This window comes from Canis lupus, chromosome X, assembly GCF_011100685.1.
Source record: "Canis lupus familiaris isolate Mischka breed German Shepherd chromosome X, alternate assembly UU_Cfam_GSD_1.0, whole genome shotgun sequence".
Taxonomy (NCBI): domain Eukaryota; kingdom Metazoa; phylum Chordata; class Mammalia; order Carnivora; family Canidae; genus Canis; species Canis lupus.
Window position 1 is genome coordinate 57,163,568 of NC_049260.1, and position 72,089 is coordinate 57,235,656.

General features: G+C 41.3%; 1 protein-coding gene and 1 pseudogene across 1 annotated transcript; both read left to right on the forward strand.

Moving 5' to 3' along the window:
• Positions 1–29,370: 29,370 nt before the first annotated feature.
• Positions 29,371–39,179, forward strand: LOC119878115 (homeobox protein CDX-4-like). The gene is made up of 2 exons (XM_038588805.1): positions 29,371–29,836; positions 39,004–39,179. Exons 1-2 carry the CDS (start codon positions 29,371–29,373, stop codon positions 39,177–39,179), a joined length of 642 nt encoding a protein of 213 aa, XP_038444733.1.
• A 4,530-nt stretch (positions 39,180–43,709) lies between these two features.
• Positions 43,710–45,649, forward strand: LOC119878029 (annotated as a pseudogene).
• The last annotated feature ends 26,440 nt before the right edge of the window (positions 45,650–72,089 follow it).

The following is a 72,089-nucleotide window of genomic DNA, read 5'->3' on the forward strand; positions in this document are numbered from 1 at the left end:
AGAGGAGAGGGGAGGGGAGAGGAGGGGAGGGGAGGGGAGGGGAGAGGGGAGGGGAGGGGAGGGGAGGGGAGAGGGGAGGGGAGGGGAGGGGAGGGGAGACAAAGCAGCATGCAGGTGATTACACAAGACAAATTTCCCCCAAACCATTGACTGGTAAAAGGCGAGGGGCCAATTGTGGCAAGTTTTTACAAGCACCAGAGCTCAACATCTGAAGTTGTAGAGCCCATGCCATCATCACCAGGGTCATGCCTGGCAAGCTTAAGTGGTGCTCCTGTGGGGAAGGAGGGAAGAGGTTGGGGACCAGGCAGCATGGACTAAGAATCTCTTGGATCATACCAGGAGAAATAATTATCCTTCTTGGAGCATTTGGGAGAGGTGGCACTGCCTCTCAGGGGACCAAAGAGATGGTGAGTACCATTGAGTAAACCCCATTAATTATCATAGCAGCAGAGGCACCTGCTTAAGGCAGCCAACGTGGAAACCAGCTTTTGGCTATATTTTCCAATAAACTCTGAGCTCCTGCATGGTCATGTGACTGCTTTTCTGGGACAAACCAGCACCAGCCACATTGCAGCAAGACCCTCCCCTAGAGAAACCCTTTGGGTCCACATCACTCAGAGGCCCTAAAGATTGAAGTTTTTGACACCCAGCTAATGTGCCTGAGATAAAACACAGGAATACTGACTGCCAGGCAACCTGACAGTTCAGACAGACAGAGTGAAAGCAAGGTTCTGATGGAAGCCAGGGACACAAGACAGGATATTGTTCGATCTTCTGTGAGGGTTTCCTGAACAGTGGCAGGAGCAAACTGCCCTCTCAAGGGATGATAGAGAGTGGTAATGCCATTTCCCCACACCAACCTATCAGCACAGACTTCAGTGAGCAACACAGCATCTTTACTGGAGGTTGGAGCCTCTTACACCAAGTCCTGCTCCACTACATATGGCAGTGCATCTTTACTAGGGCAAGTCAGCCTGAGAACCAGCACAGCAGACCCCTCCCACTGAAGAGGAGCACAAAACCCCCACATGTGCCAAGTCTATTGATCATAGAGTGCTACAAAGCTTTAGCTTTAGTGGAAACATGATCAGGCTTATTTTAATAAGAAGACTAAGGACGCCTGGGTGGCTCAGTGGTTGGGCACCTGCCTTCGGCCCAGGGAATGATCCTGGAGTCTCGGGGTCAAGTACCATGTCAGGCTCCCCGCTGGGAGCCTGTGTCTCTCTCTGCCTCTTTTTCTGCCTCTGTGTGTGTGTGTCTTTCATGAATAAATAAATTAAATCTTTTTTAAAAAGATGAGGCAGGGCAAGATGGAAGAAAAGTAGGGTCCCCAAGTCACCTGTCCCCACCAACTTACCTACATAACTTTCAAATCATCCTGAAAACCTATTAATTCGGCCTGAGATTTAAAGAGAGAACACCTGTAATGCTACAGTGAGAAGAGTTCGCGCTTCTATCAAAGTAGAAGACGGAAAAAAATAAAAAAATAAAAAAGCATCTAAGGGGGAGGGGCCCTGTGAGGAGCCAGGCTAAGGCCGGATGGCGAGTGCCCCCAGGACAGGAAAGCCCAGTCCCTGAGAAGCAGGAGCTTTATCAATCTTCCTAGATGGAAAGGCACTTGCAGGGAACTCGGGCAGGATCCCAGGAGGGGCAGTGATGCCCTCAGGCTCCCAATGGCACAAACAGAGGAACTGAGCCCCGGGAGAGAGCACACCACACACTGTGGCCAGAGCGCCCTAAAGGGCGCGCTGGGCGGGGCCCTGGGAGCAGCTCAAGCAGCAGCTCAGGCGGTGGCTCTGCCTGGAGAGGGCTGCATGGCGCCGGGAGCGCGGTTCCAGTGGCGCAGGCCCAGGAGCCCAGGGCACTGGGGGCACAGGCCAAGATCCAGCGCTCCTACCCGGACAAGTGGAGGACGGGAGGACACAGGGCAGCAAGGACGCTCCTGCCGCTGGGCAGCCCCGAGCTGTGCAAATCGGCGCCCTCCGCCCCCAGAGCATCAAGGCCTCTGCAGACTGGGAGCTGCCGCGTTACTGTAGGAGCTGACTCTATAACTAGAGAGCAGGCTGCTGCCACTGTTGTTATTCTTCCTGGTGTCACCTTGTACCTGGGATTGAGCAGGGGCCTCACAGGATGAACAGCTCCCACTGAGCCATGCACCTGGCAGGGGCCTGGGTCCACAGAACTGAGAATCAGGACAGCAGGCCCCTCTCCCAGAAAACCAGCTGGAAGGACAAAAGAAAATCAAGTTATTGACCAAGCAGCGCTGGAAAGTTCCAGGGGAAGTCGAGGGATTTTATACATATATATATATATTTGGATTTACAATATATATTATCAGAGGATACTCCCGCTTGTTTTTTGTATTCTGTTTGTCCCCCCCCCCCCTTTTTTTCTTTCTCACTCTGTCTCTTTTTTCCAGTAAAACTTCTTTCTGGAAAATCTGCACTGAGCAAAATGACTAGAAGGAAAAACTCACCACAAAAGAAAGAATCAGAAACAGTCCTCTCTCCCAAAGAGTTACAAAATTTGGACTATAATTCAATGTCACCAAGCCAATTCAGAATCACAATTATAAAGCTAATGGTGGGTCTGGAAAAAAGCACAAAAGATTCAAGAGACTTCATGACTGCAGAATTTAGATCTAATCAGACCGAATTAAAAATCAATCAAATGAGATGAAATCCAAAATGGAGTTCCTAACAACAAGAGTTAACGAGGCAGAAGAACGAGTGAGTGACATAGAAGACAAGTTGATGGCAAGGAAGGAAGCTGAGTGAAAAAAGATAAAAACAATTAAAAGATCATGAGGGAAGGATAAGGGGAATAAATAACACCCTCGGAAGGAAAAATCTATGTTTAATTGGGGTTCCAGAGGAGGGCGAAAGAGACACAGGACCAGAAAGTGTATTTTTTTAAAGATTTATTTATTTATTTATTTATTTATTTATTTATTTATTTATTTATTTATAATAGAGAGACAAACAGACAGACAGACACAGGCAGAGGGAGAAGCAGGCTCCATGCCGGGAGCCTGACGTGAGACTCGATCCCGGGACTCCAGGATCGCGCCCTGGGCCAAAGGCAGGGGCTAAGCCACTGAGCCACCCAGGGATCCCCCAGAAAGTGTATTTGAATAAATAATAGCTGAGAACTTCCCTAACTTGGGAAAGGAAACAAGCATTCAGATCCAGGAGATAGATTCCCCGTAAAATCAATAAAAACCGTTGAACACCTTGACATTTAATAGTGAAACTTGCAAATTCCAAAGATAGAGAAGATCCTTAATGCAGCAAAAGACAAAAGATCCCTAAACTTTATGGGGAGAAGTATTAGGTTAACAGCAGACTTCTCCACAGAGACCTGGCAGGCCAGAAAGGGCAGAATATATTCACGGTCCTAAATGAGAAAAACCTGCATCCAAGAACACCTTATAAAGCAAGGTTCTCATTCAGAATAGGAGAGAGAAAGAGCTTCCAAGTAGGCAGAAACTGAAAGAATATGTGACCTCCAAACCTGCTCTGCAAGAAATATTAAGGGGGACTCTGTAAAAGAAAGAGGAAGTCCAAGGAAACAATCCAGAAAAACAGGGACAGAATAGGTATTATGGTGACACTAAATTGATATCTTTCAATAGTAACTCTGAATGTGAATGGACTTAATGACCCCATCAAGAGACCCAGGGTTTCAGACTAGATAAAAAAGCAAGACCCATCTATTTCCTGTCTACACCAGACTCATTTTAGACCTAAGGACAGCCTGAAAATGAAAGGTTGGAGAGCCTTTTACCATTCAAATGTTCCTCAAAAGAAAGCAGGGGTAGCCATCCTTATATCAGATAAACTAAAATTTATCCCAAAGACAATAGTGAGATATGAAGAGAGACACTATATCATACTTGAAGGACCTATCCAACAAGAGGACTTAAAAATCATCAATATATATGCCCCGAATGTGGGAGCTGCCAAATATATCAATCAATTAATAACCAAAGTTAAGACACACTTATACTTGGTGACTTCAATCTAGCGCTTTCTGCACTCGATAGGTCTTCTAAGCACAACATCTCCAAAGAAACGAGAGCTTTAAATGATACACTGGACCAGATGGATTTCACAGATATCTACAGAACTTTACATCCAAACTCAACTTAATATACATTCTTCTCAAGTGCACATGGAACTTTCTCCAGAATAGACCACATACTGCATCACAACTCAGGTCTGAACCAATACCAAAATATTGGGATCATCCCCTGCATATTCTCAGAACATAATGCCTTGAATTTAGAACTAAATCACAACAAGAAGTTTGGAAGGACTTCAAACACGTGGAGGTTAAGGACCATCCTGCTAAAAGATGAAAGGGTCAAACAGGAAATTAAGGAAGAATTAAAAAGATTCATGGAAACTAATGAGAATGAAGATACAACTGTTCAAAATCTTTGGGATACAGCAAAACCAGTCCTAAGGGGGAAATACATCACAATACAAGCATCCATTCAAAAACTGGAAAGAACTCAAATACAAAAGCTAACCTTACACCTAAAGGAGATAGAGAAAAAAAACAGCAAATAGATCCTACACCCAGCAGTAGAAGAGAGTTAATAAAGATTCGAGTAGAACTCAATGAAATCAAGACCAGAAGAAGTGTGGAACAGATCAACAAAACCAGGAGTTGGTTCTTTGAAAGAATTAAAAAGATAGATAAACCATTAGCCAGTCTTATTAAAAAGAAGAGAGAGAAGACTCAAATTAATAAAATCATGAATGAGAAAGGAGAGATCACTACCAACACCAAGGAAATACAAACGATTTAACAACATATTATGAACAGCTATACGCCAATAAATTACGCAATCTAGAAGATATGGACACATTTCTGGAAAACCACAAACTACCAAAACGGGAACTGGAAGAAATAGAAAACCTGAACAAGCCAATACCAGGGAGGAAATTGAAACAGTCATCAAAAACCTCCCAAGACACAAAAGTCCAGGGCCAGATGGCTTCCCTGGGGAATTCTATCAAACGTTTAAAGAAGAAATCATACCTATTCTGCTAAAGCTATTTGGAAAGATAGAAAGAGATGGAATACTTCCAAACTCGTTCTATGAGGCCAGCATCACCTTAATGCCAAAAGCAGACAAAGACCCCACCAAAATGGAGAATTATAGACCAATATCCCTGATGAACACAGATGCAGAAATTCTCAACAAGATACTAGTCAATGGGGTCCAACAGTACATTAAGAAAATTATTCACCATGACCAATTAGGATTTATCCTCGGGATGCAAGGCTGGTTCAACACTCGTAAAGCAATCAATGTGAAAGATCAGATCAGCAAGAGAAAAAACAAGAACCATATGATCCTCTCAATAGATGCAAAGAAAGCATTTGGCAAAATACAGCATCCATTCCTGATCAAAACTCTTCAGACTGTAGGGATAGAAGGAACATTCCTCAATATCTTAAAAGCTATCTATGAAAAGCCCACAGTAAGTATCATTCTCAATGGGGAGGCACTGGAAGCCTTTCCCCTAAGATCAGGAACAAGACAGGCACTCTCACCACTGCTATTCAACATAGTACTAGAAGTCCTAGCCTCAGGAATCAGGCAACAAAAAGAAATAAAAGGCATTCAAATTGGCAAAGAAGAAGGCAAACTCTCCCTCTTCGCCGATGACATGATATTCTACGTACAAAACCCAAAAGCCTCCACCCCAAGATTGCTAGGACTCATGTAGCAATTTGGTAGCGTGGCAGGATACAAAATCAATGGCCAGAAATCAGTGGCATTTCTATACACTAACAATGAGACTGAAGAAAGAGAAATTAAGGAGTCAATCCCATTTACAATTGCACCCAAAAGCATAAGATACCTAGGAATAAAGCTAACCAAAGAGGTAAAGGATCTATACCCTAAAAACTAAAGAACACTTTTGAAAGAAATGGAGGAAGACACAAAGAGATGGAAAAATATTCCATGCTCATGGATTGGCAGAATTAATATTGTGAATATGTCAATGTTACCCAGGGGAATTTACACGTTTAATGCAATCCGTATCAAAATACCATGGACTTTCTTCAGAGAGTTAGAACAAATTATTTTAAGATTTGTGTGGAATCAGAAAAGACCCTGAATAGCCAGGGGAATTTTAAAAAAGAAAACCATATCTGGGGGCATCACAATGCCAGATTTCAGGTTGTACTACAAAGCTGTGGTCATCAAGACAGTGTGGTACTGGCACAAAAACAGACACATAGATCAATGGAATAGAATAGAGAACCCAGAAGTGGACCCTGAACTTTACGGTCAACTAATATTCGATAAAGGAGGAAAGACTATCCATTGGAAGAAAGACCGTCTCTTCAATAAATGGTGCTGGGAAAATTGGACATCCATATGCAGAAGAATGAAACTAGACCACTCTCTTTCACCATACACAAAGATAAACTCAAAATGGATGAAAGATCTAAATGTGAGACAAGATTCCATCAAAATCCTAGAGGAGAACACAGGCAACACCCTTTTTGAACTCGGCCACAGTAACTTCTTGCAAGATACATCCACGAAGGCAAAAGAAACAAAAGCAAAAATGAACTATTGGGACTTCATCAAGATAAGAAGCTTTTGCACAGCAAAGGATACAGTCAACAAAATAAAAGACAACCTACAGAATGGGAGAAGATATTTGCAAATGACCTATCAGATAAAGGGCTAGTTTCCAAGATGTATAAAGAACTTCTTAAACTCAACAGCAAAGAAACAAACAATCCAATCATGAAATGGGCAGAAGACATGAACAGAAATCTCACAGAGGAAGACATAGGCATGGCCAACATGCACATGAGAAAATGCTCTGCATCACTTGCCATCAGGGAAATACAAATCAAAACCACAATGAGATACCATCTCACAGCAGTGAGAATGGGGAAAATTAACAAGGCAGGAAACCACAAATGTTGGAAAGGATGCGGAGAAAATGGAACCCTCTTGCACTGTTGGTGGGAATGTGAACTGGTGCAGCCACTCTGGAAAACTGTGTGGAGGTTCCTCAAAGAGTTCAAAATAGAACGACCCAGCCATTGCACTGCTGGGGATTTACCCCAAAGATACAGATGCAGTGAAATGGCAGGACACCTGCACCCTGATGTTTATAGAAGCAACATCCACAATAGCCAAACTGTGGAAAGAGCCCCCGTGTCCATCGAAAGACGAATAGATAAAGAAGATGTGGTATATGTATACAATGGACTATTACTCAGCCATTAGAAACGACAAATACCCACAATTTGCTTCAATGTAGATGGAACTGGAGGGTATTTTGCTGAGTGAAATAAGTCACTCAGAGAAGGACAAACATTATATGGTCTCATTCATTTGGGGATTATAAAAAATAGTGAAATGGAATAAAGAGGAAAGGAGAGAAAATGAGTGGGAAATATCAGAGAGGGAGACAGAATATGAGAGACTCCTAATTCTGGGAAGCGAACAAGGGTGGTGTAAAGGGAGGTGAGCGGGGGTTTGGGGTGACTGCGTGATGGGCACTGAGGGGGACACTTGATGGGATGAGCACTGGGTGTTATGCTATATGTTGGGAAATTGAATTCCAATAAAAGAAATTTTAAAAAATATTTCTGGCAGGGCTGGTTTATTCGTCATGAACTCCTTTAGCATTTGTTTGTCTGGGAAACTCTTTATCTCTCCTTCTTTTCTGAATTACAGCTTTGCTGGATAGAGTATTCTTGGCTGCATGTTTTTCCTATTCCGCATATGGAATATATCATTGCACTCTCTTCTGGCCTGTCAGGTTTCTGTGGATAGACCTGCTGGTAACTTTACTTATCTTCCCTTGCTAAGTAGGGTTTTCTTTTATCTTGGTGCATTTAGGATTTTTTTCTTTGTTTCTATATTTTGCAAATTGTACTACCGTATGTCTTGGTGTTGGCCTGTTTTTGTTGATTCTGATGGGACTCGTCTATGCCTCTCAGATTTGGATGTCTGCATCTTTCCCCCGATTAGGCAAGTTTTCAGCTATAATTTGCCCAAATAAACCTTCTGCCCCCTTTTCCCTCTCATCTTCTGGTACTCCTATGAAACAATTGTTACTATACTTAATGTAGACACTGAGTTCCGTAAGTCTACATTTAGGATCCAATATTTTTCTTTCCCTATTCTTTTCAACTTCATTATTTTTCATAATTTTATTTTCTATATCACATATTCATTCCTCTGCTTCTTCCATCTTTGTGGTCACTACATCCAGTTGGTTTCACATCTTGGTTATAGCATTTTTTCTTTTGGCCTAATTTTTACGTCTTTTATCTCTGCAGTAAGGATTCACTGTTGTCTTCTATGGTTTTCTGAAGCCCAAGCCCAGCTAGTACTCTTATGATTGTTGGTTTAAATTCTGAGTCAAGCATATTACTTATATCTGTTTTGATTAGATCTTTGGTTGTGACCTTTTCTTGTTATTTCTTTTGGGATGAATTACTCCATCTTGACATTTTGTCTATGTTTCTGTCTTCTCTGTTTTAGGAAAACCTGTTATGTTTCCTACTCTTCAGAGTAATGGCTTTATAAGAAGAGGTCATATACTATCCAGGGCCTAGTGTTTCATGAATTGTCTCTGGGTGAATGCTGTGTCCACTCTGCTGATGTGTTTTAGCTTCTCTTCCCTCAGGTCAGTCTTCTGCAGTTTCTCCTTGCCTGCAGTGAGGAGCATTTTGACTATCCAGAGTATGACAAGTTTTAACTAGGTGTGGTCTGGTCTGCTTGTTAAAAGAGACTTCATGCTATTTCCACTAGAGCAGAAGCTTTGCAGAACTCTATGGTCAGTAGAAGTGGTCCATGCAGGAATATGGAGGGTGCTTCTGGGGGAGTGCACCACTGTGCTTGTTCTCAGGCACATTTGCCCAAGAAAAATCATCACCTGAAGAGCATGGTGGAGGGGGGCCAGGGCTTGATGTGAGCAGTTTATTCCACCACTGTTGGTGCTGTGCTGCTTACTGGAGCTAGTTTATGCTGAGAGGCAGGGAGAGAAATAATGCCCACTGTCTCCTTTGTCCCTGGAGAGGCAATGCCACCTCTCTCAGATTTGCTACAAGAATGGGGAATCATCTCTCTTAGTGTGTCCAAGGGAATCCTCATATTGTGTCGTCCGCTCCTGGGCTATCTGTCCTCCTCCACATAACAAACCGCAGTGCCCACCAGGCTCCTCACTTGCCATGCCATGGACCTCTAAAACTTCAGCTTTTGAGTCCCATGATTGTAAAAACTCACAAAAAACAGTCTCTCTCATTCTCCTAGTCAATAGCTTTAGGCAAGTGTTTTCCTTTGGAATCCCCTGTTTGCTTCTCTCTTTCTTTCTCTCTCCCCTCCCTCTCTGTGATCAGGGCTCCCTCCTCTCCACACCACCCAAAATTCTTTCCTCCCCCAAATCATGTGTCTGCACCTCCTACCTTTCACGATGTGGACTCATGTCTCCCCCTAGTTGTGCAGTTTGTTTTGTCAATCCTCAGATCAATTTCTTGGGTATTCAGAATGATTTGACATTTATCTCACTGAGTTTGAGAGACCAGGCAAGCCTTAGATATTCCTACTATCCCACCATCTTTGCTCTTCCAAAGAACATTATTGACAAAGCAATCCTAAACTCCAAACTATTTCAGGTGCGGTCCTAGTAGCAACAATTTAAGTATCATTAGAGAATTTATCAGTTACAGTTATTTATCTCTACCTCCAGATCTTCCCAGTTAGAAACTTTGGGGTTAAGGCCAATCTGTTTTATTTTTTTATTTATTTTTTGTATATTTTTCATTGGAGTTTGATTTGCCAACATATAATACCCAGTGCTCATCCCGTCAAGTGCCCCCCTCAGTGCCCATCACCCCATCCTCTTGCCCACCTCCCCTTCCAATACCCCTCGTTCATTTCCCAGAGTTAGAAGTCTCTCATGTTCTGTCACCCTCATTGATATTGCCCACTCATTTTCTCTCCTTTCCCTTATAATCCCTTTCACTATTTTTTATATTCTCCATATGAGTGAAAGCATATGATTGCCCTTCTCCAATTGACTTACTTCATTCAGCATAATACCCTCCAGTTCCATCCACGATGAAGCAAATGGTGGGTATTCATCCTTTCTAATGGCTGAGTAATATTCTATTGTATATATACCACATTTTCTTTACCCATTCATCTTTTGATGGACACCGAGGCTCCTTCCACAGTTTGGCTATTGTGGACATTGCTGCTAGAAACATCAGGGTGCAAGTGTCCTGCCATTTCACTGCATCTGTATCTTTGGGGTAAATCCCCAGCAGTGCAATGGATGGGTCGTAGGGAAGATCTATTTTGAACTTTTTGAGGAACCTCCACACAGTTTTCCAGAGTGGCTGCGCCAGTTCACATTCCCACCAACAGTGCGAGAGGGTTCCCCTTTCTCCACATCCTCTCCAACATTTGTTGTTTCCTGTCTTGTTAATGTTCCCCATTCTCACTGGTGTGAGGTGGTATCTCATTGTGATTTGGATTTGTATTTCCCTGATGGCAAGTAATGTGGAGCATTTTCTCATGTGTTTGTTGGCCATGTGTATGTCTTCCTCTGTGAGATTTCTGTTCATGTCTTTTGCCCATTTCATGATTGGATTGTTTGTTTCTTTGCTGTTGAGTTCATAAGTTCTTTATAGATCTTGGATACTAGTCCTTTATCTGATAGGTCATTTGCAAATATCTTCTCCCATTCTGTAGGTTGTCTTTTAGTTTTGTGGACTGTTTCTTTTGCTGTGCAGAAGCTTTTTATCTTGATGAAGTCCCAATAGTTCATTTTTGCTTTTGTTTCCCTTGCCTTCATGGATGTATCTTGCAAGAAGTTGCTGTGAAGGCCAATCTGTTTTAATAAGCCTTTCAGGGATACTGATGCATGCTGAAGTTTAAGAGCCACTCTTATAGAAGAAATGCATAGCGAAGAACTCAAGTTACTAGGCACTAATATATGAATTCCAAAAAAAAAAAAAATTCACTAACTTTCACCATATACTTTGATAATAAGTTAAAGCACTATTCTAGTAAAACACTGAAAGCATTCCTATGCTAGCTCCCTGATATTGTCAGACTAATAAACTTCTATAGAAATCTAGGTTTTCAAGCAAGAATTCATTATCAAGGAAGCATTTACATTGATTTTGCTGACTTGAATGACACTATTGTTCCTCCCTGATTATCTAAAAGAAATATGCCATGCAAACAAATCTCTATTCAGCCTGAGCATTTCCAAGTCTACCTTTCTGAAATTCCCTTAGCCTATTTTTAAAGCCAATTGCACACTAAATTATCCAATTCTCAATGGGCTCCAAACATGTACACTGCTTGCTTTTACAATACTGCTTTAATACATGAAAGGAAACAAAAGCTTTCACATAAGAGTCCAATCTAAGCAGAAAAGCAGGTGCCATCTTCCTACCAAGTGAGAAATGGAGGATTCCAGTTCCAACAGACTAAGAAATTGTGGTGATAGTTGAGAGTAGATGAGAAACAAGGCACGTGAAGCATAAAGAGAAAGAAATGTTTATTTCTGGGGTTAAAACTACAGGAAGAAATTAGTTTCCCCTCCATCATGGGTATATATAGCTACTCAGTACAACCAGCCTCTGCTTCAAAGTCCTGCAAAGTATTTTCTGCAGGGCAAATCAACAGGTTGTAGACTCAGGTCTTTCTCTTCTTGGAAGTAGGAGAAAGATATTTGAAAAAATGTAATTATATTTAATGTGTACAATGTGATGATATGACTTATGTATACATTGTGAAAGATTTCTATCAAACAAGTTTATTAATACATGCATGATGCAGTTTCTCTGGAAGATTGTGAAAGGTATTTTGTGTGCAAATGGAGACATGACACCAGATGGCGATGTCTCACCAAGAACCAGAGTCTGAGCACCTTTGTGACCATTATTTTGAACTCTATCAGGTAAATTATTTACTTCCATTTACTTAAGTTTTTTCTCAGTTTTTCTTGTATTCCTTGTTTATTTCTTTTTGAAGGTGTCAATTTTTTAAAGTTTTTATTTAAATTCTAGTTAGTTACCATACAGTGTAATATTAATCTCAGGTGTACCATATAGTGTGATTTCAACACTTCCATAAAATACCTGGTGTTCATCACAACAAGTGCAGTCCCTAATCCCTAATATATATTTCACCCATTCCTCACCTAACTTTGGTAACCATCAGTTTGTTCTCTATAGTTATGAGTCTGTTTCTTGGTTTGCCTCTCTCTCTCTCTCTCTTTTCCATTTGCTCATTTGTTTTGTTTCTTAAATTCCACATATGAGTGAAGTCATGTGATATTTGTCTTTCTCTGACATATTTCACTTAACATAATACTCTCTAGCTCCATCCATGTCCTTGCAAATGGCAAGATTTCATTCTTTTTATGGCTGAGTAATATTCCACTGGTATTGTGTGTGTGTGTGTGTGTGTGTGTGTGTATACATCACATCATCTTTATCCATTCATCAGTCTATGGACACATGGGCTGTTGCCATAACTTGGCTATCGCCTCTCTCTCTCTCTCTCTCTCTCTTTCTCTCTCTCTCTCTCATGAATAAATAAATAATAAAATCTTTTAAAAACAGATATCAATGTAAGACCTGAAACCATGAAATTCCTAGAAAAGGTCAAGGAAAAAATTTTTTTCATCATGGTAAGCGTACTATAATCCTCACATCCCTTATTTCAAACATGTCTCCAAACAGCTCCCCTCTTATAACCACCTGATTGTTCTCAATAGTTTAGTCTTTTTCTAGGTTTGTCTCTCTTTTTTTCTTTACTACTTTGTTTTGTTTTTAAAATTCCATATATGAATGATATCATATGGCATTTGTCTTTTTCTGATTTATTTCATTAACCATTACAACTATATCTCCATGTCTTTGCAAATGGCAAGATTTCATTCTTTTTAATAGGTGCATAATATTCTAAAATATATATCACATCATCTTTATCCATTCACTATAAATGGACGTTTGGGCTGCTTCCATAGTTCAGCTATTGTAAATAATGCTACAATAACCATAGTGGTGCAAGCTACCCTTTGTTTTTTTTTCTTTTTTTTAATATATTTTTTATTGGAGTTCTATATGCCAACATATAGCATAACACCCAGTGCTCATCCCATCAAGTGCCCCCCTCAGTGCCTGTCACCCAGTCACCCCATCTCCCTGCCCACCTCCCTTTCCACTACCCATTGTTCATTTCCCAGAGTTAGGTGTCTTTCATGTTCTGTCACCATCACTGATATTTCCCACTCATTTTCTCCTTTATTCCCTTTCACTATTTTTTATATTCCCCAAATAAATGAGACCATATAATGTTTGTCCTTCTCCAATTGACTTACTTCCCATCAGCATAATACCCTCCAGGTCCATCCACGTCAAATCAAATGGTAGGTATTTGTCATTTCTCATGGCTGAGTAATATTCCATTGTATACATAAACCACATCTTCTTTATCCATTCATCTTTCAATGGACACCGAGGCTCCTTCCACAGTTTGGCTATTGTGGACATTGCTGCTATAAACATTAGGGTGCAGGTGTCCTGACATTTCCCTGCATCTATATCTTTGGGGTAAATCCCCAGCAGTGCAATGACTGGGTCGTAGGGCAGATCTCTTTGAGGAACCTCCACACGGTTTTCCAGAGTGGCTGCACCAGTTCACATTCCCACCAACAGTGCAAGAGGGTTCCCCTTTCTCCATATCCTCTCCAACATTTGTTGTTTCCTGTCTTGTTAATTTTCCCCATTCTCACTGGTGTGAGGTGGGATCTCATTGTGGTTTTGATTTCTATTTCCCTGATGGCAAGTGAGCATGCATCCTTTTGAATTAGTGTTTTTGTATTTTGAGGGTAAATACCCAGTAGTACAGTAAAAAAATTCTGGACATTAAATCAGGCAATGATTTACTGGATATGACAACAAAAACACAGGTGATTAAAGCAAAACTCAAGTGGGACACATCAAACTAAAAAGCTTCTGCACAGCAAGAGAAAAAAATCAAAATAAAAATGCAACCTAAAATAGAAGAAAATATTTTAAACCATACATAGGATAAGGGAGTTTATAAAAAAATATGAAAACTCATAGAACTCAATAAGTGAAAAATGTGATTTAATAATGAGCAGAGGAACCAAAGAGACATTTTTCCAAAGAAGATACACAAATGGCCAACAGGTACATGAAAAGGTGTCCAACATCATTAATTATCAGGGAAATGCAAATCAATTGATGCATTGCATCACAATGAGATAATACTTCAAAATGAGATAACGAGATAATACTTCACACCTGACAGGATGACTATTATCAAAAAGGCAAGAGATAAGTGTTGGCAAGGATGTGGAGAAGAGGGAAACCTTGTGCACTGCGGGTGGGAATGCAAATTGGTAGTCATTACATAAAACAGCATAGTGGGCCCTCCAAATTTAAAAATAAAACTACCATATGATCCAGCAATTCCACATTTGGGTTTATATATGAAGGAAATGAAATCACAATATTTTTTTAAAGATTTTATTTATTTACTCATGAGAGACACAGAGAGAGAGAGGCAGAGACAAAGCAGAGGGCTCCATGCAGAGAGCCCAACATGGGACTTGATCCAGTATCTTCAGGATCAGGCCCTGGGCTGAAGGCAGTGCTAAACCGCTGAGCCACCCGGGCTGCCCTAAAATCACAATATTGAAAAGATATCTGTACCCCCATGCTCATGGCAACATTATTTGCAATAGCTAAGACATGGGTACAACTCAATTGTCCACTGATGGATAACTGAATAAAGAAACAAGTGGAGGGGCACTACAGTCGGTTAAGTGCCTGACTTGATTTTGACTCAGGTGATGATCTCAGAGTTGTGAAACTGAGCCCCTTGATGGGCTTCCTACTCAGTGGAGAATCCATTTCTCCCACTCCCTCTGGTCCTCCCCCCATTTGTGCACACTCTCTCTTTATATCTCTCTGGCTAACTAACTTGAATAAATAAATAAAATCTACTAAACCACAAGAAGAAGTTGGAAGGGTTTCAAACACGTGGAGGTTAAGGACCACCCTGCTAAAAGATTAAAGGGTCAACCAGGAAATTAGAGAAGAATTAAAAAGATTCATGGAAACTAATGAGAACGAAGATACAACCGTTCAAAATCTTTGGGATACAGTTAAAGCAGTGCTGAGGGGGAAACATCACAATACAAGCATCCACCCAAAAACTGAAAAAACTCAAATACAAAAGCTAACCTTGCACCTAAAGGAGCTGGAGAAGGAACAGCAAATGAAACCTTCACCCAGCAAAAGAAGACAATTAATAAAGATTCGAGCAGAACTCAAGGAAATAGAGACCAGAAGAAGTGTGGAACAGATCAACAAAACCAGGAGTTGGTTCTTTGAAAGAATTAATAAGATAGATAAACCATTAGCCAGCCTTATTAAAAAGAAGAGAGAAAAGACCCAAATTAATAAAATCATGAATGAGAAAGGAGAGATCACCAGCAATACCAATACCAATGAAATACAAAGGATTTTAAAAACTTAATATGAGCAGCTATATGCCAATAAATTAGGCAATCTAGAAGATATGGATGCATTTCAAGAAAACCACAAACTACCAAAACTGGAACTGGAAGAAATAGAAAACCTGAACAGGCCGATAACCAGGGAGGAAATTCAAGCAGTCATCAAAAACCTCCCAAGACACAAAAGTCCAGGGCCAGATGGCTTCCCAGGGGAATTCTATCAAACATTTAAAGAAGAAACCATACCTATTCTACTAAAGCTGTTCGGAAAGATAGAAAGAGATGGAGTACTTCCAAACTCGTTTATGAGGCCACCATCACCTTAATTCCAAAACCAGACAAAGACCACACCGCAAAGGAGAATTATAAACCAATATCCCTGATGAACACAGATGCAAAATTCTCAAAAAGATACTAGCCAATGGGATCTAACAGCACATTAAGAAGATTATTCACCATGACCAAGTGGGATTTATCCCCGGATGCATGGCTGGTTCAATACTCGTAATGGAATCAATGTAGTTGATCATATCAACAAGAGAAAAGACAAGAACCATATGATCCTCTCAATAGATGCAGAGAAAACATTTGACAAAATACAGCATCCATTCCTGATCAAAACTCTTCAGAGTGTGAGGATAGAGGCAACATTCCTCAACATCTTAAAAATCATCTACCAAAAGCCCACAGCCAATATCATTCTCAATGGGGAAACACTGGGAACACAACACAACAGGGATGTCCACTCTCACCACTGCTATTCAACATAGTTCTAGAATCCTAGACTCAGGAATCAGACAACAAAAAGACATAAAATGCATTCAAATTGGCAAGGAAGAAGTCAAACTCTCCCTCTTCACAGATGACATGATACTGTACATAGAAAACCCAAAATACTCCCCCCCCCCAAGACTGCTAGAACTCATACAGCAGGTGGGCAGTGTGGCAGGATACAAAATCAATGCCCAGAAATCAGTGGCATTCCTATACAATAACAATGAGATTGAAGAAAGAGAACTTAAGGAGTCAATCCCATTTACAATTGCACCCAAAAGCATAAGATACCTAGGAATAAAGCTAACCAAAGAGGTAAAGGATCTATACCCTAAAAACTACAGAACACTTCTGAAAGAAATTGAGAAAGACACAAAGAGATGGAAAAATATTCCATGCTCATGCCTTGGAAGAATTAATGTTGTAAAAATGTCAATGTTACCCAGGGCAATTTACACATTCAATGCAATCCCTATCAAAATACCATAGACTTTCTTCAGAGAGTTGGAACAAATCATCTTAAGATTTGTGTGGAATCAGAAAGGACCCCGAATAGCCAGGGTAATATTGAGAAAGAAAACCATATCTGGGGGCATCACAATGCCAGATTTCAGGTTGTACTACAAAGCTGTGGTCATCAAGACAGTATGGTACTGACACAAAAACAGACACATAGATCAATGGAACAGAATAGAGAATCCAGAAGTGGACCTTCAACTTTATGGTCAACTAATATTCGACAAAGCAGGAAAGACTATCCACTGGAAAAAAGACAGTCTCATCAATAAATGGTGTTGGGAAAATTGGACATCCACATGCAGAAGAATGAAACTAGACCATTCTCTTACACCATACACAAAGATCAACTCAAAATGGATGAAAGATCTAAATGTGAGACAAGATTCCATCAAAATCCTAGAGGAGAACACAGGCAACACCCTTTTGAACTTGGCCACAGCAACTTCTTGCAAGATACATCCATGAAGGCAAGAGAAACAAAAGCAAAAATGAATTATTGGGACTTCATCAAGATAAGAAGCTTCTGTACATCAAAAGAATCAGTCAACAAAACTAAAAGACAACCTACAGAATGGGAGAAGATACTTGCAAATGACATATCAGATAAAGAGCTAGTTTCCAAGATCTATAAAGAACTTATTAAACTCAACAGCAAAGAAACAAACAATCCAATCATGAAATGGGCAAAAGACATGAATATTAATTTCACCAAAGAAGACATACCCATGGCCAACATGCACATGAGAAAATGTTTCACATCACTGGCCATCAGGGAAATAGAAATCAAAACCACAGTGAGATCCCACCTCACACCAGTGAGAATGGGGAAAATTAACAAGACAGGAAACAACAAATGTTGGAGAGGTTGTGGAGAAAGGGGCACCCTCTTGCACTGTTGGTGGGAATGTGAACTGGTGCCACTCTGGAACACTGTGTGGAGGTTCCTCAAAGAGTTAAAAATATATCTGCCCTATGTATGACCCAGCAATTGCACTGCCGGGTATTTACCCCAAAGATACAGATGCAGTGAAATGGCAGGATACCTGCACCCCGATGTTTCTAGCAGCAATGTCTACAATAACCAAACTGTGGAAGGAGCCTCGGTGTCCATCAAAAGATGAATGGATCAAGAAGAAGTGGTATACGTATACAATGGAATATTACTCAGCCATTAGAAATGACAAATACCCACCCTTTGCTTCGACTTGGATGGAATTGGTGGGTATTATGCTGAGTGAAATAAGTCAATCGGAAAAGGACAAACATTATATGGTCTCATTCATTTGGGGAATATAAAAATTAGTGAAGGAGGGTGGCCCTGGTGGCGCAGCGGTTTAGCGCTGCCTGCAGACCGGGGCGTGATCCTGGAGACCCTGGATCGAGTCCCACATCAGGCTCTCTCTATGGTGCCTGCTTCTCCCTCTGCCTGTGTCTCTGCCTCTCTCTCTCTCTCTCTGTCTCTATGAATAAATAAATAAAATCTTAAAAAAAAAAGGTCAACATCTGTTCTCCATGTTATTTGGTATTCTGTCTTTAAAAAAAAATTAGTGAAAGGGAATAAAGGGAAAGGAGATAATATGAGTGAAAATATCAGTGAGGGTGACAAAATATGAGAGACACCTAAATGTGGGAAATGAATAAGGGGTAGTGGAAAGGGAGGTGGGTAGGGCTGGGGTCACTGGGTGATGGACACTGAGGGGGCACTTGGCGGGATGAGCACGGGGTGTTATGCTAAATGTTGGCAAATTGAACTCCAATGAGAAAAATTGAATTCCAGTTTAAAAAAAAAAATAAAGTGTGAAAGAGAAATAAAATGTTTTTAAAGTAAAAATAAATAGATAAAATCTAAATAAATAAATAAATAAATAAATAAATAAATAAATATTGATAAGGCTCAGGCTAGGGTAACTAAAGAATAAAGAGAGAGAACATAAATTCCTCATATCAACAACAAAAGAAAGGACATAACTAAAGTTCCCATGGACATTAAGGGATAATAAAGAAATATTAAGAACAACTCAATGCCCTCAAATTTGAAAAGAATAAATTGACCAATTCTTTGAAAGATACAATCTGCCAAAACTCACACAGGAAGAAATAGACAATCCAAATAGGCCTATTTCTATTAAATTAATTAAATCAATAATTAATAATCTTCCAAAATAAGAAGTCCAAGTTTGTTCACTGATGAATTCTACCAAAGTTTTAAGAAAGAAATTATACCAATTCTCTTCTATTTGTTTCAGAAGATAAAATCAGGAGAATTACTTCCTAATTCATTCTATGAGGCCAACATTACTCTAAAACCAACACCAAAGACATTATAAACAACTGCAGACCAATATCTCTCATGAACATAGATGCAAAGATCTTCAATTACATATTAGCAAATTGAATATAATTATGTATAAATGAATTATAAATCATGACTAAGTGGGATTTTTTCCAGGTATGCAAGGCTGGTTCAATATTAGAAAACTAATTGTTGTAATTCATTACATCAATAGGCTAAAAGAGGAAAATCACATGATTATATCGACAGATGCAGAAAAGGAATTTGATAAAATCTAGCACAAATTCATGATAAAAAAAACTCTTGGAAAACTAGGAATAGAGGGAACATCTTCAAATTGATCAAAAAAATCTACAAAAACCTACAACTGACATCATACTGAATGGTGAGAAACTAGAAACTTCCCCACTAAATCAAGAACAAGGTATGGATTTCCCTTTTCACCACTGGTTTTCAACATAGTACTTAGCTAATGCTGTAAGACCTGAAAAGGAAATAAAAGGTATAAAAGTTGGGAACAAAGAAATAAAAGATTTTTTGCAGATGAAATAATCTATGTAAAAAAGTTGAAACAATTATAATTCTATAATTTTTAAAAGAATTATAATTTTAAAAACTCCTGGATCTAATAAGCAATTATAGCAAGATTGTAGGGTACAAGATTAATATACAAAAGTAAAACACCATTGTATATGTCAGCCGTAAACAAGTGGCATTTGAAATTTAAAAATGCATTACCATTTACATTATCATCCAAAAAAATTAAATACTGAGGTATAAATCTAATGTAATACAATATCTCTTTGAGAACAACTATAGAATGCTGATGAAATATATCAAAGAACTAAATAAATGGAGACGTTCTGATTTTGCAGTCTGCTGCTTATAATACTTTGCAGTAGCCTCCTTAAACAGGTTCCCTTCCCTCCACTGTACCTTAGTTGTATCATCCCACATTCAAGTCTCTGAACCTTCTACCTTCCAAATGGCGGTTGCTTTTCTACTTGTAGACTTGCAGCATTTCTTTTCTCAGATCTCTGATTGATTTCTCAGGTGTTCAGAATGTTTTGAAAGCTATCTTCATACACTCTCGAGGGACCAGATAAACTTAGGGCCCCCTACTGTTCTGCCATCTTAACTCCTCTTGCAATAGGAATTCTCGTTCATGGCTGGTGGGAATACAAAATTGTACAGCCACTTTGGAGGACAGTTTGGCAGTTTCTTTTGAAATTAAGTATACTTTATCATATGATCCAGCAGTCACACTCTTAGGTATTTACCCAAATGAATCAAAAACTTCTATCCATGCAAAAGCTGCACACAGATGTTTATAGCAACTTTATTCATAATTGTAAAAAACTGGAAGCAACCAAGATGTCCTCCACTAGGTAAATGGATAAATAAACTATGGTACATCTAGACAGTGAAATATTATTCAGTGCTAAAACAAAATGAGCTACCAAGCCATGAAAAGACATTGAGGAACATTAAATGCATATTAAATGAAAGAAGGAAATCCAAAAAGGCTACAGACTGTTTGATTCCAACTATATGACATTTTGGAAAACTCAAAACTATGGAAACAATAAACATACCAGTAATTGTCAGGGATTAGGGGTAGAGAGGGATAGCTGAAAATATTTAGGGCAGTGAAAGTATTCCATGATACTACAATGGTAGATACATGTCATTATATATTCAAAACCCATAAAATGGACACCACTAAGAGTGAACCCTAATATAAACTATGGACTATAATGATGCATCAAAATAGGTTTATTGATTATAATAAATGTACCACTGAAGTAATAGTTATCAATAGTGGTGAAAGTTGTGGGTATGTGGGGGAACAGAGGTGTATACAAGAACTGTCTATACTTTCAATTTTGCTATGAACCTAAAACTGCTCTAAAACATAAATTTTATCAGATATATATACATAATTGTTTATATATATTATATATATATATATATATATATATATATATATATATATATATATAATTGGTTATGTGAAGGATAACGAAGTTTGGGTATTTAGGAGAAAATGAAAATGCAGTGAAGAAATTTTCCAATGAGGAAACAAGCAAAAATAGTAAGATGAAATCATGTTAAGAGGGATTTTGAGTGGGAGAGAACAAAGAAACTGGACCAAAGCAAGATCAAAGTAAAAGCAAACCTTTTAGAGTGAAAATGCTCATTATAAAATCAAATGTCAGTCATTAATATGACTCTGTTTTGACTTCAAAACCGAACTGTTCTGAAACAATCTCTCATAGAGTTCCACTTAGACTTCTAAAAAAGGCCATTTCATATTTCATCAACTTGTTTACCCACCTCAGTGCTTCCTGGCCCTCAGAGTGGGCATGTTATTTTTCAGAGCTAAAATTTAAATTTCTCCCATCATGTTTATGCCAATTTTTCCTTTTATTCTGTGTTCAGTAAATATTGGCATAACAACTGGGCCATTATTTTCCAAGTCCTGATATCCAAGCCCTGCGTGAACATTGTGGTCAGACTAGATAATGATTTAGTGACTGCTTCTTACTGGATATTTAACCTTGGGCCAGTTACTAAATCTCACCCAGCCTCCATTCTTCCTCCATTTCCTCACCACTTTAAAACAGGACTGATGGCATCTAACCCTTTTGATTAGAGTGAGCCTAATGAGAATTCACCCCAGAAAGGAACCAGCACTGGTTCTAGCTTGGATCTGTGAGCTGAGTTTCTGGTTATCTGTCCCAAAGTAGATAGCCAGGACTTTTATTTCTCTTTTTTCTTTTTTTTTTAAATTTCTCTTTTTTCTTTCAGAGAATTAGCCCCCCTCCCCCATCCTCTCATACTCAGTCTGAATTCCCTTTAATTCTACAGTGTTGGGTTTGCAGTCTCCTCATTATTGGTTGGCCTCTCTGCCTTCCTCCTCCCTCTTTCTTCTATAAAAGCCCTCCCTGACCCATACTTCCTAACTTTGGAATCTTGGTATTAGCACTGGGTCCTACTTGCCTCTTTACATACTCCTTCTCTCTCCCATCTTCCCAAGATCAAGGATGCCCTTGGATGCCCATGAAGCCTTTTTCTCCCTGTCTCAGTCTTCTGGCTTCCATCTCAGAGCCCTGGACCTTCCTTATTCCTCTTCTTTTCCAAACCCAGAACCCGGCAGCTGGCCATGAGGGTAGGGTCGGTACAGAACCTTGACCTAACCCTACCTCTAAACTCATGTTCCCATGAAAAAACCTTAATCTTTGGCCAAAACACATATTGGTCCTGCCCCCCACTGTGATGCTTTGGGACAGGCCTCAAACCTAGTGGTGCTCATTCTCCAAATTGTTTGGCCCTGAAAGTACAAAAGCCTATCACAATGATAAATATGGATGGAAAGAACACAAGGCCTCTTCCCTGCCCAAGATTTGAGCACTGGCATCACTAAGGCTCCAAAGAACTAAGCGAGGGAGATGGGGTTGGGTGAGTGGAGGGCAGCTATTTTTAAAGCCCAGAGAGCAAAGTTTGACTAGAGAGGCAATAAGCATAAATATTTATTTATTTTAATAGGCATAAATGTTTAAACTGTTCTGGATCATCTCCCCCCATCGCAGCGCCTTCCATGCGTGGATGTGGGCTAGAGAGGCACAGTAGGTTCATGTCCTGTGGAAGTCCTAGCCACTCTGTGGATGATAATAATAATAATGGCTATTCGTCGGGGCAGCCTGGGTGGTTCAGTGGTTTAGCACCGCCTTCAGCCCAGGGCGTGGTCCTGGAGACCCGGGATTGAGACCCGGGATTGAGTCCCGCGTCGGGATCCCTGCATGGAGCCTGCTTCTCCCTCTGCCTGTGTCTCTGCCTCTCTCTGTGTGTCTCTCATGAATAAATAAAATCTTTAAAAATAATAATAATGGCTATTTGTCAAGCACATGATTGGAGCAATGAATTTTCCCAACATCTGTATAAAGTGATTTCTATTATCAGTCCTATTTTTCCTGTGAGAACCTCCCAAGCATTAGGCCTACTAAAGAAAAGAATTACATGCAGAAGAATGAAACTAGACCATTCTCTTACACCATACACAAAGATCAAAATGGATGAAAGATCTAAATGTGAGACAAGAATCCATCAAAATCCTAGAGAACACAGGCAACACCCTTTATGAACTTGGCCACAGCAACTTCTTGCAAGATACATCCATGAAGGCAAAGGAAATAAAAGCAAAAATGAATTATTGGGACTTCATCATGATAAAAAGCTTCTGCACAGCAAAAGAAACAGTCAACAAAACTCAAAGACAACCTACAGAATGGGAGAAGATATTTGCAAATGATCTATCAGATAAAGGGCTAGTATCCAAGACCTATAAAGAACTTAGTAAACTCAACAGCAAAGAAATCAACAATCCAGTCATGAAATGGGCAAGAGACATGAACAGAAATTTCACCAGAGAAGACATACACATGCCAACAAGCACATGAGAAAATGCTCCACATCACTGGTCATCAGGGAATTACAAATCAAAACCACAATGAGATCCCACCTCACACCAGTGAGAATGGGGAAAATTAACAAGACAGGAAACAACAAATGTTGGAGAGGATGTGGAGAAAGGGGAACCCTCTCGCACTGTTGGTGCGAATGTGAACTGGTGCAGCCACTCTGGAAAACTGTGTGGAGGTTCCTCAAAGAGTTAAAAATAGAGCTACCCTACGACCCAGCCATTGCACTGCTGGGGATTTACCCAAAAGATACAGATGCAGTGAAATGCAGGACACCTGCACCCCAATGTTTATAGCAGCAATGTCCACAATAGCCAAACTGTGGGAGGAGCCTCAGTGTCCATCAAAAGATGAATGGATCAAGGAGATGTGGTATATGTATACAATGGAATATTACTTAGCCATTAGAAATGACGAATACCCACCATTTGCTTCGACGTGGATAGAGCTGGAGGGTATTATGCTGAATGAAAGAAGTCAATTGGAGAAGGACAAACATTATATGGTCTCATTCATTTGGGGAATATAAAAATTAGTAAAAGGGAATAAAGGGGAAAGGAGAGAAAGTGAGTGAAAATATCAGTGAGGGTGACAAAACATGAGAGACACCTAACTGTGGGCAATGAACAAGGGGTAATGGAAAGGGAGGTGGGGGGGTTGGGGTGACTGGGTGACAGGCACTGAGGGGGGCACTTGGCGGGATGAGCCCTGGGTGTTATGCTATATGTTGGCAAATTGAACTCCAATAAAAAAAATAAAAGAAAAGGCTTATCCAGATCCCCACAGTCCACCACAGGTGTACTGCACTGTTCACAAAACAATTTCACATTCATCATCTCCCGTGAGCCTTATAATTAGCCTGGTCTGCAGGGGTCATTCCAGGGTTAGGCAGTGGAAGGGAGTGTCTAATAGAGGCTCTGTTTAACCAGTGCCTCTCTAAGTCTCAGAAAAACTAAGAGATCACTCCTTAAAAGTACTCAATAACCCATGCATGGCCTGAGCCCTGATCTTCAGACTGGGGATTGACTCCTGCTGCTGGCCATTCTGTTTTCTTCAGTGAGGTGGCCGCTCTAGTTAATCTTCAGGTAAAGAAAGAAATAAAAATCTCCAATCAAATAAACTAGACTGAGCATCCCTACCTATCTGCCTCCCCATTAACTCCCAAACTTCCCCGATCCACTCCCACTATCCCGGAAACAAACAAATCACAAAATGAAGTAATCCTGAAGCCAAGTTCTGCCAAGTACTTGACAATGTTCTTACTGGATTGTCTCCTAGACATCCCTGGAGCTGGGTCAAAATGATAATTTCCAGTCTATAGTTCCAAGGTCATTTATTGATTCAGCATACAAATATTTCCCAAGACCCTACCATCTCCATGACGCTGCACTCTGCTGGGCTCAAACATGCTTCCTTATACTCCTTCAAGGTGCTCCAATTCCAAAAGATTCAGATAGAACCCCAGATAATTCGAAGGTGGAAAAGAATGTATTAGTTAATGAAGGAGGTAAGTTGATAATGGAATTCTGGAAGAGTGCTTTCTTTTTAAGAAATGTTTTAAAAGTTTTCATTAATTAAATTCCAGTTAGGTAACATACAGTGTAATATTAGTTTCAGGTGTTCAATATAATGATTCAACACTTCCATAAACACCCCGTGCTCATCACAGCAAGTGCACTCCTTAATCCTCATCACCTATTTAACCCATCCCCCAACCACTTCCCTTATGACAATCATCAGTTTGTTCTCTATAGTTAAGAGTCTGTTGGTTTGCCTCTCTCTTTTTCCTCCTCTGCTCATTTGTTTCATTTCTTAAATTCCACATAAGAGTGAAATCATATGGCATTTGTCTTTCTCTGACTTATTTCACTTAACATAATACTCTCTAGCTCATTACATGTAATCGCAAATGGCAAGATTTCATTGGAAGAGTGCCTTCTGAGAGGAGCATCATCTCATAAAGCTGTAAAGGGGGGGCGGCTTTTGAGCTGAACCTTGAAGAATAGAGAGAATTCGAACATTTTTTTTTTCCTGTCACAATTGAAATATTTGTTATTTTCTTATTGATCTTTTGGGGTTTTTAAAGATATTTTTTAAATTGAAGTTCTATTTGCCAACATATAGTATAACATCCAGTGCTCATTCCATCAAGTGCCCTCCTCAGTACCCATCACTCAGTCACCCCATTCCCCTCCTCCCACCTCCCCTTCCATTACCCCTTGTTTGTTTCCCAGAGTTAGGAGTCTCTCATGTTTTGTCACCCTCTCTAATCTTTCCCATTCATTTTCCGTCCTTTCCCCTATAATCCCTTTCACTATTTCTTATATTCCCTGTATGAGTGAAACTATGTGATGATTGTCCTCCGATTGACTTACTTCACTCAACATAATACCCTCCAGTTCCATCCACATCGAAGGGTATTTGTCGTTTCTAATGGCTGAGTAATATTCCATTGTACCACATCTTCTTTATCCATTCATCTTTTGATGGACACTGAGGCTCCTTCCACAGTTTAGCTATTATGGACATTGCTGCTATAAACATTGAGGTGCAGGTGTCCCGACGTTTCACTGCATCTGTATCTTTGTGGTAAATACCCAGTAGTGCAATTGCTGGGTCATAGGGTAGCTCTATTTTTAACTGAACATTTTTTTATAAAGAAAAACAGTCTACATGGAGGGAATTGCATAAGCAAAGACACTTTTTAAGAGAAAGATTATTGATCTGGGAGGCAATACACCTGAGTTTGACCCTCAATTCTGTCATTCGCTTCCTTAAAGAACATGTTCCCCTCACAAACCCTCAGTTTTCTCATAAGTAAAATGATAATATTGGGTTAGTTAACTTTTAAAGGTCCTCCATGTGCTTCCATCCTGATACAGTTTTTCAAATGTCAGGTCTATCAGTTTGCCTCAGTATAGAATAGGTGAAAGAGAATAATGAAAGGGTAGTTGGGCCTATGATATAAAGAGTATTGAACACCAGACTTAGGAGCCTGAACAGAGAAAAAAAATAGAAGCCAAACCCTAGGCCTAAGCTCTGAGGTTGTACATTTAGTCTGATTCCAATTTAAAAACATAAATTTTGCAGTTAGGGTGACCTAGGATGGGAACCTAACTATACTACACACCAGTAGTTCATTTAAATAGTCGTGGTACATCTCTGAGCCTGTTTCTTCATCTCTAAAATGGAAATACTAATAAATAACTCATGGAGCTGTTGTGAAAATTAAGTGAGATCACATGTAAAAAGTGCCTTACAAGAGGGAACCTGGGTGGCTCAGTTGGTTAAGGTCTGCCTTTGGCTCAAGTCATGATCTCAGGGTCCTGGAATTGAGCCCTACATTGGGCTCTCTGCTCAGTGGGGAGTTTGCTTTTCCCTTTCCCTCTGTGTGCTCTCTCTCTCTCTCTCAAATAAATAAATAAAATATTTTTTAAAGTGCCTTACAGGTATGTTACTTTCCCTGCCCCTAAGTCCCTTTTCCTCAGTGCCAGGCCATAATTAGTCTTTGCTGACCAATTACTTCTGTTACTTCTCTTCCTTCTTCTCCAAAGCAGGCTTCAAAATATATCTAGAATCTAACTACTTTCCTCCATCCCCAGTGTCATTCACCTGGATTATTGCAATAGTCTTTTAATTAATCAGCCCACTTACAGTCTATTCTTAATCCAACTGCTAGACTGATCCCTTCAAAACTTAAATCATGCCAATCCTCTGCTCAAAACCCTACAATGTCTCCCTACCTCATTTAGAACAAAAATTAGAATCTTTATAATGACGTCCTCTTCCTTGGCTTTCAGACCCCATCTATTCTTTAGCCACACAGTTTTGTTTTGTTTACTGTAACCCCAAGAGAAGACAGACATTCTCTCATTCTCTTTTCACATGTTCCCTGTCTGGATCTTCTCCTTATAGCTCATACCAGTACCTATTCTATATTTTATTTAAATGTCATTTCAAGATGAGGTCTTCCCAGACCACTACATTTAAAATGACAACACCCATCCACCCTCAGCATTCTGTACCTTCCTTCCTGCTTTATTTTGCTTCACAGTATTGATATACCATAAAATGTAATTACTTATTAGTGTCTCTCCTCACTATAATATAAGCTTAGTAAACTCAGGGATTTTTTTCTGTTCACTATTGATGCCTCCATGCATAGAACAGCACCTAGCATTCAATAAACATTTGTTGAGTGAATTAATGGATACAGTGGTTACCTACTGTATACCATGCACTAAATTAAGCAATCTGCATATATTATCTCAGTGAATCCTGCTTTGTAATGTAGAGAGTGTTAGGATCTCTATTTTGCATTGGAAAAATCCCTGAAGTTCCCAGAGGTTAAGTGATATTCCCAAAGCCAAAGAGAGATCAGTTAATAGGGGTGCCAGTTTGGATTGAACTTTATAGAGGAGCACATTCACTGAGTAGGCACATAGTCTAGATTAAATGTTGTGGTAGGTTTGGGAGGGGGTGGGGAAGAGGGGGATGGGGGAAGAACACTGGGATACAGATTGGTTTTGTGGTCAGAAAGCTGACTGTTTTCTTGAACCAAGATCTTGTGTTCATTGGCATCTACTGGCAAGCCCATGTCTTTTTCAATAATTGGAACTTTACAAAGGCAATTTCCTCAAGTGTGAAAGAAAGTTGGAATCTGTGGCTGCCCTAGATTTGAGACTGCAGGAATTTGACCCCTTGGGACTCTGGTTTTGAGGCAGAAGTCATAATACCTGATAGAAAGACCCCTGAGACTAGTAAACTGACATTAAAATTAGCCCATTAACCCACATCGTCCTCCTCCCTTTCTTTTTTTCATAACCTACTCTCTTCATCTTTCTTTAATTTGTGAATATTTGTAAAACATCCGATTAATCCAGCCTGTCATCCACTGGAATGTATGTAACCTTAGGAAGGCAGAGTAAAAATGTTTGACTCTTGTTCACTGTTGTGTCCCCAGTGCCTACAACAGTGCCTAGCATTCAGTAGATACACGATATATACCTGTGAAATGAATCTGTTCTTAGAAACAAAGCCCTCCTCCTGGGGGAGGGAGCAAGGAAGAGAAGGGAAAGCTCTTTTCAGTGGTATCCTGGGCCAGTTCCAGTGGAATACCCCAGCAGGGATATGTGGCAAGAGGGGATACCACAGATGTAGGTTGGGCTAAGCCAGGGAAGTTCAGCAGAAAGAGGAGGCCCCAGGATAAGGACTGAATCCCAAAGAGCAGGCCTTGTCCCTGTTTCTGCCTGTCTTCATCTCAATTTGGAGGGAACTGGTCAGAAACCTTTGGAGGAACTCTTGCTTCCAAAAGCACAAACTAATGCTATGGGGACCAGACGGACAAAAGTGAAAAAGATGGGATAGAAAGGCCTGGGAGCTCTGGGAGAGGGAGCACAGAGACATCAAGTCCCAGTGAAAGCGAAATGGCCCTTCATTTGAATGCAAATGCTATGTAAAAGCCTGAAGCCCCTTGACGTCAGCCTAGCCATTGGTGGCCCAACTACACCGGGCTACCAGTCACCTGGAAACCTGACCGGCAGGAAACTCGGATGCCGTAGTCTGAGACGTACAGGGGGGCCGTGCAGCACAGCTACCGCTTTACCTATTGATTCCCTGCTGCTTCTCAAAGTCGGGTTGAGGCCTTACAAGAACTTTAGAATGGCTTAGGGAGCTCTTTCCTCATACCCAAGCCATCAAGTACAGAAGCTGCCTTTTGGAAAAAGAAGCAGGCATGTACCTGGGTACTCTCAGGAGCACGGCCAGAAGCAGCACCGCGGGGACTGCCGGCACTGGTAGCAGTGGGAGTCTCCTGCCAGCCTCCAACTTCACAGCGGTGCCTGCCTATGCGCACGACATGGGGTATCCCCATATACCCAGCGTGGATCCTCACGGGCCATCGCTGGGGGTCTGGGGTTCACCCTATAGCCCCTCTCGAGAAGACTGGAATGTGTACCCCGGACCATCCAGTACAGTGGGCACGGTGCCCATGAACGACATGATCTCGAACCCTTCCGCTTTTGGCTCTCAGGAATACAGCAACTTGGGCCCTGCGGGCGGGGGAAGCACCAGTGGAAGCCTGCCAGCCCCATCCAGCCGGTTGCTGTTCCCCATAGACGCTGAAGCTGCAGATGCCAGTTCTCCCAACAGAAGCCGCCACAGCCCCTCTGCATGGATGCGAAAGACCTTGCAGGTGACCGGTGAGTAATGGGTCCCAATACCCTCAAACTTTTCCTTCCTTTGCTTGGCTTCTACTTCTGTTGGCCTGTCTGCTCTCCTACTTCTCAGGCTCTCCAGGGACAGTTTAGTAGCTGAGGATTACTGCATGGCTAAGTGCCCGAATCCCCTCCCATTAGTGACCTCCCTTGCATAAGCCTCTGCTCAAACCCAGAAGAGTGCAGTGCTTGGAATCAAACTGACCCTAGGAGTGTTTTTCATTGTTTTCTGATGAGTCAAGGGAGCAAGCTGGGGGAAAACGGACACATTGTGCCCAGTTGGGAAAACATATGTACAGGAAAGATCAATGGGTGAACGAAGCAAGAGGGTAGCCACGATCCCAGTCCTGTCACTGCTGCTTGCCCTTTCCCTTTAAAATCCTTCCCCATCTTGGCAGGTGTGCTCCCCTCAAAAACTGATGATGCTCAACTTAGGTTTCATAGTGCTTGGCTGGCAATGGACCCTCCAGCTTAGCCACAAAAGCCCCAATGGCAAAGTGGCCTTGTCATCCTGGCCTCTCAAGAAAGCTGCAGCTTCCTTCACCCAAGCTGGCAGAGGCAAGGTGGACTCAAACCTTCTTCTAATGTCCTTTCTGCCAATGGAATCATTGAGTTAGGTGAGAAGGCAACAGCACACTGCTGGGACATAATAAACTCCATTCTAACATCCCTGGGCACACAGGAATAGCAGCCTCAGCACTAATAGGTGCTTAAAGACTTCATCACTATCCAGGAAGGCTTCTGGAGACAAAGGGGTGGGGACAGGTCTATGATGGAATTTAGGAAGGCACAGAGATTCTAGACTAATGCTGACCCACGCTGGTACCAGCAAGCCAGTGGGCAGCTGCTGGGAGCCCAGGGCAGGGGAAATGGGCACTTTGCTTTAACCTTGCATGGGGAGAAGGCAGCAAGATGTAGGTTTTCAGGTGTAGTTGTTCTTTTTTTTTTTAAAAAAAAAGATTTTATTTATTTATTCATGAGAGACACAGGGAGAGAGGCAGAGACACAGGCAGAGGGAGAAGCAGGCTCCATGCAGTGAGCCCGATGCCGGACTCCATTCCGGGTCTCCAGGATCAGGCGGGCTGAAGGCAGAGCTAAACCCCTGAGTCACCAGGGCTGCCCTGTAGTTGTTCTTTTTTTTTTTTTTTTTTTTTGTAGTTGTTCTTTTATCACATTTTTGTTATTCCAACCTATGACTCCCCGTCATTAGAGAAAATTGGTAAAATTGACTCTATCACTTTTATCCCTCTGGGAAGGAAATAGCATTTGTCCATAATGATTATACATTCGTTCACAGTTCTGCACTTTTACTCCCCTTCAAAAAGCAAGGGCAAGAGAGTGGGAAGGGACCAACTTTTATCATTAGAAGGATTCTTAGCTAGGAAGAGGCAGTTCTGTTTGATTGGGACATTACCAGGGTAGCAATCAGAAATTAAGAGTAGAGTTTAAGGGACACCTGGGTGGCCCAGTGGTTGAGCATCTGCTTTCAGCTCAGGGCTCTGATCCCGAGGTCCCGGGCTGCGGGGAGCCTGCTTTTCCCTCTGCCTATGTCTCTGCCTCTGTGTGTCTCTCATGAATAAATAAACAAAATCTTTTCAAAAAATAAAAGAGTAGAGCTTAAACACTTGGTTTTAAAGTGTTTGGAGGAAATCTGAATTTTTAAAAATATGGGTGAGTCAGCTGGCTAAATAGAATAAAGCCTGAGGTTAAGGTGGGGCAATCCTGGGGCTGTTATTACATCTAATTTTAGGGTTGTAATTAACATCCATTTACTAAACCCTAAGATTAGCAAAAGATACAAAAGTCAAAAAGTAGCTGCTCCCAGTCCAAGATTATGTTTTCAAACACATTAGAAGAGGAAAGTCATTACTGTGTTTGGAAGAGAGAACAATGGGGGCAGGGGAGGACAAAAGAAATGATCTTGAGTCTTGAATTTTTGTTTATGAGGGAAAATGTGACAAGTTTCTCTGCTTAAAAGTCTTCTATTTGTATTTGTTTTTATGAGCTCAGGTCTCCTTCTCGGGTAATGCTGGTGCCAGGAGAAGTTTAGAAAGGGACTCCTTAATTTGCGGTACCTTTATCACAAACCTTTAAACCTGGCTATACAATGTCACCGTCACAAGATTTTCTCTCAAAATTCTATTAAGTAATCTAAAATTGGATTATTTTGGAACCCCTCTGACTCCTGGCAATTTATCTTGTAGATGAGGCTTTATTAGAGTCAATCTTTGTTTCACTTTAATAATGTCTTATCAATTAAAATTATCCTTTTGCTATATGCTTGTAGCCCAAGGTGCAGATTTAGCAGCGATTTAAGAATATAACACGAAGTATGGACCTTCTCCCCAGAAAATATGCACAAAAGTAAACACACTTGGACCCAAATGCATGTGTGTATACACACACATGTCCACACATTGACACACGCACATTTTTAAACTAATTTTGAGAGATGCATGGATCCACTGAAGCCCTTCTATGGATCTCAGGTTATGAATTACATGTAAAAAATTAAGCTGATCATCTCACAGGATCACTCTGAACCAAAATGCACCCATTTTTATCTTCGTATATAGTGTTAAACAAGTATTTGTTAAATGAATGAATGAATCAGATCCTGCTAAATTGTCTACTTCACTCTGTAGTATTTTGGAACAACATTTGGCTTATGGCTGAGAAGACAATTAGATGAACTACAAAATGGAAGTAACCCCTCTCTGATTAAGGTAATCAAATAAAACCCTCCATAGTGACTACTATCACATTTGATTTTCTAAGGAAAGGGGACTGACAGAATAAATGACTGTCCCCTAGGTGATTTGATTCTTTAAAAAAGATAATTTTATTTACACTTTGTTCTCTAAGTGGTCTGTTCCAATACACAACTCATTTTAAAGATTATATGAAGAGGAACCCATAGAAAGGTTCTGTGAAAAGTTAAGTGTTTTCATATTTTAAACATTGTCAGTGCATTACAGCTAGGAATTATTTTTTCGTCTTTTCTATTACCCAGAGTTGTAGTCTTGAATGAGTTTTGGCAAGGTGATAATCTTTTTTTATATAAATTAATTTTTTATTGGTGTTCAATTTACCAACATACAGAATAACACCCAGTGCTCATCCCATCAAGTGTCCCCCTCAGTGCCCGTCACCCATTCACCCCCACCCCCCGGCCTCCTCCCCTTCCATACCCCTAGATCATTTCCCAGAGATAGGAGTCTTTATGTTCTGTCTCCCTTTCTGATATTTCCCACACATTTCTTCTCCCTTCCCTTATATTCCCTTTCACTATTATTTATATTCCCCGAATGAATGAATGAGAACATATAATGTTTGTCCTTCTCCGATTGACTCATTTCACTCAGCATAATACCATCCAGTTCCATCCACATTGAAGCAAATGGTGGGTGTTTGTCGTTTCTAATGGCTGAGTAATATTCCATTGTATACATAAACCACATCTTCTTTATCCATTCATCTTTCGATGGACACCGAGGCTCCTTCCACAGTTTGGCTATTGTGGACATTGCTGCTATAAACATGAGTTTAGTGTCATCATGATATCTATTCAGTCCATTTTTGTGGATTGTTCCACTGAACTTCTTCTGAAAGGGGAATTTTAAGAGTCCCTCTTAAAATTTCTTGCAGAGCTGGTTTGGAGGTCACATATTCTTTCAGTTCCTGCCTGTCTTGGAAGCTCTTTATCTCTCCTTCCATTTTGAATGAGAGCCTTGCTGGATAAAGTATTCTTGGTTGCATGTTCTTCTCATTTAGGACCCTGAATATATCCTGCCAGCCCTTTCTGGCGTGCCAGGTCTCTGTGGAGAGGTCTGCTGTTACCCTAATATTCCTCCCCATAAAAGTCAGGGATTTCTTGTCTCTTGCTGCTTTAAGGATCTTCTCTTTATCTTTGGAATTTGCAAGCTTCACTATTAAATGTCGAGGTGTTGAACGGTTTTTACTGATTTTAGGGGGGGATCTCTCTATTTCCTGGATCTGAATGCCTGTTTCCCTTCCCAGATTAGGAAAGTTTTCAGCTAGGATTTGTTCAAATACATATTCTGGCCCTCTGGCCCTTTCAGCGCCCTCGGAAACCCCAATTAAACGTAGGTTTTTCTTCCTCAGGCTGTCCCTTATTTCCCTTAATCTATCCTCATGGTCTTTTAATTGTCTCTTTTTTCCTCAGTTTCCCTCTTTGCCATCAACTTGTCTTCTATGTCACTCACTGGTTCTTCCACCTCATTAACCCTCGTCATTAGGACTTCTAGTTTGGATTGCATCTCATTCAATTGATTTTTAATTTCTGCCTGATTGGATCTAAATTCTGCAGTCATGAAGTCTCTTGAATCCTTTATGCTTTTTTCTAGAGTCACCAGTAGCTGTATAATAGTGCTTCTGAATTGGCTTTCTGACATTGGATTGTAATCCAGATTTTGTAACTCTGTGGGAGAGAGGACTGTTTCTGATTCTTTCTTTTGAGGTGAGGTTTTCCTTCTAGTCATTTTGCTCAGTGCAGAATGGCCAAAAACAAGTTGTATTGGGAAAAGGAGAAAAAGAGAGAGAAAGAAGGAAAGAAAAGAGAAAAAAGTAAAAAGAAAAAAGGAAGAGAAAAAGGAAAAAAGAGAAGAAGAAGAAAAAGAAAATGAAAGAAAGGGGGAAAAAGGGTGGGGGAAGCAATCAGAAATCAAAAAGAAAAAAGAAAAAAAACCACGGGGGTGTATCTTCTGATTCTGTATACTTTAAGTCCCTTGACTTCCCCTGGATCTTGTCCGTCTAGCTGGTCTTCTGGGGGAGGGGCCTGTTGTGCTGATTTTCAGGTGTTAGCACTTGAGGGAGCTGCTCTGCCTCCTGCCTGGTGCAGGGCTCAGTGGGGGTTGTTTACCCCGTGAGGCCCCTGGAGGAACAACCCCAGTGGCTGCGGCAGCTCTGGAAACCTGGATTCAGCCCCTGCAGGAACTCCGGAGCTCTCCCTCTGCAGGGGCCTGGAGGCTCCAGGGACGGGGCCGCTGATCTGCTCAGCTCCAGGCAGGAGTGTCCTTGCTGTCCTGTGCCCTCCCGGTCTCTGCCTGTCCTGGGGGGAGGCCGGATCCTGGGCTGTGTCCCGACGCCCTGTGCTCCCGGGCCTGCGCTGTTGGATTCGGGCTCCCAGCCGCGCAGCCGCCTCTCCGTGGAGCCGACACCAGAGCCCCTCCGAGCTGCTCCCGGGTCCAACCGTGCACGCGCTGCAGCCCTTTAGGGAGCTCTGCACACTCTCCCCAGGGCGCAGGTGCTCTGTTAGTGTCCCAGGGAGCCTGAGGGCATCCCCGCCCTCCTGGTGTCCTGCTCTAACTCCCTGCAAGCGCCTTTCCTCCCAGAAAGATTGGTGAAGCTCCTGCTTCTCTGGGACGGTGCTTTCCTGTCCTGGGGGCACTTGCCCCGGCCTTAACCTGGCTCCTCGTGGGGCCCCTCCCCCTTGGATGCCTTTTGTTTCTTTATTTCTCCCCCCCCCCACTTCATACCTTGATAGAAGCGTGAACTCTTCTCACTGTAGCATTCTAGCTGTTCTCTCTTTAAATCTCAGGCCGAATTCGTAGATTTTTCAGGATGATTTGAAGGTTATCTAGGTAATTTGGTGGGGACAGGTGATTTGGGGACCCTACTCTTCCGCCATCTTGCCCCTCCTCCGCAAGGTGATAATCTAAGCAGGGTTGGAGAAAGGCTTTTTTTGTTAGGAGTGGAAAAGAGGGTAAGGGAAGAAACAAACCTTGAATAATTCTGATTAATCCACTGGACAAAACACTGAGGAAGTTATACTTCTTACTTTTTACTCAATTAAGGCACTTCAGAAAATACGTTGCTTAATAATTCTTTTCTTGTTGCTGCTTAACAATTCTTGAAGCTTATCATTATGCTCCTTGGTTTTGACCATTTCATGGACAATTTTTTAAAATGAATTTGGATACAATTTTTAACTAAAAGCAGCACAGGATTATCTTAAGATGGAAAGTAACTAAGATGGGATCAATTGCACTGTACTTCCTATAGAAGGAACCTGGTTTTCAACCTCTTTGCTTTGGTTTGGTACGGGAATATGGACATTATGCTATACTAGAACATATCCAAATCCCATTCAATTCAGTTTCATCATTTAAGGGCAGAGGCAATGAGGCAGAAGAAAGAAGAGAGTTCAGGAGAAAGGACACAAGAGAAATTCATTTCTTTTTTTTTAAATTTTTTTAATTAATTTATTTATTTATGATAGTCACGGAGAGAGAGAGAGAGAGGCAGAGACACAGGCAGAGGGAGAAGCAGGCTCCATGCACCGGGAGCCTGATGTGGGATTCGATCCCAGGTCTCCAGGATCGCGCCCTGGGCCAAAGGCAGGCGCCAAACCGCTACGCCACCCAGGGATCCCTTTTAAATTTTTTAATTGGAGTTCAATTTGCCAACATTTAGCATAACACCCAGTGCTCATCCCACCAAGTACCCCCCAGTGCCCATCACCCAGTCACCCCAACCCCCCACCCACCTTCCTTTCCACTACCCCTTGTTTCCCAGAGTTAGGTGTCTCTCATGTTTTGTCACCCTCACTGATATTTTCACTCCTTTTCTCTCCTTTCCCTTATTCCCTTTCACTAATTTTTATATTCCCCAAATGAATGAGACCATATAATGTTTGTCCTTTTCCAATTGACTTATTTCACTCAGCATAATACCCTCCAGTTCTAACCACGTGGAAGCAAATGGTGGGTATTGCCATTTCTAATGACTGAGTAATATTCCATTGTATACATATACCACATCTTCTTTATCCATTCATCTTCGATGGACACCGAGGCTCCTTCCACAGTTTGGCTATTGTGGACATTGCTGCTATAAACATCGGGGAGCAGGTGTTCCAGCGGAGAAATTCATTTCTCTCTGCAAACTATGCCATTAATATTTCCCCTGAGCTACATCTTCTTGAGGGTTGAGGCCTTATCTGTCAGATTGAGGCAACAGACTCCTTTTACCATTTCACATGGCTTTGATATGCAGTCTGGTTCTTCCTCATCCCTCCTTTCTTCAGGGGTTATATTGCCGGATAGGGTGAGGATTTTCATTGCAAATAAAGAGGCCTGGTCTTGACTTTATTGTCCTTAGAAGAAACTGCAAGAGGGCAATTTATGACCAATGGGGGTGGGGAAGGACTACAACCTTCCAGAGTTTTTGAAGTCTGGTTATATTTACTATCAAAGAGCAGAAAACACAGACACACACAAGTTGAATTTTAACTTCTGCCTCCAGTTAGAATGTAAATGCTCAGCTACTTAGGGATTACAAAGGGTTTGAGGAGGCATCTCTCCAAAAATATTTTTTGATCCTAAGATAATGAGGTTCTGGAAATAAATTAAAACTCAAAGTTTTCATTCTGATCTCAAATCTACATTCTACCTTTGTAACTAACCAAATGTCAGACCTTTGGTTTCCTGGATTCAAAACCAGCTTACAGTTTTGGTCTTCCAGCTAAGTTAAAGGACTGGGGCTCATCATTTTCAATTTTCAAGGAGTAAAGTTTTGTCTAGTTCATTTGTCCATGAGTCATTCTGCCATACTAAACTTAGTATTAAGTTTAATACATATCTCTCATCCAGAATTTGTTTCTGCATTTTGTCTTTTTTCTTTCCTGAAGATGAAAGAGTGTCTCACATTTGTTTAGGGCTTGTAAATTCCAAACCAACTGGTTGGTGTTCCTAAATGTAAAGAGGGTTCAGGATGGGATCTGATGCTATGTAGCTCCTTTGTTGGGCCTGTGCTGCATCTTAACACCTCAATAGGGTTTAGAGAACCACTTTAAAGAAACCTTTGTCCTACAGATCACTCCCCAAAACCTCACATCAAAACAATCAGGGAAGATCAGAAGCAGTTTGCCAAATGCCATAGAGAAAAAGAGGAAGATCCTCCTGGAGGGAGTTAGAAAAATTGAAAGAAAGGGAAGCTTCCTAATCACCTTTGGAAAATTTAAAAGAGGAATAAAACTGTATTTGAGGAAGGGCATGAGAAATTAGTTAAATGTTGTAACACAAAGCAAATGTTTATATATCCTTTCAAAGAATACTAGAATACTCATTTTATTCTGCCTAGTCAATATGTCCCCATTCCCCCCATTCATTAGCCACTTGGGAATAAAAGTTGATTAAGACCCTCACAAAATATTTTTTTCTATTGGATAATAGGGGCTATCCTAAAACAGAATCTAAATTGTCACTTAGTTGTCACTTACTATCCAAACAAAATTCTCTATAGAATGTTATACATAGGGGATCCCTGGGTGGCGCAGCGGTTTAGTGCCTGCCTTCGGCCCAGGATGTGATCCTGGAGTCCCTGGATCGAGTCCCACATCAGATAAGGCTCTCTGCACGGATCCTGCTTCCCCCTCTGCCTGTGTCTCTGCCTCTCGCTCTCTCTTTGTGTGTCTCTCATGAATAAATAATAAAATCTTAAAAAAAAGAATATATACATAACTAGAATGTATGTAACTAATAATGTCAGGATCACAGAATAGTTTGCCACACTTGAGCCATTCTTATGTTTCCTAGCATATTTAAACTGGAAATCATACTGGACTGTGAGTCAGAGGTATGTGTTTGGGTCCCCATACTTCAGCTCACTAGCACAAAACAACTTACTTACCTACACTGAGCCTTAGGTTTCTTAAAGGAAAAATGGGGATAAGACATATTCTGCATAATTTAAAAGTGTAGGTGAGAAGTTCAATAGGAAATGGTATGAATGAACTGCATAAGATATATATAGGAAAGTGTATGTAGCTATATGTTGCTATTACTGCCAATACTACTCCTATATGTGAGTTGAAATGGAAATGAATGAAAGGAAAGGGAATGAAAATCATGGATTAAGTGTTTGCTTTAAAAAAATAAAATGCTTTGGCGTATGTAGGTCATGGTGGTGTGTTTTGTGTGTGTGTGTGTGTGGTGTGTGTGTGTGTAAATAGTCACAGATGACAAAAAATTAATGGAGAAGTGGACATATGACATATGGTTCAAAAAATGTACTTGTTTCATATTTGAAAGTAATAAATAAGGATGGGAACAGTAGTTATAATTCCTTCAACCAAATAATCTCCAAAGAAGTAAAATATGATTAAATATATTGCTTCTCTCCCCTAATAGGGAAAACCAGGACAAAAGAAAAGTATCGTGTGGTTTACACCGATCATCAAAGATTGGAGCTAGAGAAGGAATTCCACTGCAACAGATACATCACCATTCAGAGAAAATCAGAACTGGCAGTCAACCTGGGCCTTTCTGAAAGACAGTACACTGAAAGTATATCCAACATGTCTTAAAGTTATTTCAATAAGCTGAGGTTTTAGGGAAGTCTGTAAGCAAGAGTAGAAGCAAAACAGAAAACTAAGACATTTTCCAAGCTCTCTTAAAGCCCACATTCATCCTATTGGACCTCCTAGTTTGGTCTCATTGGTCAGTGAGTTAATTAATAGTTGAATGTGGGTGCAATATGCAGAGGGGAAAAGCAAAGGGGTGGGACATAGGAGGAGGAAAATTAAAACTTCCATAGAATTAATTAGTCAAGTCAAAACCTTGTTTGATTCCCAAATAGTTATACCAATGTATGAAGTGGCGATTTGATGATCATGGCAATTATCTGGTTCATATTAGTCAAACTACAATAGTAACTGAACACCAATGCTACTACCTGAACCAAGTTTTTCTATTATTCAGGGTAGGATATGTAACTTTCTATGGTCCATAAACTTCTATGATGCCTGCATCAAATTTTAGCATACTATAGGTACTCAGTGAAGATTAGAGCATGACAAAGATCAATGGTTTCCATTTATCCAACTTTGACATTACACAACTACCTGATGTTTTTTCACTTAAATCTAGAAGTAATCCTAGAATTCTAGAATGCTAGAGTTGGGAAGTCCATTAGTGTGTTGCCTATCCCAAGCAACTTGCATTTCATACAGGTATGAAGGCACATTGGTATCACAGCAAGAAATATAGTATTTCATCACCCCTGTTCACTCAGTTCTGTTTCATTAAACCTATTAGGAAGTTACTTTGTTATTTAAATCACCTTTTTATCACCACACCTCAGCATCTGCCATTCTATTATTTATTTCTACCTGGGCAAAAGAGGTGTGGTGGGTGAGGTATAATATAAAGAGCACAGCATTTAGAATCAATAGGCCTGGATTTGATCCCAAAGTTTCATCTTACGCAAGACACTCTTTCTCTCAATCTCAGCTTTTTTTTTTTTAACCTGTAAATAGGTATACTTCACAAGGTCATTGGGAGGCTCGAATGAAGTGACACATGTGATAGGGCTTTGTAAATGCTAAAATCCCTGTACAATATCAGCAATGACTATGAAAAATGAATTCAATATGATGCCACATTAATCTAAAGTATTTTTTGTTTCAGGTGAAAATCTGGTTTCAGAATCGCAGAGCCAAAGAGAGAAAGACAATCAAAAAGAAAATCTCCCAGTTTGAGAACAGTGGAAGCTCAGTACAAAGTGATTCTGGCTCCATCAGCCCTGGGGAATTACCTAACACTTTTTTTACCACCTTATCTGCTGTTCATAGATTTCAGCCTATTGAGATACAGCCGGTCATAGTCTCTGAATGAAAGAAAGGCAAAGAGAAATGGAAAACCCCCTATCCCTTAGCATTGTCTTCTTGGTCTCTAAGATATCAGCAGGAGAGTAAGGACAGGATGTAATTTCTCCTAAGGCAGTACTCAGAACAAATGGATGTGCAATGGTTGAAGAGGTCACTTACTGTTAGAAATCATCCTCAGAAAACTCTTGTCATTGGCTATGCTATATGGGCGTCCCTTAGGAACTTGATGGTAAACTATACAATTGAAAGCTACAATCACAGGCCTTTGCAACTCTATTCACAATTTCGGAAACTTACTTTATGAACAAACTGTAAAAAACAGTTCAGGCAGAAGGCACATTTGTGTATATGTACTTGTGTTTGTTATTTGATGCTGGGTGTATTCTTTTAAGATGCTATCTGGGGGGAAGAGTTAAGCAGAAATTTATCCAGCTGTAGCTATCTTTGCAAGTAATTAATTCAAAGCTAATGGCATTTTCATAACAAGAGACAAATGTTTAAAAATCTGAATCCATTACCCACTGATTAATAAAAATAAAAACAGTTAAAAATAGACCTGCCCTATGACCCAGCAATTGCACTGTTGGGGATTTACCCCAAAGATACAAATGCAATGAAACGCCGGGACACCCTGCACCCCGATGTTTATAGCAGCAATGGCCACGATAGCCAAACTGTGGAAGGAGCCTCGGTGTCCAACGAAAGATGAATGGATAAGAAGATGTGGTTTATGTATACAATGAAAAATAGACTATTCTTGTTCATCAATCAGTCATTTACTGGCATCAATTACCTCATCTCAGAACTTCCAACCTATAGTGTCAATTTCAAATCTTGCCAAAACAATGAAGTCAGAATAGAACAATACAGCACAGCTTGGTAGAGTCATTAAAAAAGCAGCTCTCCAACACACAGAACAAATTCTAATCCCCTTTCTGTCTTTTCACTCTATTCAGTGCTATAGTTCACTGCCAGTCATAGTTAACAAAAGCACAAGGACAGAATGCAGGTCTATAGCCTGTCCTTGCCATCACTTTAAATCTGATTAAATTTTAGTTACATTATGTCATGTCAATGCAGTGTGGCCCAAGGAGATACAGTTTACAGGTTCCAAACATACAACTTAGGCTGCCAGTGAGTAGATTTGTCTGGCATTTTTGGTGCTGGTCCAGTATACTGTTTGCATGTCAACGTGGCCAAAGACTGGACTCTGAATCATTTTAAATCGAGATGGTTTAAAAGAAAGTTTTGCTAAAGGAGGAAAATAATCAAATCACAACTTTACTTTTCCTTTCAAGATACAGCTTCAAAATTCTTAAGAAATTAGATTCTTGAGCATAACTACATGTGTTTGGGTTAGGAATAAGAAATTTATTCTTGCCTTCTCCCTTATGAAAATCTCATAAAGAGGGCTTCTTTCTATGGCTGTTCTTGGGGATACATCATTCAGTCTTCAAAAGAGTTAAGGAAAGGATCTTTCTATCTCATCTCTTGATCCAGGCTCTTGGAGTTATATTCTGCCTTTCCATAATACATCTTCTCACAATTTTTATGAGGAGTAAAATTGCCCCTATTTTGCTGGTAGGGAAATGGAGATATAAGCAACAACATTCATTTTCCAAACATACGCAGCAAGGCAATCATGGATATTGATTAGAACTCTGAGTTACATAAAAATGACTTTTACGGTCTCTAGTGATGGAATCAAACTCAAAGCCCCTTCCTATTCATTTGGTATCAGATTATGTCACTGAAGCTGCATACAGCTCCTCGATGTACACACCAGCAGATAATTACTACCTAGAAATGCAAACTTTACCCTTTGTTTTTCAGCTCACCTACTCTCCCCATCAGTGAATTGAGGGCTTCTACCAATAACCTTAATAATGCCTTACATGTGTGTAATAATATTTTTGAATGTACTTTCACATTTCATATTATCTGACCTAATATCCTTATCCCTTATGAGATAGGTAAAAGTTGTTATTTCCCACTTTGTAATTTAAGAAAGAAGAGACTAGAGGGGCTTAAATATCTTTGGTTAACCACTTTTTTTCCTTAGCCCAGGTATATATTGGGGAAAGGTAATAAAGATAGGTCAATTTAAGCTCTCTTTCTCTTCAAAAAGTTACCAATTTTCAGTAAGTTAATGGCAAAATCTAGGATTAGAACACAGATCTACTAAATTGAATGATTATTTATTTAGTGCTTACACTGTGCTAGGATTTCTTGACTCCCAGGACAGCATGCTTTCTATTCCACCTAATTGCTCCCAATAACTATGAGGTGAAATACATAGCATGCTAATTGGCAAGCAGGCCATCTGGAGGGCTGAACAAAGAAAATCAGGATTAAAATGAGTTCTTCCAATCTAGTGAGGAGAAAGGTGGGGATTTTAAGGATGAGGAAGCTAAGTTCTGAGTATACATAGTTACTTAGATTCCTCAACCCTAACACTGCCTCACCAAAAAATAAGAATACCTTTGGCTATAGCAGTTGGATTTCTCTATGGGTTGTTATTTCCTGCTATAAACTTATGTTCAACAGAGAAGAACGGTTTTCCATTTTTATAGATTCTAATTTTCTAGAACTTGCTAACAGAACCACAATACAGAGTTTTTGTCCTTAATAGCATTTTGCAGCCATTTCCCCTAAGAAGACATGTTGATTCTTTCTCTGAGATCCAAGAAAAATACACACCCCTTGCTTTTATGGTTATATTATGGTGGTGTGTGCTGGGAGGTACGCACAGAAAAGGTTAGACAGCAAAGTTCAAAAGTTGAATTTAAAGTAGGTTTCAACAGGGGCACCTGGATGGTTCAGTCAGTTAAACATCTGCCTTTAGCTCAGGTCATGATCTCAGGGTCCTGGGATTGAGATCCGCATGGAGCCCCACATTGAGCTCCCTACAGGACAGGGAGTCTGCTTCTCCCTCTCCTTATGCCTCAACCCTCCCGCTCATTCTCTCTCTCTCTCTCTCCCTCTCTCTCTTAAGTAAATAAATGAAATCTTTAAAGTAGGTTTCAATAAAGAAATTATTTTCCTAAAAAACCTGTCTCCGCGGGGCGGGCAGCAGCGCTTCCTCCTTTGGAGTGCGGGTTTGTCCTTCCACCCCTGCCTCCGCGGCGCCTGGGAGAGCGAGGGGGAGCGGAAGGTGCGCGGGAGACGAGGCCCGCGATGCGGCCGGCGGGAGCCGCGGCGCTCGCGGGGTCGCTGTGCGGGGAGCTGCTGCAGGCCCCGCCGCCCCCGGCCTCGCAGATGCCTCCGGCCGCGCCCTCGGGGCCGCGGCTCTCCGCTCCAGCTGGTGAGATCCTCAACCGCCTTCCGGAGCCGCTGCTGCGGAGGCTCAGGGTGAGCCTGGACAGAGCGCCTGAGGGCTGGGGCTGGAGGAAGCTGGCCAAGGTGGCGGGGAGTCGGGGGCGCCTCTGGCTCAGTTGTCTGGACTTGGAGCAGTGTTCTCTTAAGGTCTTGGAGCCTGAAGTCCAAGCTTATGTTTACTGAAGCTGATGGGTGAGAAAGGTTGTACAGTCACAGAACTGAGTGACTTTCTGCAGGCTTTGGAGCACACGGAGGTTCTGCTTCTTGGCCCCCCAGGAATAAAGATCACTGTCAACCCAGAATCAAAGGCAGTCTTGGCTAGACAGTTTGTGAAACTGTGTTGCCGGGCAACTAGACATCCCTTCGTACAGTATCAGTGGTTTAAAATGAATAAAGAGATTCTGAACGAAAATGCATCAGCACTCATTTTTAACACAGTACATGTAAAAAGATGCAGGCTTTTATGTGTGTCGAGTTAATAATAATTTCACCTTTGAATTCAGCAAGTGGTTGGTCACAGCTGGATGTTTGTGATGTCACAGAAGTAACAGGAAGCTTCCAGAAAGTTCAGATGGCATCTCTGAATCCAAGTTGCAAATCTGTGTTGAACCAAGGTCCCAAAGGCTAATAATGCCTGGCAGTACATTGGTCTTACAGTGTGTTGCTGTTGGAAGCCCTATTCCTCACTACCAGTGGTTCAAAAATGAGTCACCATTAATACATGAGACAGGAAAGCTATACATGGTGCCTTATGTGGATCTGGAACATCGGGGAACCTATTGGTGTCATGTATATAGTGATCGAGACAGGATAGCTAGAAGGTGGAAATCATCATAGGAATAGCAGATGAGGGATCCCTGGGTGGCGCAGCGGTTTAGCACCTGCCTTTGGCCCAGGGCGCGATCCTGGAGACCCGGGATCGAATCCCACGTCGGGCTCCGGGTGCATGGAGCCTGCTTCTCCCTGCCTGTGTTTCTGCCTCTCTCTCTCTCTCTGAGTGTGTGACTATCATAAATTAAAAATTTTTAAAAAAAGGAATAGCAGATGAGGCAGTGGAGTGCACTGAAGATGAATTAGATAATCTTGGACAACCCAACAAAAAAGAGCAAACAGCTAATCAGCCTTTGGCAAAGGACAAAGTTGTTCTTTTGATAGGAAATATGAATTACTGGGAGCACCCCAAGCCTAAAGCTCCTTTGGTGGATGTATGTGAATTGACCAACTTGTTAGGACTACTAGATTTCAAACTTGTTTCACAGTTGGATCTTACTGAATACGAGATGTGAAATGCTGTGGATGAATTTTAACTACTTTTAGACAAAGGAGTATATGGATTATTATATTATGCAGGGCATGGTTATGAAAACTTTCCTAACAGCTTTATGGGCCTTGTTGATGCCCCAAATCCATATAGGTCTGAAAACTGTCTGTGTGTACAAAATATACTGAAACTGATGCAAGACAAAGAAACTGGACTCAACGTGTTCTTGTTGGACATGTGTAAGAAAAGAAACGACTGGGATCCCTGGGTGGAGCAGCGGTTTAGCGCCAGCCTATGGCCCAGGGCGCGATCCTGGAGACCCGGGATCGAGTCCCACGTCGGGCTCCTGGTGCATGGAGCCTGCTTCTCCCTCTGCCTATATCCTGCCTCTCTCTCTTTCTCTCTGCGTGACTATCATAAATAAATAAAACATTTTAAAAAAAAGAAAAGAAACGACTATGATGATACCATCCCAATCGTGGATGCACTAAAAGTCACCGCCAACATTGCCTTTCGATACGCCACATGTAAAGGAGCAGAAGCTTTTGAAATCCAGCATTCTGGGTTGGCAAATGGAATTTTCAGAAAATTTTTATTTCTTTTTATTTACTTTTTTAAACAAATTTATTTTTATTGGTGTTCAATTTGTCAACATACAGAATAAAACCCAGTACTCATCATGTCAAGTATCCACCTCAGTGCCTGCCACACAGTCACCCCCACACCACGCCCTCCTCCCCTTCCACAACCCCTAGTTCGTTTCCCAGAGTTAGGACCATTCATGATCTGTCTCCCTTTCTGATATTTCCCACTTATTTTCTTCTCCTTTCCCTTTTTTCCCTTTCACTATTTCTTATATTCCCCAAATGAATGAGACCATATAATGTTTGGCCTTCTCCAATTGACATTTCACTCTGCATAATACCCTCTAGTTCCATCCACGTGAAGCAAATGGTGGGTATTTGTCATTTCTAAAGGCTGAGTAATATTCCATTATATACATAAACCACATCTTCTTTACCCATTCATCTTTTGATGGACACCAAGGCTCCTTCCACAGTTTGGCTATTGTGGACATTGCTGCTATAAACATCGAGGTGCAGGTGTCCCCGTGTTTCATTGCATCTGCATCTTTGGGGTAAATCCCCAGCAGTGCAATAGCTGGGTCGTAGGGCAGATCTATTTTTAACCCTTTGAGGAACCTCCACACAGTTTTACAGAGTGGCTGCACCAGTTCACATTCCCACCAACAGTGCAAGAGAGTTTCCCTTTCTCCACATCCTTTCCAACATTAGTAGTTTCCTGCCTTGTTAACTTTCCCCATTCTCACTGGTGTGAGGTGGTATCTCATTGTGGTTTTGATTTATATTTCCCTGATGGCAAGTGATGCAGAGCATTTTCTCATGTGCTTGTTGGCAATGTGTATGTCTTCCTCTGTGACATTTCTCTTCATGTCTTTTGCCCATTTCATGATTGGATTGTTTGTTTCTTTGGTGTTCAGTTTAATAAGTTCTTTATAAATCTTGGATACTAGTCTTTTATCTGATACGTCATTTGCAAATATCTTCTCCCATTCTACAGGTTATCTTTTAGATTTGTTGACTGTATCCTTTGCTGTGCAAAAGCTTCTTATCTTGATGAAGTCCCAATACTTCATTTTTGCTTTTGTTTCTTTTGCCTTCATGGATGTATCTTGCAAGAAGTTACTGTGGCCGAGTTCAAAAAGTGTGTTGCCTGTGTTCTCCTCTAGGATTTTGATGAAATCTTGTCTCACATTTAGAACTTTCATCCATTTTGAGTTTATCTTTCTATATGGTGAAAGAGGGTGGTCAAGTATCACTCTTCTGCATGTGGATGTCCAATTTTCCCGGCACCATTTATTGATGAGACTGGCTTTTTTTCCAGTGGATAGTCTTTCCTGCTTTGTCGAATATTAGTTGACCATAAAGTTGAGGGTCCACTTCTGGATTCTCTGTTCTGTTACATTGATCTATGTGTCTATTTTTGTGCCAGGACCACACTGTCTTGATGACTGCAGCTTTGTAGTACAACATGAAATCTGGCATTGTGATGCCCCCGGCTATGATTTTCTTTCTCAATATTCCCCTGGCTATTCGGGTCTTTTCTGATTCCACAGAAATCTTAAGATGATTTCTTCCAACTCTCTGAAGAAAGTCCATGGTATTTTGATAGGGTTGCATTAAACGTATAAATTGCCCTGGGTAACATTGACATTTTCACAATATTAATTCTGCCAATCCAAGAGCACGGAATATTTTTCCATCTCTTTGTGTCTTCCTCAATTTCTTTCAGAAGTGTTCTATAGCTTTTAGGGTATAGATCCTTTACCTCTTTGGTTAGATTTATTCCTAGGTATCTTATGCTTTTGGGTGCAATTGTAAATGGGATTGACTCCTTAATTTCTCTTTCTTCAGTCTCATTGATAGTGTATAGAAATGCCACTGATTTCTGGGCATTGATTTTGTATCCTGCCATGCTACCAAATTGCTGTATGAGTTCTAGCAATCTTGGGGGGGGCTTTTGGTTTTTTATGTAGATTATCATGTCATCGGCGAAGAGGGAGAATTTGACTTCTTTGCCAATTTGAATGCATTTTAATCTTTTTGTTGTCTGATTGCTGAGGCTAGGACTTCTAGTACTATGTTGAATAGCAGTGGTGAGAGTGGACATCCCTGTCTTGTTCCTTATCTTAGGGGAAAGGCTCCCAGTGCTTCCCCATTGAGAATGATATTTGCTGTGGGCTTTTCATAGATGGCTTTTAAGATGTTGAGGAATGTTCCCTCTATCCCACACTCTGAAGAGTTTTGATCAGGAATGGATGCTGTATTTTGTCAAATGCTTTCTCTGCATCTATTGAAAACATCATATGGTTCTTGTTTTTTCTCTTGCTGAAATGATGAATCACACTGATTGTTTTACGAGTGTTGAACCAGCCTTGCATCCCGGGGATAAATCGTACTTGGTCATGATGAATAATCTTCTTAATGTACTGTTGGATCCTGTTGGCTAGTATCTTGTTGAGTGTTTTTGCATCCATGTTCATCAGGGATATTGGTCTATAATTCTCCTTTCTGGTGGGGTCTTTGTCTGGTTTTGGAAAAAGGTGATTATGGCCTCAAAGAACGATTTGGAAGTACTCCATCTCTTTCCATCTTTCCAAACAGCTTTAGTAGAATAGGTATGATTTCTTCTTTAAACGTTTGATAGAATTACCCTGGGAAGCCATCTGGCCCTGGACTTTTGTGTCTTGGGAGGTTTTTGATGACTGCTTCAATTTCCTCCCTGGTTATAGGCCTGATCAGGTTTTCTATTTCTTCCAGTTCCAGTTTTGGTAGTTTGTGGTTTTCCTGAAATGCGTCCATTTCTTCTAGATTGCCTAATTTATTGGCGTATAGCTGTTCATAATATGTTTTTAAAATCGTTTTTTTAATAATAAATTTATTTTGTATGGTGTTCAATTTGCCAACATACAGAATAACACCAAGTCATCATCCCGTCAAGTGCCCCCCTCAGTGCCCGCCACACAGTCAACCCCACACCTCGCCCTCCTCCCCTTCCACTACCCCTAGTTCATTTCCCAGGGTTCGGAGTCTCTCATGTTCTGTCTCCCTTTCTGATATTTCCTACCCTCTTCTTCTCCCTTCCCCTCTATTCCGTTTCAATATTATTTATATTCCCCAAATGAATGTGACCATATAATGCTTGTCCTTCTCCGATTGACTTATTTCACTCAGCATAATACCCTCCAGTTCCATCCACGTCGAAGCAAATGGCGGGTATTTGTCATTTCTAATCCTGAGTAATATTCCATTGTATACATAAACCACATCTTCTTTATCCATTCATCTTTTGATGGACACCGAGGCTCCTTCCACAGTTTGGCTATTGTGGACATTGCTGCTAGAAACATCGGAGTGCTGGTGTCCCGGCGTTTCATTGCATCTGTATCGTTGGAGTAAATCCCCAGCAGTGCAATTGCTGGGTCGTAGGACAGATCTATTTTTAACCCTTTGAGGAACCCCCACACAGTTTTCCAGAGTGGCTGCACCATTTCACATTCGCACCAAAAGTGCAAGAGGGTTCCCTTTCCACACATCCTCTCCAACATTTGTGGTTTCCTGCCTTGTTAATTTTCCACATTCTCACTGGTGTGAGGTGGTATCTCATGTGGTTTTGATTTGTATTTCCCTGATGGCAAGTGATGCGGAGCATTTCTCATGTGCATGTTGGCCATGTCTATGTCTTCCTCTGTGAGATTTCTGTTCATGTCTTTTGCCCATTTCATGATTGGATTGTTTGTTTCTTTGGTGTTGAGTTTAAGAAGTTCTTTATAGATCTTGGAAACTAGCCCTTTATCTGATAGGTCATTTGCAAATCTCTTATCCCATTCTGTAGGTTGCCTTTTAGTTTTGTTGACTGTATCCTTTGCTGTGCAAAAGCTTCTTATCTTGATGAAGTCCCAATAGTTCATTTTTGCTTTTGTTTCTTTTGCCTTCATGGATGTATCTTGCAAGAAGTTACTATGGCCGAGTTCAAAAAGGGTGTTGCCTGTGTTCTCCTCTAGGATTTTGATGAAATCTTGTCTCACATTTAGAACTTTCATCCATTTTGAGTTTCACTCTGGAAAACTGTGTGGAGGTTCCTCAAGAGTTAAAAATAGAGCTAGCCTACGACCCAGCCATTGCACTGCTGGGGATTTACCCAAAAGATACAGATGCAGTGAACATGCAAGGACACGCACACCAATGTTTATAGCAGTCAATTTCCACATAGCAACCATGTGGGAGGAGCCTCAGTTGTCATCAAAAGAATTAATGGATCAATGGGATGTGTAATATGTATACAATGGAATATTCTACTTAGCATTAGAAATGACGAATACCCACCATTTGCTTCGCGTGGAGATCTGGGAGGGTATGTATGCTGAATGAAAGAAGTCCAATTGGAGAAGACAACATTATCTGTCTATTCATTGGGGAATATAAAAATTAGTAAAAAGAAATAAAGGGAAAGGAGAGGAAAAGTGATTGAAAATATTCAGTAGGGGTGACAAAACATGAAGCGACACCTAACTTTGGGAATGAACAAGGGGGTAATGGAAGGAGGTGGGGGGTTGGGGTGGACTCTGGTGACAGGCATGAGGGCGGGCACTTTGCGGGATAGACCCCTGGGGGTTATGCTAATTTGGCCAATTGAACTCCAATAAAAAAGATAAAAGAAAAAGGCTTATCCAGATCCCCACAGTCCCCCACAGGTTGTATGCTGCACTGTTCACAGAAAAAAGATTTACATTCACGATCCTCCGTGAGCACTTATAATTAGCTTGGGCTGCAGGGGCTATTCCAAGGTTAGGCAGTGTTGAAGTGGAGTGTCTAATTAGAAGCTCTGTTTAACAGTGCCTCATCAAGTTCAGAAAACTAGAGATACACTCCTTAAAAGACTGGGCAAAACCCATGGCAGGCCTGAGCCCTGATCTTCAGACGTGTGGATTGACTCCTGTGCTGCTTCTCTGTTTTCTTCACGTGAGGTGGGCCGCTTAGTTAATCTTTCAGGTAAAGAAAGAAATAAAATCTCCAATCAAATAAAACTAGACCTGAGCATCCCTTACCTATGCTGCCTCCGCTTTAACTCCCAAACTTCCCGATCCACTCCCCACTATACCCGGAACCAACACTCACAAAAGAAGTTAATCCTGAAGCCAAGTTCTGCCAGTACATTGACAAGGTTCTTAACTGGATTGTCTCCTAGAACATCCCTGGAGCTGGGTCCAAAAATGATAAATTTCCAGTCTAGATTTCCAGGTCCATTTATTGTTTCAGCATACAAATATTCCAGACCCTACCATTCTCCATTACGCTGCATCTGCTGGGCCTTCAAACATGCTTCATATCTCCTTCAAGGTGCTCCAATTCCAAAAGATTCAGATTAAACCCAGATTATTCGAAGGTGACAAGATGTATACGTTAATTGAGGAGGTAGATTGTTTGACACTGGAATTGCTGGAAGAGTGCTTTCTTTTAATCGAACTGTTTTAAAAGTTTTCAATGTAATTAAATTCCAGTGGTAACCATACGAGTGTAATATTGTAGTTTCAGGTGTTCAATATAATGTATTAAACATTCCTAAACACACCGTGCTCATCACAGCAGTGCACTTACCTTGAATCCTCAATCACCTATTTAACCCACTCCCCAAACCACTTCCCTTAGACAATCATCAGTTTGTTCTATATAGTTATGAAGTCGTTGGTTTGCTCATCTTCTTTTTGCACTCCTCTGCCTCATTTGTGTCATTTCTTAATTTCCCACATAGAGTGAACTCAATATGGCATTTGTCCTTTCTCGACTTTTTCACTTAAATAAACTCTCTAGCTCATTACATGTAATCGCACAAGGGCAATTTCATCATGGAAAGAGTGCCTTCTGAGAGGAGCAATCATCTCATAACGCGTAAAGGGGGGGCGGGCTTTTGAGCTGAACCTTGAAGAATAGAGAGAATGTGAACATTTTTTTTTTCCTGCACACATTGAAATATTTTATTTATCTTCTTATTGATCTTTTGGGGTTGTTAAGATATTTTTAAATTGAAGTTTCGATTTGCCAAACATATACGTTAAACCATCCATGCTCGCTCATTCCTCAAGTGCCCTCCTCAAGTACCATCACTCTCAGTCACCCCCATTCCCCTCCTCCCCACCTCCCCTTCCATTACCCCGGTGTTTGTTGCTCCAGGTGAGGATCTCTCATGTTTTGTCACCCTCTCCTATCTTTCCCATTCATTTTTCCGTCTCTTTCCCCTATAATCCCTTTACATTTCTTATTTCCCCTGTATGAGTGAAAACTATGTGATGATTGGTCCTCCGATGACTTTCTTCAGTCTCACATAATACCCTCCATTTCCATCCACATCGAAGGGTATTTGTCGTTTCTAAATGGCTGAGTAATATTCGGATGTTACCACATTCTCTTATCCATATCATCTTTGATGGACACTGAGTGCTACCTTCCACTTTAGCTATTATGGACATTGCGCGTTAAACATGAAATGTGAGGTGTCCGACGTTCATGACTTTTGTTATTTTGTGGTAAATAACCCAGTAGTGCAATTGCTGGGTCAAGGGTTAGCTCTATTTTAAATGAATCATTTTTTTTAAAGAGAAAACAGTACTACATTGAGGGAATTGGCATAAGAAAGGACACTTTTAAGCGAAAGAGTTATTGTCTGGGAGGCAATTACACCTGAGTTTGAACTCCCAATTTCTGTCACTTCGCTTATTAAGACCTGTTCCCCCGCTCACACACCCTCAGTTTTTGCATAAGTAAAGTATAAGATTGGGTTAGGTTAACTTTTAAAAGGTCCTCCCATGTGCTTTCAGGGTCCGATACGTTTTTCAGAATGTCAGGTCTATCAGTTTGTGCCTCAGTAAGAATAGTGTAAGTAGAATTAATGAAAGGGTATTGGGCCATGATATAAGATATGACACCAGATTAGGAGCACTGACACAGAGAAAAAAAATAGAGCCGAAACCCTAGGCCAAGTCTCTGAGGTTGTACATTTAGTCTGATTCCAATTTAACAACAATAAACATTTTGCAGAGGGTGTACCTAGGATGGAACCTAACTATACTAACACACAGACAGTAGTTCATTAAAATAGTGTCTGGTGGTACACTCTCTGGCCTGTTTTTCATCTATACATCTCTAATGGAAATACTAATAAATACTCATGAGCTTGTTGTGAAAATTAAATGAGATCCATGTAAAAAAGTGCCCTTACAAGAGGGAAACCGTGGGTGGCTCAGTTGGTTCAGAGGTCTGCATCTTGGCTTTCAGTACTGTATCTCACGGTCCTGGAATTTGACCCTACAGTTGGCTCCTCTGCTCAGTGGGTGTTTGCTTTTTCCCTCCCTTCCCTTTGTGCTCTGCTTCTCTCTCTCAAATAAATAAATAAAATATTTTTAAAGTTGCCTTAGCGTATTATCCTCTACCTCCTCCTGCCCCTAATGTCCCTTTTCTCAGTGCCAGGCCCTAATTAGTCTTTGCGAATTTCTTCTGCTTACTTCTCTCCCTTCCTTTCTGCCAAAGCAGGCTTCACAATATAATCTAGAATCTAACACTTTCCCTTTCCTCCATCCCCAGTGTCTTCACCTGGGAGGTTATTGCAAATAGTTTTTAATTAATCAGCCACTTACAGTCTATTACTTAATCCAACTGCTAGCTATCCTTCCAAAACTTAAATATGCCAATCCTCTGTCAAACCCTACAATGTCTCCCTCCCTCCTTTCAGAACAAAATTAATCTTTATAATGATCCTCTTCCTTGGCGTTTCAGACCCCCATCTATACTTTAGCACACAGTTTGTTTTGTGTACTGTAACCCCAACTAGAAGGACAGAATCTCTCATTCTCTTTCAATTGTCCCTGTCTGGATCTTCTCCTTATAGCTCATACCCAGTACCATTCATTATTTTATTTAAATGTCTTTCAAGATGAGGTCTTCCCAACCACTACATTTAAAATGACAACACCATCCACCTCAGCATCTGTACCTTCCCTTGCTTTATTTGAGTCACAGTATTGATATACCATAAAATGTAATACTTATTAGTGGTGCTTGTCTCTCACTCATATATAAAGCTTAGTAACCAGGGGATTTTTTCTGTTCACATTGATGCCTCCATGCATAGAAGCACTAGCATTGCAATAAACATTTGTTGAGTGAATAATGATACTGGTTACACTTGTATACCATCACTAAATTAAGCAATCTCATATATTATCTCATGAATTCCGCTTTGTATGTAGAGAGTGTTCGGATCTCTATTTTGTGCATTGGAAAAATCCCTTGGAAGTTCCCAGAGTTAAGTGATTTCCAAAAGGCCAAAGAGAGTAATCATTAATAGGAGGGTGCCAGTTTGGATTGAACTTATAGAAGAGCATCAGTTCACTGTAGTAGGCACATATCTAGATTGAAATGTTTTGTGGTTAGGTTGTGGAGGGGTTGGGAAAAGTAAGAGGGGGAATGGGGAAGCAACAGCTGTGGATACAGATTGGTTTTTGTGGTCAGAAAGCTACTGTTTTTCGTTGAAACCGAAGATCTTGTGTTTCATTGGCATCTATGTGCAAGCCCATTCTTTTCAATTAATGGAACTTTACAAAGGCAATTTCCTCAAGATGTGAAAAGAAAGTTGGAATCGTTGGCTGCCCTAGAACTTGAGACTGCAGGAATTTGACCCTTGGGACTCTGGTTTGTGAGAGCAGAAGTCATAATACCTGTAGAGAAGACCTGAGACTAGTAACTAGACATTAAAATTAGTCCCATTAACAACCACATCGTCGTCCTCCTCCCTTTCTTTTTTCATAACCTAGCTCTCTTATATTCTTTTAATTTGTGAATATTTGTAAAACATCCGATTAATCCAGCCTGTCATCCACTGGAATGAGATAGGTAACCTTAGGAAGGCATAGTCGAATAATGTTTGAACCTTGTTAACTGTTGTGGCCCCAGTATGCTACAACAGTTGGCCACTAGCAATTCAGTAGTAACACGTATATACCTGTGAAATGATCTGGTTCTTGATAACAAAGCCATCCTCCTGGGGGTAGAGGAGGGACAAGGAAAGAGAGGGGAAAAGCTCTTTTCATTGGTATCTGGGCCAGTCCAGTGGAATACCCAGCAGGGATATGTGGCAAGGGGGATTCCCAAGATTTAAGGTTGGGCTAAGCCAGGGAATTCGCAGAAAGAAGGAGGCCCAGGATAAGACTGAATCCCAAAAAAAGCAGCCTTGTCCCTTGTTCGGCGTCTTCATTATCGTCAGTTTGGAGGCGGGAACTGCGTCAGAAACCTTTGGAGGAAACTTTGTCTTCTTCAAAAAGACAAACTACTGCTATGGGGACCAGACGGACAAAAGTGTGAAAAAGATGGTATAGAAGGCCTGGAGGCTCTGGGGAGGAGAGCACAGAGACTCAAGTCCCAGGTGAAAGCGTGAAATGGCCCCTTTCAGTTTGGAATGCAATTGCTAGTAAAAAGTCCGAAGCCCCTGAGTCAGCCTAGCCATGTTGGCCCAACTACAACTGGTACCAGTCCCTGGAAACTGACGCAGGAAACTAGTGATGCGACAGTTCTGAGACGTACAGTGGGGGCGTGCAGCCACGACGCTACACTGCTTTACCTATTGATTCCTGCTGCTTCTCAATTCGGGTTGAGGCCTTACAGAAGTTTAGAATGGCTTGGATGAGCTTTTCCTCATAACCCAGACATTCAAGTACCGATGCGCCTTTTGGAAAAAGGTAAGCAGGCATGTACCTGGGTACTCTCAGGAGCACGGCAGAAGCAGCAGGCGGGACTGCGGCATGGTAGCAGTGGGAGTCTCCTGCCAGCCTCCAACATTCACAAGCGGTGCCTGTGCCTATCGTCGCACGGACATGGTGTCATCCCCATATACCCAGCGTGGATCCTCACGGCCAGCTGGGGGTCTGGGGTTGCACCCCTATAAGCCCCTCTCGAGAATAGATGGAAGTGTACCCCGGACCACCCAGGTACAGTGGGGCACGGTGCCCATTAACGACATTGATTCGAACCCTTTCGTTTTGGTCTCAGTGAATACAGCAACTTGGGCCCTGTGGCGGTGGGTAAGCGACCAGTGGAAGCCTGCCAGCCCACACAGCCTGTTCTGTTCCCATGACGTGAATGCTTGCAAGATGCATCAATCCCAACAAGAAGCCGCCACATCCCCTCCATTGGCATGCAAAAGACCTTGCATGTGACCGTGGAGTAGGGTCCCAATACTCCTCAAACTTTCTTCAACTTTGCTGGCTTCTACTTCTGTTGGCCTGTCTGCTCTCCTACTGTTCTCAGGCTCTCAAGGGACAGTTGTAGTAGCTGAGGATTTACTGCATGGGCTAAGTGCCGAAATCCCCTCTCCATTGGGACCTCCCTTGCATAATGCCCTTGCTCAACCAGAAGAGTTGGCAGTGCTGGAATAATCAAACTGACCCTAGGAGTGTTTTCATGTTTTTGATGATCAAGGGAGCAAGCTGGGCGAAAACGGACCACATTGTGCAACCAAAGGTTTGGATAAAACATATGTATACATGAAGATCAATGGGTGAACGAAGCAAGATGGTTCACACGATCTCCAGTCCTGTCGCACGCTGCTTGCCCTTGTCCCTTAAAAATCCTTCCCAGCTGTGCAGGTGTGCTCACCTCAAAAACTGAGCGTGTCCAACTTAGGTTTCTAAGTGCTTGGGCTGGCAATGGACCGCTCGCAGCTCTAGCACAAAAGCCCAATGGCAAAGTGGCTGTGTCATCCTGGCCTCTCAAGAAAGCTGCAGCTTCCTTTCCCCAGGCTGGCAGAGGCAGATTTGACTCAAACTTCTTTCTAATGTCCTTTCTGCCAATGGAATCATTGAGTTAGGTGAGAAGGACAAACAGCAAACTGCTGGTGACAACACTAAACTCCATTCTAACATCCTGGGCACCACAGGATAGCAGCCTAAGCACTAATAGGTGCTATTTAAAGACTTCATCACTATCCAGGAGACTTCGTAGACAAAGGGGTGGGGACAGGTCTATGGGAATTTTAGGAAGGCCCAGAGATTCTAGACGAATGCTGACCCACGCTGGTAGCCAGCAGACCAGGTGCAGCTGTCTGGGAGCCCAGGGAGGGGAATGGGCATTGGCTTTAAACTGCATGGGGAGAAGGCAGCAAGATGTAGGTTTTCAGTGTAGTTGTCTTGGGTTTTTTTTAAAAAAAATGTTTATTTATTTATGGTCATGGAGAATCAGGGCGAGAGGCAGAGTGACACAGGCAGAGGTAGAAGCAGCGCTCATGCAGTGAGCCCCGATGCCGGACTACATTCCGGGGTATCCAGGAGCAGGCGGGACTGAAGGCAAGCTAACCCCTGAGTCACCAGGCTGCCCTGTTAGTTGTTCTTTGTTTTTTTTTTTTTTTTTGTAGTTTTCTTTTATTCACATTTTTGTTATTCCAAAACCGATGACTCCCGCTCATTAGAGAAAATGGGTAAAATTGACTCTATCACTTTATTCCCTGGGAAGGAAATAGCATTTGTTCATGATTATTACATTGTTTCACATTCTGACTTTACTCCTCCTGCAAAAAGCACGGGGCAAGAGAGGGGAAGGGCACCAAATTTTTATGCATTTGAAGGATTCTTAGACAGGAAGAGCAGTTCGTTTGATTGGGGAGACATTACCAGTGGTAGCACATCGAGAATTAAGAGTAGAGTTTAGGACACCTGGGTGGGCCCCAGTGGTTGGAGCATCTGCTTTCACGCTAGGGCTCTGATCCCGGATGGTCCCGGTCGGAGCCTGCTTCTTCCCTCTGCCTATGTCTCTGCCTCTGTGTGTTCTCATGAATAAATAAACGAAAATCTTTTCAAAAAATAAAAGAGTAGACTTAACACTTGGTTTAAAGTTTGGAGGAAATCTGAATTTTTAAAAGAATATGTGTAGCAGCTGGTAAATAGAATAAAGCTGAGGTTTTACAGGTGGGGCAATCCTGGGGCTGTTATTACATCTAATTTTTAGGGTTTAATTAACATCCATTTACTAAACCTTAAGATTAGCACAAGATCAAAAGTCAAAAACGTTGCTGCTCCCAGTCAAGATTATGTTTTCAAACACATTAGAAGAGGAATAGTCATTACTGTGTTTGAAGAGAGAACAATGGGGGCAGGGGAGGGACAAACGAAAATAGATCTTGAGTCTTGAATTTTGTTTATGAGGGAAAAATGTGACAGTTTTGCTTAAAAGCTTCTATTTGTATTGTTTTATGAGCTAATAGTCTCGCTTTGGTTAATGCTCGGGTTCCAGGAGAAGTTTAGAAGGGACTCCTTAATGTGCAGGTACCTTTATCACAAACCTTTAATAAACCTGGCTAGATACAATGTTCACCGCACAAGATTTTCGCAAAATTCTAATAAGATCTAAAATTTGGAATTATTTTGGAACCCTCTGACTCTGGCAATGGTATCTTGTAGATGAGGCTTTATTCGGTCAATCTTTGTTTCCTTATATAATGGTCTTATCACATTAAAATCTATCCTTTGTGCTATATGCTTGTAGCAAGGTGCAGATTAGCAGCGATTTTAAGAATATAACACGAAGTATGGACCTTCTCCCCAGAAATATCTCCAAAAAGTAAACACACACTTGAACCATATGCATGTGTGTCATAACACACATGTCCACCATTGCAACCATCCGCACATTTTATAACTATTTTGAGAGAGCAATGGATCACTGAAAGCCCTTCTAGTTGATCTCTAGGTGATGAATTAAACATGTTAAGAGAAAATTAGCTGATCATCTCACTCGCTGAGCCCTCTGAACCAAAATGCACCCATTTTTATCTTCGTATATAGTGTTAAACAGAGTATTTGTTAAATGAATGAATGAACAGCTCCTGTAATGACTGTCTACTTCACTCTGTAGTATTTTGGACACATTTGGCTTAGGTGAGAAGACATTGTAGATGAACACAAAATGGACGAAGTAACCCTCTCTGATAAGGAATCAATTAAAACCCTCCATAGTTGACTACTATCACTTTGATTTTCTAGGAAAGGGGGACTGACGAATAAATGACTGTTCCCTAGGTGATGTGATTCTTTTAAAAAAAGGATAATTTTTATTACACTTTGTTCTCGTAAGGTGGTCTGTTTCCAATACCAACTCATTTTAAAGATTATATGAAGAGGAACCCATAGAAAGGTCTGTGAAAAGATTAAGGGTTTTCATATTTTAAACATTCGGAATTCAGTGCGGAGCTAGGAATTAATTTTTGTTGTCTTATTCTATTACCCGCGTATGTCATCCCTGAATGAGTTTGGCAAGGATAATCTTTTTTTATATAAATTAATTTTTTATTGGGTGTTCAATTACAACATACAAGAAAACACCCAGTGTCTCATCCCATCAAGTGGCCCACCTCCATGTTGCCCCGTCACCCAGTTCACCCCCACCCCCCGGCTCCGCCCCTTCACATACCCCTAGATCATTTCCAGCGATGGAGTACTTTATGTCTCGGTCTTACCCTTTGCATATTTCCCACACATTCTTCTCTTCCCTTATATTCCCTTTCACTATATTTATATTCCACAATGAATGAATGAAGACATATAATGGTTTGTCACTTCTCCGGATTGGACTCATTTCACTCAGCATAATACCATCCAGTTCCATCCAAATGAAGCAATGTGGTGTTGTGGTTTCTAATGGCTGAGTATATTCCTGTATACATAAACCACATCTTCTTTATCCATTCTCTTTCGTGGACACGAGGCCCTTCCACAGTTTTGGCTATTGTGGAATTGTGCTATAACATGAGTTTATGTGTCATCATGATATCTATTCAGTCCATTTTTGTGGATTGTCCACTGAACTTCTTCTGAAAAGGGGAATTTTCAAGAGTCCCCATCTTGACATTTCTTGGCATGAGCTGTTTGGAGGTCACATTATTCTTTCAGTTCCTAGCCTGCCTGGAAGCTCTTTTATCTTCCTTCCATTTTGAATGAAGAGCCGCTTGGATACAAGTTTCTGTGTTGCATGTTCTTCTCATGTTGGACCTGTAATATATCCTGCCAGGCCTCGTTTTGGCTGCCAGGCTCTGTGGAAGGTCTGCTGTTTTACCCTAATATTCCACCCCATAAAGTCAGGGATTCTCTGTCTCTTTCTCTTTAAGGATCTTCTCTTTATCTTTGGTAATTGCAAGCTTCACTAGTTAATGTCGAGAGTGTTGAACGGTTTTTACTGAATTTTAGGGGGGGTGATCATCTCTTTTCATGAGCTCTGAATGCCTGTGTTTCCCTCCCAGATTAGGAAAGTTTTTCAGCTAGGATTTGTTCAACTACATATTCTGGCCCTCGTGGCCCTTTCAAAAAAGCGCCCTCGAAACCACCAATTAAAGTAGTTTTTCTTCCTCAGGCCTTCCCTTATTTCCCTTAATCTAGTCCTCATGGTCGTTTTAATGTCTCTTTTTTCCTCAGTTCCCTCTTTTGCCATCAACTTGTCTTCTATGTCACTCCTGGTTACTTAACACCTCATTAACCTCGTCATTAGGATTCTAGTTGTGATTGCATCTCAGTCAATTGATTTTTAATTTCTGCTGAATTGGATCTAAATTCTGCAGTCATGGAGTCTCTTGAATCCTTTATGCTTTTTTCTATGAGGTCACCGAGTGTATCAATAGTGGGCTTATGATTGGGCTTTCTGACATTGTATTGTAATCCACGATTTTGTAACTCTGTGGTGGAGAGAGGACTTGTTTCTGCATATTAGATTTCTTTGAGGTGAGTTTTCCTTCAGTCATTGTGCTCAGTGCAGATGGCCAACAAACTAAGTTAGTATGGGGAAAAAAGGAGAAGAAAGAGAGAAAGAAAGAAGGAACGCAAAGCAGAAAAAGTAAAACAGAAACAAAGGAATAGAAAAGGTAACAAAAAGAGAAGAAGAGAAAGAAAGAAAAAATACAAGAAGTGGGAAAAAGAGGTGGGGAAGCAAGCATAAATCAAAAAGAAAAAAGACCAAAAACCACGAGGGGTTGATCCTTCTGATTTGTAACTTTAAAGTCCCTGACTTTCCCCTGGATCTTGTAGTCGTCTCAGCTGGTCTTCTTGGGGGAGGGGCCTGTTGTGACTGATTTTCAGGTGTGCTATCTTGAGGGAGCTGCTCTGCCTCCTCCTGGTGCAGGGGCTAGTGGGGGTGTTTTACCCCGTGAGGCCCCGGTGAAAAACCCCAGTGGCTGCGGGCAGCTTGGAACCTGGATTCAGCCCTGCAGGTAACTCCAGGAGCTATCCCCTCTGCAGGTGGGCCTGAGGCTCTCCAGGGACGGGCGCTGTCTGCCTCAGCTCAGGCGAGAGTGTCCTTCTGTACGTGCCCTCCCGTCCTCTGCCTGTATCCTGGGGGGGGGCGAGGCCGGATCTGCTGTTGTTCCCGACGAACCCTGTGCTCCCGTGCCTGCGCTGTGGATTACGGGCTCCCAGCCGGGGCGAGCCGCTCTCAGTGAGCGCTACACCATAAGCCCTCCGAGCTGCTCCCCCCCGGGGGTCCAGACGGCACGACGCTGCAAGGCACCAGCCCTTTAGGAGCTCTGTCACACTCTCCCCAGGCGCAGGTGCTCTGTCTAGTGTCCCAGGGGCCTGATGCATTCCACCGCCTCCTGGTGCCTGCTCTAACTCCACGCAGCGCTCTTTTCCTCCCAGAAAATTGGTGAGGCTCTGCTTCTTGGGACGTGTGCTTTCACCGTGTCCTGGGGCACCTTGCCCGGCCTTAACTGGACTCCTCGTGGGGCCCGCTCCCCTGGATGCCTGTTGTTTCTTTATTTCTTCCGCCCGCCCCACTTCATAACCTTTTATAGAAGCGTGAGACTTGTCTCAATCGAGCATTTCTAGCTGTTCTCGTCTTTAAAATCTCAGCCGATTCGTAAGATTTTCAGGATGTTGAAGGGATCTAGGTGTTTTGGGGGGGACAGTGATTTTGGGAGGCCAATTCTCTTCCGCCAATCTTGCCCCTCCTCCAGCAAGGTGATATATAGCAGGGTTGGCGAAAAGCGGCTTTTTTGTTAGAGTGGAAAAGAGGTTTAAGGAGAAAACAAAACCTTAATAATTCTGATTATCACCTGGACAAAACACTGGAGGAATTATACTTCTGTACTTTTTACTCAATAAGGCACTCAAAATACGGTTGCTTAATAAATTCCTTTTCTTGTTGCTGCTTAACAATTCTTGAAGCGTCTCATTATGCTTCCTTGGTTTGACCATTTACATGGACAATTTGTAAAAATGTAATTTGGATACATTTTTACTAAAAAGCAGCACATGCTTATCTAAGATGGACAGTAACTAAGATGGATCAATGTGCACTTACTTCCTATAGAAGGAAAGCCTGGTTTTCAACCTCTTTGCTTGGTTCTGGTAGGGAATATGGACATTCTGCTATACGAGAACATATCCACAACCATTCAATTCAGTTTTCATCATTTAAGGGCCAGAGGCAAGATTGGCAGAAATAAGAAGAGAGTTAGGAGAAAGGAACCAGAGAAGTAAATTCAGTTCTTTTTTTTAAATTTTTTAATTAATTTATTTATTTATGATAGTCCACGGACGAGAGAGAGAGAGAGCAGAGCACAGGCAGAGGGGTAAGCAGGCCTCCAGTGCACCGGGAGCCTGATGGTTGGATTCGGATCCCAGTCTCCAGATACGCGCACCTGGGCCAAAGGCAGCGCCACACCGCTACGCCACCAGGGAATCCCCTTTAAATTTTTAATTGGAGTTACAATTTGCCAAAATTTAGACTAACCCCAGTGCTCACCCACCAGTACCTCCCAAGTGCCCATCACCCATTAATTCTCAAACCCCCACCCACCTTCACTTTCACTCCCCTTGTTTCCCAGAGTTAGGTGTCTCTCATGTTTTGTCACCCTCAGCGGATATTTTCACATCTTTTCTCCTCCTTTCCCTTATTCCTTTCATAATTTTTATATCCCCAAATGAATGAGACCATATAATCGTTTGGTCCCTTTCCAAGTGACTTATTCACTCAGCATAATGACCCTCACAGTCTAACCACGTGGAAGCAAATGGTGGGGGGTATTGCCATTTTCTAATGATGAGTAATATTCCATTGTATAAATATACCACATCTTCTTTATCCATTCATCTTTCGATGGACAACGAGGCTCTTCACAGTTTTGGCTATGTGGACATTGCTGCTAAAACATGGGGAGCAGTGTTGTTCCAGGGAAGAAAATTCATTTCTCTCTTGAAATTCCAACTATGCATTAATATTTCACCGAGCCTACATCTTCTTGAGGGTTGAGGCCTTACTCTGTCAGAATTGAGGCAACAGACTCTTTTACCTTTCCCATGGTTTGATATGGCAGTCTGGGTTCTTCCTACATCCCTACCTTCTTCAGGGGTTATTTGACTCGGATAGGGTGAGGATTTTCATGTGCAAATAAAGAGGCCTGGTCTGGACTTTATTGTCCCTTAGACAGAAATGCAGAGAGGCAAGTTTATGACCAATGGGTGGGGAAGGACTACAACCTTCCAGAGTTTTTTGAAGTAGTGGTTATATTTATAATCAAGAGAAGATCAGAAACACGGACCACACCAACGTTGAATTTTAACTTCTGCCTCCAGGTAAGAATGTAAATGCTCGCTACTTAGGATTACAAAGGGTTTGAGAGGCACTCTCTCAAAAATATTTTTTGTCTAAGGATAATGAGGTCTGTAATATAAATTAAACTCAAAGTTTTCATTTGATCTCAACTCTACTTTACCTTGTACTAACCAAATGTCAGACCTTTGGTCCCTGGATTCAAAACCAGCTTACAGTTTTGGTCTCCAGCTAAGTTAAAGGACTGGGGCTCACATTTTTCAATTTCAAGGAGTAAAGTTGTCTAGTTCATTTGTCCATGAGTCATTCTGCCTACTAAACTTAGTTTAAGTTTCAATACATATTCTCAGCCCAGAATTGTTTCTGGCATTTTTTAGTCTTTTTTCTTTCTGAAGATTGAAAGAGTGGTCTCAACATTTGTTTAGGGCTTGTAAATTCCAAAACCAACTGGGTTGGTGTTCCTAATGTACAGAGGGGTTACAGGATGGGAATACTGAGTGTATGTAGCTCTTTGTTGGAATGCCTGTGCCTGCCTCTAACACCTCAGATAGGGTTTAGAGAACCACGTTTAAAGAAACCTTTGCCTAAAGAGCAACTCCCCAAAACCTCACATCAAAAACAATCGGGAAGATCAGAAGACAAGTTTTGCCAAATGCCATTAAGAAAAAGAGGGAAGATCCTCCTGGAGGGAGTTTAGAAAATTGAAAAGAAGTGGAAGGTTCCTAATCACCTTTGAAAATCTTAAAGAGGAATAAAACTGTATTGAGGAAGGGTCATGAGACAATTAGTGAAAGTGTTGTTGAACCAAAGTCACAATGTTTATATATCCTTCAAAGATCTTACGAATTCATTGTTAGTTCTTCCTAGTCAATAGTCCCCATGCCCCCCCTTCATTAGCCATTGGGAGATAAAGGTTGATTTAGACCTCCAAATACTATTTTTCTATGGATAATAGGTGGCTAGTCCTAAAACAGAATCTAAATTGTCACTTATTGTCACTTAGCTATCCAAAAAAGATTCTCTATAGAATGTATACATAGGGGATCCCTGGTGGCGCACGCGGTTTAGTGCTGTCCTTTCGCCCCAGTGATGTGATCCTGGAGTCCCTGGATCGAGCCCAAATCATATAAGGTCTCTGCAGCGGATCCTGCTTCCCCCTCTTCTGGGTCTCTGCCTCTCGCTCTCATCTTTGTTGTGTCTCTCATGAATAAATAAATAAAACAAATTAAAAAAAAGAATCTTAATAAAACTTATCAGAACAGATGATATACTAATACTTGTCAGTATCAGCAGAATACTTGCCACACTTGAGCCATTCTTATGTTCCTAGCATATTTAAACTTGGAATACTCATACTGGATTTGCAGTCAGAGGTATTGTGTTTGGGGTCCCCCTACTTTAAGCTCACTACACAAACACTACCTTACCTACGACTGAGGCTCATTAGGTTTTCTTAAAGGAAAATGGGGCTAAGACATATTCTATGATAATTTTTAAAAGTGTAGGTGACGAAGTCAATAGGAAAGGTATGATGGAAACTTGCTAAGATAAAAAAAATTATAGGAAGTGTCGTATCTATATGTTGCTATTTATCCAATACTACTCCTATATGTGAGTTGAAATGGAAATGATGAAAGTAAAGGGGAATGAAAATCATGATTCAAGTGTTTGCTTTAAAAAAATAAAATGCTTTGGCGTATTAGGTCATGGTGGGGTGTTTGTGTGTGGTGTGCTTGTGTGTGGTGGGTGTGGTGTGGTGTAAATTAAAATAGGTCACAGATGACAAAAATTTATGGAGAAGTGGACATACTGACGATTGGTTCAAAAAATGTACTTGTTTCATATTTGAAAGTAAAAACTAAGATTGGAAACAAGTTTAGTGTTATAATTCTTCAACCAAAATAATCTCCAAAGAAGTAAATATGATTAAATATATTGCCTTTCTCCCCTATAGGGAAAACCAGGACACAAAAAAGTATCGTGTGGTTTACACGATCATCAAATATTGGAGGCTAGGAGAAGAATTCCACTCAACAGATACAAGCACATTCAGTAGACAATCAGACACTGGCAGTCAAACCTGCTTCTTCTGAAAGACATGTACCACTGAAAGTATAATCCAACCTGTCTTTAAATTTATTTCCAATAAGCTGAGGTTTTAGGGAAGTCCTGTAAGCAGAGTTAGAAGCAAAACATGAAACTAAGACATTTGCCAAAGCTCTCTTTAAAGCCCACTTCATGCCTATTGGACTCCTAGTTTGGCTCAGGTCGCTGAGTTAATTAATAGTCGAATGTGGGGTGCATATGCAGAGGGTAAAAGCAAAGGGTGGACATAGGAGGAGGAACTTAAAACTTCCATAGAATTATTAGTCAAGTCCAAACCTTGTTTGATTCCCAAATATTTATACCAATGTTAAGGTGGCGATTTGATTGATCATGGCCATTATCTGTTCATATTAGTCAAAATAACAATAGTAACTGAAACACCAATTGCCTACCTGAACCAAGTTTTTCTTTATCAGTGGATAAGTACATTTCTATGGTCCATAAACTTCTTGATGCCTGATCAAATTGTAATACTATAGGTACTCATTGAAGAATTAGAGCATGACAAAGAGCAATGGTTTCCATTTTATCAACAACTCTTGACATTTACACAAATACCTGACTGATTTTTTTTACTTAAATCTAGAAGTAATCTAGAATTCTAGAATGCTAGAGTTGTGGAAGTCTTGGTGTGTTGCCTATCCAAGCAACTGCATTTCATACAGTATATGAGTGCACATTGGTATCAACGCAAACGAAATATATATTTATCACCCCGTTCACTCAGTTTGCTGTTCACATAGAACCTATATAGGAAAGTTTACTTTTTATTTCAATCACCTTTTTATCACCACACCTCAGCATCTGCATTCTATTATTTATTTCTACCGCTGTGGCAAAAGAGGTGTGGTGGGTGATGTATAAATAAGAGCACAGCATTAGAATCAATGGCCTGGATTTGGATCCAAAGTTTACTCTTACGCAAGACACTCTTTCTCTCAACTCTCAGATCTTTTTTTTTTTTACCTGTTAAAAGGTATACTTCACAGTGTCTTGGGGGCTCGATGAAGTGACACATGGGTGATAGGCTTGTAAATGCTAACAATCCTCATTACAAATAATCCAAGAACTATGAACAATGATTCAATATGATGCCACATTTAAATCTAAAGTATTTTGTTGTGTTTCGGTGAAATCTGGTTTCAGAATCGCAGAGCCAAAGAGGAGGGAAAGACCATCAAAAGAAAATCTCACCGTTGAGAACAGTGAGCTCAGTACAAAGTGATTCTGGCCTCCTCAGCCCTGGGGAATACCCCTAACACTTTTTTTACCACCTTACTGGTTCGATAGATTCAGCTATTGAGAACAGCCCGGTCAAGTCTCTCTGAATTGAAAGAAAGGCACAAGAAGAAGATGAGAAAACCCCTATCCGCTTGCGCATTGTCTTCTTGGTCTCTAAGATACAGCAGGAAGTAGGACAGGATGTAATTTCTCCTAAGGGCAGAGTTGTCCAGAACAAATGGATGTGCACTGGTGAGAGAGGTCAACTACTGTTAGTAACAATCATCCTCAGGAAAACTCTTGTCATTGCTAGCATCTCTGGCGGGTCCATTAGGAACTTGATGAAACTATACATGAAAGACAATCACAGGCCTTTGCCAACTCTATTCACAATTTCCGGAAACTTACTTATGAACAAACTGTAAAAAAACAGTTCAGTCAGAAATGCACATTTGTGTATATGTTACTTGTGTTTGTTATGTTGGTCTGGTGTATTTTTATATGACTATCTGGGGGGGAAGAGTTAAGCAGAAATTTATCCAGCTGTAGCATATCTTTGCCATCATTATCAAACAGCTAATGGCATTTTCATAACACGACCCAAATGTTTTTAAAAATCTGAATCCAATTACCACTGATTAGATAAAAATAAAAACAGTTAAAACTAGACTGCCCCTATGACCCAGAATTGACTGTGGTTGGGGATTGTACCCCAAAGATACAAATGACAATGAAACGCCAGGGACACTGCCACCCGATGTTTTAATAGCAGCAATGGCCACGATAGCCAAACGTGTGGAAGGAGCTCGGTTGTCCACACGAAAGATGAATGAATACGAAGAAATGTGGTTATGTATACAATGAAAAATAGGACTATTGACTGTTCATCAATCAGTTATTACTGGCACAATTACCTCATCTCAGAACTTTCACAACTATAGTGGTCATTTTCAAAATCTTTTGCCAAACAATGAATTACAGAAGAGTAACCATACGCACAGCTGTGTCAGAGTCATTAAAAAAGACAGACTCACACACACGACAGCGGAATCTACCTCTATTCCTCGTTACTGGACCCCTCCTACATCCCTTTCTCTCTGTCTGTCTTTTCAACTCTATTCAGTGCATTGCTATAGTTTTCTGCCGTCATAGTTAACAAAGCCCAAGGACAAGAATGCAGGTCTAATAGCCTGTCCTTGCACATCAACTTTAAATCTGATAATTTTAGTTTACATTGTCATGTCAATGACAGTGTGGCCCAAGGGCATAAGTTTACAGTTCCAAACATCAACGATAGGCTGCAGTGAGTAGTTTGTCTGGCATTTTTTGGTGCTGGTCCAGTATACGTTATGGCATTCAAGTTGGCCAAAGACTGACTCGAATCATTTAAATCGAAGTGGTTTTAGAAAGAAAGTTTTGCTAAAGGAGGAAAAATCAATCACAACTTTACTTTTCCTTTCAAGATACGCTTCAAATTCTTAAGAACTTAGAGCTTGAGGCGTCAACACAGGTGTTTGGGTTAGGAATAAGAAATTTATCTTGCCTTACTCCGTATGAAAATCTCATAAAAGCGCTCTTATTCTTGGCTTGTCTTGGGGATACACATTCATAGTCTTCAAAGATTGTAAGGAAAAGGATTTTTGATCTAATTACTTGATCGCAGGCGTTGGAGTTATATTCGATTGCCTTTCCATAATACATTCTTCTCACACTTTTATGAGGTAATAAAATTGCCCCTATTTTGCTGGTAGGTGAAATGGAGATATAGCAACAATTCACTTTTCCAAACAACCACACAAGGCACTCATGGATATTGATTAATTATACTTGTTTATTACTATTTTAAAAATGACTTTTTTTTACGTCTCTAGTGATGGAATCATAACTCAACGCCCCTTCTACTTCATTTGGTATCAATTCATGTCCTGAAGCTGCATACAGCTCCTCGTGTGTTTACACACCAGCAGCATAATTATGACCTAGAAATGCAAACTTACCCTTGTTTTTCAAGCTCACCTACTTCCCATCGTGAATTGAGGGCTTCTCCCAATACCGAATTAAGATGCCTTACAGTGTGTAATATTTTTTGAATTATCTTCAATTTCCTATTATCTGACCTAATTCCTTATCCCTTAGAGATAGGTAAAAGTTGTTTATTTCCCACTTTGTAAATTTAGAAAGAGAGACTAGAGGGGTCGCTTAAATATCTTGGGTTAACCACTTTTTTTCCTTAGCCCAGGTATAGAGTATTGGGGAAAGGTAATAAGATATGTCAATTTTAAGTTCTCTTCCTCTTCAAAAGTACCAATTTTCATATAGTTTATGGGCAAAATCTAGGATTAGAACACAGATCTACTAAATTGAACTATTATTGAATTTAGTGCTTACCATCTGTTGCTGGATTTCGTTTTGCTCCAGGACGCATGCTTTTATTCCCACCTAATTGCTCCAATAACATGAGGGAAATACATAGCATGCTAATTGGCAAGCAGCCATCTGGAGGGCTGAACAGAAGAAAGAAAATCAGGATTAAAATGAGTTCTTCCAATTCACTAGTGAGGAGAAAGGTGGGGATTTTAAGGATGAGGCAAGCTACGTTCTGAGTAATACATAGCTTAACTTAGATTCCTCAACCCTAACCTCCTCATCCAAAAAATAAGAATACCCTTTGGCTATAGCAGTTGATTTCCTATTGGATTGTTCTTTCCTGCGTATAAACTTAGTGTCAACAGAGAGAACGGTTTTCCACTTTTTATAGATTCTATTATTTTCTAGAACTTGCTAACAAACCACAATTACGAGTTTTGTCCATTAATATAGCATTTTTGCACCCACTTTCCCTCAAGAGACATGTTGATTCTTCTTGAGATCCAAGAAAAATACCACCCCCTTGCTTATGGTTAGATTATGGTGGTGTGTGCTGTGGAGGCACGCACAGAAAAGGTTACTACGCAAAGTCAAATTTGAATTAAAGTAGGTTCAACAGGGCACCTGGAGTTCAGTCACGTAAACAGCTGCCTTTAGCTCAGGTCATGATCTCAGGGTCCTGGTATTGAGATCCGCATGGACCCCACATGAGCTCCCTACAGGACAGGGAGCCTGCTTCTTCCCTCTCGCTTATGCCTCACCCCCCGCTCATTCTCTCTCTCTCGCTCTCCCCTTCTCTCGTAGTAAATCAAATGAAATCTTTAAATAGGTTTTCAATAAAGAAAGTATTTTCCTAAAAAACCTGTCTCGCGGCGGAGCGGGGAAGCAGCGAGCAGCCTCTCTCCTGGGTGCGCGGTTTGTCCTTCCAAACCCTGCCCTCCGCGGACGCCTGGACGAGCGAGGGGGGGGCGAGCGGAAGGTAGCGGGGAGTACGAGGAACGCGCTGCGGCCGGCGGGAGCCGCGGCGCTCGCGGGGTCGCATGTGCGTGGAGCTGCTGCAGGCCCGCCGCCCGGCCTCGCAGATGCTCCGTCCCGCGCCCTGCGGGCCGCGGCTACTCCGCTCCAGCTGGTGAGATCCCACCGCCTCCGGAGCCGACTGCTGCGGATAGAAGATCAAGGGGAGCCTGAGACGAGGAGGAAAGAGCTGACGGGCTGCTTTTGCTCTCCTTTTGTGCTGGGGAAGGAAGACTGGCCAGTGGGCGGGGAGTCGGTGGCGCCTCTGGCTCAGTGTGTCTGGGACTTGGGAGCAGTTTTCTTATAAGGTCTTGGAGCCTGAAAGTTCCAAGCTTATGTGTTACTGAAGCTGATGGTTGAGAAAGTTGTGACAGTCACAGAACTGAATGACTTTTCTTGCAGGCTTGGGGCACACGGAGGTGCGTTCTTGGCCCCACAGGAATAAAGTCACTGTCAAACCCAGAACAAGCAGGCTTGGCTAGACAGTTTGTGAAACTGTTTGCACGGAAACTAGACTCCCTTCGTAAGTAATCATGTGTTTAAAATGAATAACAGAGATTGAACGAAAATGCATCAGCACTCATTTCTAACACAGTTACATGTAAAAAGATTCATAGGCTTTTTATGTGATGTTCGATGTTAATAATATTTCACTTTGGAATATAGCAAGTGGTTGGTCACGCTGGATGTTTGTTGATGTACAAGAAGTAACAGGAAGTTCCAGAAAGTTCATATGGCACTCTGAATCCAAGTTCAATCTGTGTTGAAACAAGCGTCCCAAGGCAATAATCGCCTGGCAGTTACATGGTCTTACAGTGTGTTGCTGTGGAACCTTTCCCACTACCAGTGGTTGCAAAAATGGTCACAGCTAATACATGGGAGGACGGAAAGCTATACATGGTGCCTTATGGTGGAATCTGAGAACATCGGGGAACCTAATTGGTGTCAGGTATATAGTGATCGAGACACGGATAGCTCGAAGGTGAATGAAATCTATCATAGGAATGCAGATGAGGTGACTCCCTGGGTGGCGCCAGCGGTTAGCACTGCCCCTTTGGCCAGGGCGGCGATAACTGGAGCCGGCGATTCGAATCCCACGTCGGGGCTCCGGGTGCATGGACCTGCTTCTCCCCTCGGGCCTGTGTTTCTGCTCTCTATCTCTCTCTGAGTGTGTGACTATTCATAAATAAAAAAAATTTTTAAAAAAAGGAACTAGCAGATGAGGCAGTGGATTGTGCACGAAGATTAATTAGAATAATCTTGTACACCCAACACAAAAAGAGCAAACAGCTATCAGCCTTTGGCAAAAGGACAAAGTTGTTCCTTTGATAGGAAATATGAATTATGGGAGCACCCCAAGCCTAAAGCTCCTTTGTGGATGTACTGTGAATGCCACTTGTTAGGACTACTAGATTTCAAACTTTGTTTTCAGTTTAGGATCTTACTGAATACGAGAGGTAGTGAAATGCGTTGGATGAATTTTAACTACTTTTTAGACAAAGGAAGTATCATGGCAATGATTATATTATGACAGGGCATTGGGTATGAAAACTTTCTAACCTTTATGGGCCTTTTTGATCCCAATCCATATAGGTCTGAAACTGTCTGTGTGTCTAAAATATACTTGAAACTGATGCAGAAACCAGAAAGAACTCAACGTGGTTTTCTTGTTGGACATGTGTACGAAAGATAACGCCTGGGATCCCTGGGTGGAGCAGCGGTTTTTAGCGCCAGCCTATGCGCCCAGGGCGCGAGTCCTGGAGACAGGGGAGTCGAGTCCACGTCGGGGCTCCTGGTGCATGGAGCCTGTTCTCCCTCTGCCTAATCCTGCCTCTCTCTCTTTCTCTCTGCGGACGATCATAAATAAACTAAACATTTAAAAAAACAGAAAAGAAACGACATGATGATACCATCCACATCGTGGACACTAAAAGTCACCGCCAACTTGCCTTTTCGATACGCCACATGTAAAGGAGCAGAAGCATGTTTGAATCCAGCATTCTGGGTTGCCAAATGATTTTCAGAAAAATTTTTATTTTCTTTTTATTTACTTTTTTAAACAAATTTATTTTTATTGGTGTTCAATTGTCAACATACGAATAAAACCCGCAGTACTCATCATGTCAGTATCCACCCAGTGCCTGCCCACACGTCACCCCCACACCA

Excerpts from the sequence above, each read along its gene's own strand:
- LOC119878115 (XM_038588805.1), top strand. The coding sequence starts at position 29,371 with ATGTACCTGGGTACTCTCAGGAGCACGGCCAGAAGCAGCACCGCGGGG. Across the intron at positions 29,837-39,003 it reads AAAGACCTTGCAGGTGACCG|GGAAAACCAGGACAAAAGAA; the intron begins GTGAGTAATGGG and ends CTCCCCTAATAG.